This window comes from Artemia franciscana, chromosome 19, assembly GCF_032884065.1.
Source record: "Artemia franciscana chromosome 19, ASM3288406v1, whole genome shotgun sequence".
In the NCBI taxonomy this organism is placed as follows: domain Eukaryota; kingdom Metazoa; phylum Arthropoda; class Branchiopoda; order Anostraca; family Artemiidae; genus Artemia; species Artemia franciscana.
In genome coordinates, this window is record NC_088881.1 from 35267731 (window position 1) to 35323171 (window position 55441).

Sequence of the window (55441 nt, forward strand, 5' to 3'; positions counted from 1 at the left end):
AAAAAGGTTCTCCACATGCGGTTATGCTGGCCTTAGTGGGCAGACGGTACAAAATTAAAATAAAAAGATAAAAAAAAAAGTGAGTAAGAAATGAGTGAAGAAAAATGCGAAGAAAGACAGTGCTAAACAGTACTTCCACTTTTTGATTTCAATTTTCCCTATTTTCATACCAATTTTCCCTAGAAGTCCTCGTGTTTAGGTCTGTTTTCTCCCTATTCCTCTCCCTAGAAAAAAAGGATATTTTGGCCTAGATTTCTACAGAATTTACATGAGATCTTTTTACTCCAGATAATGATAATATCTTTACACTAACGAGAATACGTACAAAAGTTCAAACTGAGATCTTTTTACTTCAGATAATGATAACATCTTTACACTAACGAGAATACATAAAAAAGTTCAAACAAGTGTCATCTCCAGCACTTCATGGCACGTAGCGTTTGCCTTCGTCTTGAAGCCAGCGACAGCTTTCGGTATACTGACAGTTGATGAAGTTTTATCTTTGTTTTTCAGCCAGTAATTGACTCGGATCAGTGAATCTAGGGTGACATTTTCGAGACTATTTCTCATGTCTGTTTTGATCAATTTCAGGAGGCTGAACAAACGTTCAGCTGGAACATTGCTAAAAGGTAACGAGAATATCAGTGAAATGCACTTCCGCCGTTCCGGGTACTTGATTTCGCCACTGCGAGTCTTCAGACCAAGTATTTTCTTCCAGTATTGTTCAACTGACAGGTCTTCAACTTGGGAATCTCCCAAATGAAGCTCAGTGACATCAGTCATTGCCTGTGACCTCCATTCTACGTCCGTTTTCTGGAGGGAACACTTTTCTGTTAGAACAGGAAATCTCACAAATAGTGGCCTTAGATATCTTGGGTTCAAACTTCTTGCATTCCTTGGTTCAACTAAAGCCAAAATGTCATAAATTTCGTCTTCAAACTTGAACCGGTCTTTGATCTGCTTGATCAGGACTATATAGTAGTTTCGACATGACTGGTAAAAGAGATCAATGTTATCACTTGGCTCTTGAGCATCCTCGAGTTCTTGCATGGAATCGATTGCAGCTATTCCAACATATGTCTGGTTTAAAGCCAGGTACTCACTTGAAAGGTAAGGATCCAGTTCAGTAAACAAACCAACACTGCGAATATAGTCCAGTTGCATGAAGTTAGACGCAACATCATTCACAAGTTTGCTTACACTAAGCTTCAGAGAGTGAAGAAGTGGGAGTTCGGATTGAAAAACTGTATTGAATTCGTTGGAGAGGCCAAGAGAGCAGTCCATGAATTCAAGGTATGGCTTTTTCAACTTGCTTTGCAATGTCGACAAGATAAGGTCATTTGTTGCAGTTGGGTCTTCAAACGTTGTTTCTACGAAATACTGAATAAGAGCAACCCGTTGCTCAATAAGCCTCTTCACACAGGCCTGAAGGGATAACCAACGGATCTGTCCCGGAGCAAGAATTTGGTGTGCTTCGTATCGGAAGAACTCCTCAAATTCGGTGAACTTCTCTCGCCTGGAAGCGCTTCTGAAAAAGTGGGCATAGATATTTCGCGCCAAGTCTTCGAATGTCTTGGGAAGTGACAAGCATGCATATGACGAGCATAAGTGAATAAGATGGCATGAGCATTTTACATTCAAGATGTGTGGCACCATGGCTTTCATAAGGGTTGAAGCGGATTTGTTGGCTCCAAACATGACGTTAGTTGTATCTGCACAAAATTCAACAATATTTTGCCAGGGAATCGAGTTTTCCTCAATGACTTGCTTGATGCGGTTAGTCAGGCCCTCGGCCGATCCATCACTACACTTAACCATATCCAATGCTTCGACATGAAGTTTTAGATCTTTCTCGCTAAAAAATAAAACCATTATAACTAGCTGTTTATCAATAGTACTATCAGGGGTTTCGTCAATTATCACAGAAAAAAAAGTGGTTTTGAGCAACTCGACTAACTGCTTCTCTAGCACCAACGAAAAATTCTGTCGCAAAATATTCCAGGGCCTGGTCTTTGGGAAATAATTTTCTGAGGAGAGGAATCAAGCTGTCTGCAAGACGTAATGGCAGATTATATTCTGCCAAAAATATGCAGATCCGCTGTTCAATTTCTTTGGAATGACTGCCTACAGTCAGAAGTTTTTCAATGCTGCCAGACTTCGTCTCGATTTCACTGCTTGCTTTTATATGCTGCTTGGTCAGGGCATGCTTCGTCAACTCTGATTTCCCACAATACACATACTTCAAACAGAACTTACAGTATGGTACAGAAGTCTTTTTTTTTTTGACTTGTTTGACACTCTTTTCTCTATCCAATTTTTCTCTATCCGCTTGTCAACAAAATTTTGCTCGTATATTTTCTTTTGGGAATTCTGCCCTGAACCCTGCTTTTTTTTGGAGGAGTCACCAGGAAGTGAACTCCAGGAACATCATCATTTTCGTCATCCAGTCGTCTTTCGGGACTAGATGCAATTCTAAGACTATCTTCCTCTGATTCAGTACACTGGCTTTCAGATGAACTTTGCATGTTAATGATCTCTAGAAAAAGTGTTTTATTAGCGATCAAAACTAGTCTATTTCTATAATTACTTGTACAAGGGTACACAATAATTAGATCTGCTAAACTATGCTCATGGGCATTAAGGTGCATATCCTCAATTAACTTAAATTACCTCATGTATAATTTAAGTTTGCAGTATGGAGTACGGATGGACCAAAAATTTGCAATGGTTGTATTGCACGTTTTTGCAAAAATCAAAACGAAGTATGCCTAGCTTGATAAATGATAATTAATTATTTATTATGTTGTTTGTTGGTTGGTTTAGAAAATGGTTAACCTTTACTGCTGCACGCCAGCAAAAACGTAGGTTTTTTCATTAGTGCAGTAGATTTAAATAGTAAAGAGTTAAATCGTCTTTATTAATAAAGTAAGTATCAAAGTAAAGTATCTTCAGATTTGGAACACCACTTTAAATGGAAAAAGAAATTTGTGACCCACTTCTTCACTAGAAGATCTTTGCTTTGATGTCTTCTAACCTAGGAGGGACCAACCCAAGCAAAAACAACAAAAAAGAAGTTTCTCTGTAAACCTAACTTAACAAAATACTTTAATTTGCTACTTTCATATTGCTGCAGTCCAAGGCAAAACAGTAGATTTTACATTATTCCAAATGGCAAGTGGCAGGCAAGTGGACATGAACAAAAGACTAGACTAAATATTGTTGTGTGAATCATCATATTAAAAATAAGGGTATTCACAGCTAGTTTTAACAGAATGCAGGGCCCTTTATAGACAGTATGGATTGCAACTTTTCTGCAAAAAAGCCACAGTTTGCACCAACACCAGCATCTGTCCCTAAATTTTGACACAGAAGCCACAGTCTGCACATGTTGTATAGGAGGATGACCTTAAGTCAGTGTCCTTCAGGACCGTACTTGGTAGAAATAAGTCTTTCAACTTCCGTAAATGTCTTGTATACTTTCTTCTATGCTCAGATTGTAGCTGGGGCCTTGTTTTTTTTAGCTAAGCAATGGAGAGTGCCATTTTGTGTCAGGATGAAACATCAACGCCTGCCAATTATCAAGTCAAAACTGTTCTTTCATGGTTTAAATCATATTTTCTTACTTCATAATTAAATTTAAGCCCTTCTGACCTGTTTAAAATTGATGTAGTTAAAAAATCAATTAAAATATTCATTTTTTAAGTAGCAGAATTGCTTTCTTCTTTTTTACTCCTAAAGAGGTCAGATGTCATAGACTGTACAATCATAGAAGGGAATGTATAAAACAGAAAGAAAATTTTAGAATTGAAAAATTATAGTTTCTGACTTTTCACCCATCGACCTAAGGTCACCTCCATGGGCAGCTGGTGCTGCCCAGGCTCCCGGCTAAGGCAGCTGGTGCTTTATTTGGATTGTCCCCTGTGGATTTGCAGATAGATGACCACGGGAAAAAGAGGTCACCAGCAGATTGAAAGAATCCCTAATGCTAAGTGCATAGGCCGCATGCTCCTATTCTACAATTGCTGCCTAACCAATACTCTTTATGTTGGGCAGTTTACACCCAATCAAAGGCATTGCTTAAAAATAAACTAAATACTAGGCTACCTAAACTAAATTACTAAATACCTAATGAATGAAAATCCAAGGGATTAAAGTCATCCCTTCCTAATGAATGTCATTCCACGCTTTAGCTTTTTTTTTAAATTTCGCGCTGATCTTTGTAATATAAGCCAGTGTTGCGACATAAGTATTTTCAAGAAGACTGACCATAATGTCCAATCTATAAGAATTTGTCAGCCTTCGTTTGAAAAATTCGAATTCACCCTGAACTACTACTACTACTACTACTAATAACTCACTGCAGCACCAAGCCGCCTGAGGCCAACACAGCTACGCACGCTCCTCCTCCAACCTAATCTATTTAAAGCCTCCCTCTTTACACCCTCCCAGGAAGTTCCCATTTCCTTTAAATCCTTATTTATGACATCCTCCCAACCCAGACAAGGACGACCTGCTTTCCGTGTAGCCCCAGACGGTTGGCCAAAAAGGACAATCTTCGGTAATCTGTCATCCTTCATCCGTAGAACGTGGCCTAGCCATCTCAACATTTCTTTCATTATAGCCCCAGAAAGCGGGATTGAACCACACTTTTCGTACAACCTACTGTTTGAAATACGGTCAGTCAGCCGGGTACCCAGAACAATCCGTAGACAATTTCTCTGGAAAACATCTAGTAAATTTTCATCTGCTTTTCGGAGTGTCCATGCTTCAGAGCCATATTTGACCACTGTCATCACTGTAGCTTCCAATATTCTAATCTTGGTTTGTAGGCTTATCTTTCTATTCTTCCAAACTTTTTTTAACTGTGAAAAAACACCCTGAGCTTTAGCTATTCTACTTTTAACATCTTCACTGCTCCCACCATCTTTACTAATAATACTACCAAGGTAACTGAAGCTCCCAACCTGATCAATCTTTTCGTTACCTAAGGTCACCTGTTCATCTTCACTTATTCCTAACCTTAGTGACTTAGTCTTCTTAACATTAATTTTCAAGCCTATTTTAGCACCCTGAAATCGTAAAACCTCTAAAAATTCATTCATTTTTCTCACACTTTCATCTAATATGCTTAAATCATCAGCATAATCTAAGTCCAGGAGCGTTCTTCCTCCCCATTTGATTCCATGGTCTCCAATTGCCTTTCCTGTGCTCCTTAAGACGAAGTCCATCAAAATGATCCATATAAAGGGGGATAGAACACAACCCTGCTTAACTCCTGATTTAATACAAAACCAGTTGCTAACCTCATTTCCTACCTTAACCGCAGCAGTATTATTCTCGTACATAGCACAAATCACTTTAATGTATTTTTCTGGTATACCATATAACGATAAGACCTTTGTTAACGCTGTTCTATCAACAGAATCGAAAGCTTGCTCATAATCGATAAAACTAAGGACCAAAGGTGTTTGACAACGAAGGGACTTCTCAATTATTAACCTAAGAGTGAAAACATGGTCGACACATCCTCTACCTTTTCTAAAACCGCATTGTTCTTCCCTTAAAACTTTGTCTACAGCATGTCTCAGTCTAAAAAGTATCATATTACTCAGTAATTTGCTACCTACAGAGACCAGACTAATGCCTCGATAATTCCGACATTCACTCTTGTCACCTTTCTTATACAGTGGTTTAATTAAGGTTTTCCTAAAATCATTGGGTACTTCCCCTTTTTCAAAAATCATGTTCATAATCTTCAGTAGCTTATTCCTAACCTCAGAGCCACCATATTTAAGGAACTCATTAATCATACTATCAGCACCTGGGGCCTTATTATTTTTTAATCCTTCTAGTACTGTCGCTAATTCTTCCTCACTAAACAAATCTTCCTTCACATCCAAGGTATCACAAACTTTTTCATTTTCATCTATATCTTTTCCTGCAACTGTATCTCGGTTTAGCACATTCTCAAAATGTTCCACCCATCTTTCTTTAACTTTTTCCTTATCACTAATTGTGACCCCATTTCTATCTTTAACTGGGACTAGTCCGGATCGGCTACTCCCTTTCAATTTATTAACATGCCAGTATAATATTTTACTATTATGCCGTCTAGCCGCATCTTCCAGATCCTCAGCAATTTTATCCATCGCCTCCATTTCACATCTCCTTAGTTCATATTTTAATGCTTTCTCCACTTTCTTTACATTCCTTTTGTTTTCATACGACCTATCGCTCAGATAATTCTTATACAAACCCCTTCTACTCTCTATTAAACCTAAAGCTTTTTCACTAATATTCCTAGTTGCTGTCTTAGCACTCTTCCCTAGGACACCATCAGCAACTTCACAAATTGTTTTTCTGAAATTATTCCATCCATCTTCCACATTGTCAAATTTTAAACCCTCAAGTTTAGTACTCAACTGTTCCTGGAATTTTTTTCTCAAATTTTCATCCTGAAGTCTACCAACATCATAACTTTCCGGGAGGGAGTTACTCTTCCGAAATTTCAGCTTTAAATTAACCTTAGACACTACTAGATGGTGATCTTTACTTTTAACATCAATAACGGCACTCCTATACACCCTAGTATCTTGTATTGATCCTGCTAGTCTTCTGTTTACAATAACATAATCAATAAGGTTTGCTGTCTTACCATCACGTGAATACCATGTCAACTTATGGGCCATTTTGTGACCAAACACCGTATTGGTTATAACTAGGTTGTTATACCTACAAAATTGCAAAAGCCTATAGCCATTACTGTTTTCTTTTCCTACACCAAAATTACCTAGGCTAGGATACCATCTATCCCTATTTCTACCAAGCTGGGCATTAAAATCTCCTAGCAAAAACACCATATTTCTACCTGGTACCCTGTCTATTTGCTCCTGTAACTGTAAGTAAAATTCATCTGAGTCACTAGTATCTCCATCAGTTGGTTCAATGGGGGCATATACTACTATAACTGATACCCTAAACTTTTTAGTCATAAAATGAGCAATTAGTATTCTATTATTAATACCTTCCCAGCCTAAACAAGACTTAGCAGCTTCCTTATTCATCATGAGCCCTACTCCCTGTCTATGTACCCCATCCTTCCTTCCTGAGTAAACAAATTCTATGTCACCTAATTTCATGCTTCCTACCCCTGGGATATGAGTTTCTGAAACTCCTAATAAATCCAGTTCAAACCGTCTGAATTCGTCAGTCAAAATGTCGATGCGATAGTCATTTTTTAACGTCGTAACATTCCAAGTTCCAATTTTCATGTTCTTTAAATCTTTGAAATTATTTTGGCCTCAAGAAAAGCAGTGATCCCGGATACCAGTGCAGGATGGGGACCAACATATCTTCTCAAGTCTACACCGAAGCGCTTAAACCGGCTTAGAACCGGACAGCAAGAAGTCCCTGGGACCTCCAGTAAGTTGGAGGCTTTGTGCAATCCTGGGCCCATCTTGGTCACAACATGGTTTTCAGCACTTGGCGATGCTCTTCTATCAACAAGAGTCGAAATCCTGCACAGACAGTCCCAAGCCTATTACCTCCGACTCATTATATATTCATGCCTACAAATATTATGCTACTACGGGGATCCCTAAAACCCTTACTTTACCCCAGATTTCCCTAAATCCCTAGATTCAAAATAAGTGTCCCTAAAAGAAGTGATTTTCCCCTAAAATAGGGTAATCTCCCTAGAAGTGGAAGCCCTGGTGCTAAACAGCTTAAAAGAATGTAGCCATGCTTTGAAGGTAGCTTTTTAGCTTCTAGCAGACTGCATCCATTGATTTCGATTAGAAACAGTTACTGCTGCAGTATCCCGATTAGTGTATGCTGATTGATGAAGATCAGGGTTTTAACCTTCAATCAAATCAGCATTTCAAAAATTGTTAACAAATCATAAGAAAAAGTTATATAGAAGAAATTCACTAACTGATCATATAACTTTTTATACATTGAAGTTGTACAAACGGTTTATTGTAAATTATTTCTTGGCTTTGTCTTAAAATAAATTTGAAAAAAGTTTCTAGTTACGCTGTATTGTGCAAATTTTTTTATTATTAACAATTTGTACATTACAATTCAAAAATATTAGTTAAGAGAGAATTTCCTAATCTATTGCTTTAAATTTTGACCATTTGATATGTTCCCGAAGGGCTCTTTTTCAATAAGTCAGTGCGAATAGGTGAATGCTTGATGACTAAACATTCCTTTATTAACTAAAAACATTTAACGATGTATTAGTAGTTTGAAACGTCTCAGAATTTGATGAAACAATTGACAGGTTTCAACTTTTTTGTGTGGTTTCAACAGAAAAGGGGTAAATTTTCCACTGACTCTGTAAGCCTGGCCAGAGTCGACCCAGCTCTAAATGGGAACCTGAAGAAATCTGGGGAAGGTAAACAGGAAGGGTGTGCGAAAGCACAGGATGGTTGGCCCCCAGACCCCCATTGCACTTCCTGGCTGAAGGGCCAAGAAACAGAGATCAGCACCGCCGGTAGGGACTGTAAAGTCTAATGCCGTATCCTTTGCCTTTTTTATACAGCTATTTGATTATGCACCTCCAGAGCGCTTCCTTGAGAACACTTTTTTTTTTTTTTTTTTTTTTTTTTTTTTTTTTTTTTTTAATCAAACCAGCTCTGACTTTTTTACTTTCAAAAACTCAAAATGTCACTCAACAAGTTTTCAATTTTTACAATATTTTTAAAATTTCAAATAGGAGTTTAAATTTGAGCACTTTAAAACTTAACGGACTTAATTTTGAGTTATTATAAAACCCAAAGAAACTCTTAAGGTTGTCGAACGTTCAATCAGTCGAGTGATATAGCCAAAAAAAGGGGGAGGTCTGAAGATTTGAATTGATGGTCCCTTACAAATATATATACGCTATACGTTAAAGTTTAGCGTAAAGAGCGGGGCGTTGAGAAGGAAAAGCCCCTTTCATATACGGAGTAATTTCTGTTCGTTTTAAGTTTTAATGTCGCTCCTTAGTTTCATTTGAAAAAACTTGTTTTTTTTTTTATTAATTTCTTATAAAAAAGGTTCTCCACATGCGGTTATGCTGGCCTTAGTGGGCAGACGGTACAAAATTAAAATAAAAAGATAAAAAAAAGTGAGTAAGAAATGAGTGAAGAAAAATGCGAAGAAAGACAGTGCTAAACAGCTTAAGAGAGTGTAGCCTTGCTTTGAAGGTAGCTTTTTAGCTTCTGGCAGACTGCACCCATTGATTTCAATTAGAAACAGTTGCAGCTGCAGTATCCTGATTAGTGTATGCTGATTGATGAAGATCAGGGTTTTAACCTTCAATCAAACCAGCATTTCAAAAATTGGTAACAAATTATAAACACAAGTAATATACTACAAAATCACTAACTGATAATATAACTTTTTATACATTGAAGTTGTACAAACGGTTTATTGTAAATTATTTCTTGGCTTTGTCTTAAAATAAATTTGAAAAAAGTTTCTAGTTACGCTGTATTGTGCAAATTTTTTTATTATTAACAATTTGTACATTACAATTCAAAAATATTAGTTAAGAGAGAATTTCCTAATCTATTGCTTTAAATTTTGACCATTTGATATGTTCCCGAAGGGCTCTTTTTCAATAAGTCAGTGCGAATAGGTGAATGCTTGATGACTAAACATTCCTTTATTAACTAAAAACATTTAACGATGTATTAGTAGTTTGAAACGTCTCAGAATTTGATGAAACAATTGACAGGTTTCAACTTTTTTGTGTGGTTTCAACAGAAAAAGGGTAAATTTTCCACTGACTCTGTAAGCCTAGCCAGAGTCGACCCAGCTCTAAATGGGTACCTGAAGAAATCTGGGGAAGGGAAACAGGAAGGGTGTGCGAAAGCACAGGATGGTTGGCCCCCAGCCCCCATTGCACTTCCTGGCTGAAGGGCCAAGAAACAGAGATCAGCACCGCCGGTAGGGACTGTAAAGTCTAATGCCGTATCCTTTGCCTTTTTTATACAGCTATTTAATTATGCACCTCCAGAGCGCTTCCGTGAGAACAGGTTTTTTTTTTTTTTTTTTTTAATCAAACCATCTCTAACTTTTTACTTTCAAAAACTCAAAATGTCACTCAACAAGTTTTCAATTTTTACAATATTTTTAAAATTTCGAATAAGAGTTTAAATTTGAGCACTTTAAAAGTTAACGGACTTAATTTTGAGTTATTATAAAACCCAAAGAAACTCTTAAGGCTGTCAGACGTTCAATCAGTCGAGTGATATAGCCAAAAAAAGGGGGAGGTCTGAAGATTTGAATTGATGGTCCCTTACAAATATATATACGCTATACGCTAAAATTTAGCGTAAAGAGCGGGGCGTTGAGAAGGAAAAGCCCTTTTCATATACGGAGTAATATCTGTTCGTTTTAAGTTTTAATGTCACTTCTTAGTTTCATTTGAAAAAACTTATTTTTTTTTATTTAATTTCTTATAAAAAAGGTTCTCCACATGCGGTTATGCTGGCCTTAGTGGGCAGACGGTACAAAATTAAAATAAAAAGATAAAAAAAAAGTGAGTAAGAAATGAGTGAAGAAAAATGCGAAGAAAGACAGTGCTAAACAGATTAAGAGAATGTAGCCTTGCTTTGAGGGTTTTTAGCTTCTAGCAGACTGCACCCATTGATTTCGATTAGAAACAGTTACTGCTGCAGTATCCTGATTAGTGTATGCTGATTGATGAAGATCAGGGTTTTAACCTTCAATCAAATCAGCATTTTAAAAATTGTTAACAAATTATAAGAAAAAGATATAAACTACAAATTCACTAACTGATAATATAACTTTTTATACATTGAAGTTGTACAAACGGTTTATTGTAAATTTTTCTTGGCTTTGTCTTAAAATAAATTTGAAAAAAGTTTCTAGTTACACTGTATTGTGCAAATTTTTTATTATTAACAATTTGTACATTACAATTCAAAAATATTAGTTAAGAGAGAATTTCTTAATCTATTCCTTTAAATTTTGACCATTTGATATGTTCCCGAAGGGCTCTTTTTCAATAAGTCAGTGCGAATAGGCGAATGCTTGATGACTAAACGTTCCTTTATTAACTAAAAACATTTAACGATGTATTAGTAGTTTGAAACGTCTCAGAATTTGATGAAACAATTGACAGGTTTCAACTTTTTTGTGTGGTTTCAACAGAAAAAGGGTAAATTTTCCACTGACTCTGTAAGCCTAGCCAGAGTCGACCCAGCTCTAAATGGGTACCTGAAGAAATCTGGGGAAGGTAAACAGGAAGGGTGTGCGAAAGCACAGGATGGTTGGCCCCCAGCCCCCCATTGCACTTCCTGGCTGAAGGGCCAAGAAACAGAGATCAGCACCGCCGGTAGGGACTGTAAAGTCTAATGCCGTTTCCTTTGCCTTTTTTATACAGCTATTTAATTATGCACCTCCAGAGCGCTTCCTTGAGAACACATTTTTTTTTTTTTTTTTTTATCAAACCAGCTCTAACTTTTTTACTTTCAAAAACTCAAAATGTTACTCAACAAGTTTTCAATTTTTACAATATTTTTAAAATTTCGAATAAGAGTTTAAATTTGAGCACTTTAAAACTTAATGGACTTAATTTTGAGTTATTATAAAACCCAAAGAAACTCTTAAGGTTGTCAGACGTTCAATCAGTCGAGTGATATAGCCAAAAAAAGGGGGAGGTCTGAAGATTTGAATTGATGGTCCCTTACAAATGTATATACGCTATACGCTAAAGTTTAGCGTAAAGAGCGGGGCGTTGAGAAGGAAAAGCCCCTTTCATATACGGAGTAATTTCTGTTCGTTTTAAGTTTTAATGTCGTTCCTTAGTTTCATTTGAAAAAATTTGTTTTTTTTTATTTAATTTCTTATTAAAAAGGTTCTCCACATGCGGTTATGCTGGCCTTAGTGGGCAGACGGTACAAAATTAAAATAAAAAGATAAAAAAAAAGTGAGTAAGAAATGAGTGAAAAAAAATGCGAAGAAAGACAGTGCTAAACAGCTTAAGAGAATGTAGCCTTGCTTTGAAGGTAGCTTTTTAGCTTCTAGCAGACTGCACCAGTGTTTCCACTTTGAGGGATTTATCCCTTTCTGAGGGATTTCTAGGCCTTCCGCGGGATTACTTTCTCTAAAAAGGGATACGGGATTTTTCAGGGATAATTGAGGTATTAAGGGATTTTCCCTACTAAAATAGAGATATTCAGGATTTTCAGTTTTTGATGGTGTATTCAAGGATTTTTGTTGGTGTTTGGTGCAGCTTCCAGAATTTTTTATCTATCCCTGTAAGGATTTTGTTTTTCGTCAGTATGAGCGATATAGTGAGCTACGTGCCAACTTTTTCAAAGTTGCTTGGCAACTGTTTCAAAATTCAACAGCGGCAATTGGAATTGGCTAGTTGAACAAGAAGAAACAAAAGGAAAGTAAAAGTAAGATATATTTCAATTATTTATCTCAATTATTTTTGAATTGAGTCTGCCCACCTTAAACAGGTGATACAGTGGTTCTTGACCCTTCCATTCAGCAACGTTGTGGTCGAGAGGCTTTTCAGTGATTTGAAAAATATTAAAACAGTTCACCGCAACCGTTTGGGACAGTCGACAACAGCGGGTCTGTTGCAGTGTAAATACGGAATGAAAAGAGGGCACTAGTGCCATATCCATGAAGTTGGATACCGAGATGCAAAAACGACTGAAAGCTGTAAAGGCAAGCGCTACCTCAAAAGAGGCAGCTGAACTCGTATCCCAGCCAGGTCCTAGTGCTAGTGTCTTTAATTAGAGCGTTTTTAATTGTCCTGAATCAAACTGAAACCAATACCTAATTTGTGATATATTTGATTAATAAAAACAAAATATAAACATGATATTTACTTTGACTGCGATGTGTAAGAGCATGCACATTTGAAGTTCATGTTCGATCGTTTGTCTATTTTCATCCTGTGCTTTCACCTTTCGGGCGAATGTGGCAAAAATTTTTGTATTGTTGGTTTAACAAACAAAAATAATGTTCTGTTCTTTGACTCTTGAACGAGAGGTTGAATTCTGCATTCGTTAGTATCCATGCTCAAGATATGAGAATGCAAATTTTGGGATTTAGTTTTGAAGTTTTTTTGTTAAAAAAATTATAGTGTTTGCATCTTGCAGTGCTTTTCAGTTCGTTCGGAGAGATTTTTATTTAAAACAATCGGGTGCTCAGACAGAAGCACACAGATGGACTTCGTGGACCAGGAAACCAGTAGCTAACTGTCGAGATTAGCATGAGAAGGATTTTTCAAAGGATTATTGTTTAACCAAAAAGGGATTTTTCGTCTCTGATTCAGGATTTTTCAAAAAAGAAAGTAGAAACACTGGACTTCACCCATTGATTTCGATTAAAAACAGTTACTGCTGCAGTATCCTGATTAGTGTATGCTGATTGATGAAGATCAGGGTTTTAACCTTCAATCAAATCAGCATTTCAAAATCAAAAATTGTTAAAAAATTATAAGAAAATGATTTAAATTACAAATTCACTAACTGATAATATAACTTTTTATACATTGAAGTTGTACAAACGGTTTATTGTAAATTATTTCTTGGCTTTGTCTTAAAATAAATTTGAAAAAAGTTTCTAGTTACGCTGTGTTGTGCAAATTTTTTGATTATTAACAATTTGTACATTACAATTCAAAAATATTAGTTATGAGAGAATTTCCTAATCTATTGCTTTAAATTTTGACCATTTGATATGTTCCCGAAGGGCTCTTTTTCAATAAGTCAGTGCGAATAGGTGAATGCTTGATGACTAAACGTTCCTTTATTAACTAAAAACATTTAACGATGCATTAGTAGTTTGAAACGTCTCAGAATTTGATGAAACAATTGACAGGTTTCAACTTTTTTGTGTGGTTTCAACAGAAAAAGGGTAAATTTTCCAATGATGCAAGCTTGAAAATTGTTTTTCTGTAGGTATTGGTTTAGAAAAAAAACTTTGATGACGATAGCCGATAAACTATTACACATGTATTTAAAAATACTATATATCTCGATTACTTTCACTACTTCCAGTTTTCCGTACAATTTTCTAGAAAATGGATAGTCTGAAAGCGTTATTACCACACAAGGCAAACATTCGGAGATGAGATTAAAATTCAGATTAGACGGTTTTTTGCAATTGCTTGTAGTTGTATGCCACATAAGTTGCCCTTTTCTGTCATATCAGAAGTCAGTTGAGGAGAACTACACATAGAGAAATATTTACCTATAAAATCACACGAAATATTTTTTGGGATGTAGTAAATTTTATACCGTGGTAATGCTTTTTAAAGACCCTCAATAGTAGCATTATTTTTACTAGACAAGGAAACCCTGAATATACCCATTCGACAAAAAATATGTCCAGTTCACAGCACTGGGTTCAAATATCGAACCCTTTTCGAAGTCCCAAGTAAAAAAATACTGTCGTTGAACAGTTCCAATGTAAAAGCTCTTCGAAAACTGGTAATTCGTCTCAAATGCTTAATGTTTTATTTTATTTTAGTCAATGCTTAAAAAAAACAATTAATTCGTGGAACTAGATCCCTGTGCAGCTCAACTGTATTTGACTGAACCCTCGTGCAACTAAATAACCCTTTAACTGAGCCCCATGAATCCCAGCCCAAGTGCAGCTCAGCCCCATTAAACTGAACCCTCTTCTGACAGCTCAATCAAGTTAAAATAAGCCTTTGTTCCACTGAACCCCCAATTAAATACACCCTCTCTTGACTTCCTTATCTAACTCACAAATATTTAAATTAAACCGTTTTTCAATGAACTCAACCCAAGGTATAAGAATATGTTTGAACTAATACTGATTGTGTTGCGAGAGCAACACTTTGGTTTTGCTGTGTTTTTTTTTTATCTTTTTTTTCCTTGCACCCTGATTTCAGCTTTTTCCTAGAAAGTGGTAAGGGTCCAACCTCTGCGGTTTTTACGAAAAGTGTTCACTTTAGGCCGCATTGATGAATATGACTTTGCATTTTGGAAAGTCTCGTAGAGCTCTTGTCTGAGGTCAAAAAGGATGGTTTTTGCTTGTCCTTGAGCCCGAGCGTTTAGTGTGTGAAGTGACTTGGAGTTTTATAACCTTTGTCAGAGAGAACTAACTGAAGTTATGCAGTCAAGCTTTCGTTTCATCAAACCATGTTTCTGCTTTCGAGTGGAAGGCTCCGTTCTAGCAGGCAAGCAGGCAGGCACCAGCTTTAAATTGAAGATGGAATAAAATTTATAAGTGTTAAATATATGCGGCAGTTACCCGGCCCCACAGCCAATATCTCTTCTTTGAGTGATAAATAGAGATATTTACAGAAAAAAGTGGGGACCGATAGTGCTGCCATCTGTCGTTTCTACCCATTTCTGTTCGTGATTTCAACTGAGGTTATCATTCTGTTTTTCGCCCTTGGGATTTTAAAAATCCCAAGGATTTTTAAAATTCAATTTTAAAAATCTATACTATTAAAATTCATCAACAATAGAGTCTATCCATAAATTATTTATAGAGCAAACATAAAAGTGATTCAATAATTAAACATATTGCTGAGAGATATAACAGAGCAGAAGTACACATAGACTGACTAGGAGAAATTACTAGTAAACAAAAACTTTCTCGAAGTTGATTTCCTTTTCCAGTTCTCCCATTAATAGCGTCCTCCAAATTCAAGTAACTTGGAAAGTTACTTGATTTTACCATAATTAACTTAAAAAAAGTTCCCAAAACAAAAGTCTTTCAAAGAAAAGTAAGGAGTCGTATTAAAACTTAAAACAAGCAGACCTAAAGTCATATAATAATTCAAACTTAAAGCAAAGAGAAATTAAAATCAGTCAATAGAGAAAACCCGAAATGAACAGAAATGAGGATAAACAATCACTTCATACATATAGATAAAAAGATATTACAAGAGATGAATAGATGAATCCTAAAACAAAAACATAAAAACTAAAAAGATAAATAATCAAGCTAAACTAAAAATGAATAGAGATTACCACAAACAGGAGTAGGGCTAGTACCTTTTGAACTTTCTATGGAACAGTGTAACTGAAACCCTCAAAACTAGATCTTTCAATGCCCAATCGAATGATTCCCCAAAAAAAATTTCTAAGACCACTAATTTACTCGAAAATTTTTAAATTTTAGAATTTTAGGAAGAAATTTTAGGCTCTTTTCTGGTCTTTTGCCGAGCCCCATTTTGCGACAAACCAATATTTCTGTTTTTCAATATTATTTTTTCTTTGCATTGCGGCTCCCTTACTTCAAGGACTTAAGGACACAAGTTTAAACCTGGTTGAGAAAAACAGTTTTTATTTCTTTTTTGGACTCGTCCTTTGGAGGGGGGGGGGGCCCTGGCCCTGAAACACTTTTCCTTGCTCATACCCCAGCCCAAAACAACATTTTTGATCCTTCTGATTCGGAAAACGATGCCTGAAATTTGCAGCCAATTACATACCCAACATCAAACAAGCCTCCCCTTTTCAATTACAAAATCCATAAGTAAACAACCGCCAATTTGCAGTATTTACAAGCCTTGCCCTCGAGGCTATAGGGATTCATGTCTTCCACGGGTACATGTTTATTGTTGAGTATTTTGAATAAAATGACTATTTCAACAGCTGATCAGATGACTAAAGGATTTAGGGGGCTGGGTAGCAAAAAGGGCAAGGAAATGACGCTAATTGCCCTTTGGGCACTTTTGAATCTTAAAAGGGTAGCTAGAACTTTCAATTTTCAGTGGACCGTCCTTCCACAAGAAACGACCAGGGAAAAAATACAACTAAAAGAAAATAAATAATATATATATGAAAGTATACAGCTATTTGGATTTGGGATCCTTTGTCTGAAAGGACGCGGGTTCGAATCCCAGTGTACCCAATTATTCGGTTTGGGACGGGGTTCAGTGGCGTGATTTTGTAAGCCTAGCCAGAGTCGACCCAGCTCTAAATGGGTACCTGAAGAAATCTGGGGAAGGTAAACAGGAAGGGTGTGTGAAAGCACAGGATGGTTGGCCCCCAGCCCCCCATTGCACTTCCTGGTTGAAGGGCCAAGAAACAGAGATCAGCACCGCCGGTAGGGACTGTAAAGTCTAATGCCGTATCCTTTGCCTTTTTTATACAGCTATTTAATTATGCATCTCCAGAGCGCTTCCTTGAGAACACGTTTTTTTTTTTTTTTTTTTTTTTTTTTTTTTTTTTTTTTTTTTTTTTTTTTTTTTTTAATCAAACCAGCTCTAATTTTTTTACTTTCAAAAACTCAAAATGTCACTCAACAAGTTTTCAATTTTTACAATATTTTTAAAATTTCGAATAAGAGTTTAAATTTGAGCACTTTAAAACTTAACGGACTTAATTTTGAGTTATTATAAAACCCAAAGAAACCCTTAAGGTTGTCAGACGTTCGATCAGTCGAGTGATATAGCCAAAAAAAGGGGGAGGTCTGAATATTTGAATGGATGGTCCCTTACAAATATATAAAATAGATGTTAATATAAACCTACTACCATATAACTGAGGTAGTTTTACTTCAAGGTAAAAACAAGAGCTAAGAGCTCATATGGCGCTTGTGACGAGGCGAGAAGAGCTAAGACCCAAGAGATCATATGGCATGAGCTCTGACTAAATTCTATGAATCAATAGATTGATTTAAAAAGCAAAATAAGAGGCTTAATGCCGGTCAGGATTTAAAAGAAGAGCTCTGAGTCACGATGTCCTTCTAAATATCAAAATTCATTAAGAACCGATCACCCACTCGTAAGTTATAAATACCTAATTTTTTCTAATTTTTCCTTTCCCTTTAGCCCCCCCCCAGATGGTCGAATCTGGGAAAACGACTTTATCAAGTCAAATTGTTTAGCTCCCTGACACGTCTACCAATTTTTATCGTCCTAGGACGTCCAGAAGCACCAAACTCGCCAAATCACTGAACCCCTCCCCCCAACTCCTCCAAAGAGAGCGAATACAATAAAATTCTGTCAATCACGTATCAAGGACATTTGTTTATTCTATCCACCAAGCTTCATCCCGATTCCTCCACTCCAAGTATTTTTCCAAGATTTCCTTCTCCAACTCCCCCCAATGTCAAAAGATCTGGTCGGGATTTGAAATTAGAGCTCTGAGACATGAATTCCTTCTAAAAATCAAATTTAATTATGATCCGATCATCTATTCGTAAGATAAAAATACCCCAATTTTCACGTTTTCCAAGAATTCCAGTTTCTCCTTCCAACTCCCCCCAATGTCACAGGATCTGGTCGGAATTTAAAATTAGAACTTTAAAGCACAAGATCCTTCTAAATATCAAATTTCATTAAGATCTGGTCACCCTTTCGTAAGTTACAAATACCTCAATTTTCAAAATTACACCCCAGGACCAATTTTCATCGTCCTAGGACGTCCAGAAGCACCAAACTCGCCAAATCACTGAACCCCTCCCCCCAACTCCTCCAAAGAGAGCGAGTACAATAAAATTCTGTCAATCACGTATCAAGGACATTTGTTTATTCTATCCACCAAGCTTCATCCCGATTCCTCCACTCCAAGTATTTTTCCAAGATTTCCCTCTCCAACTCCCCCCAATGTCAAAAGATCGAATTAGTAAAAAAATTAGAAAAAAATGAGGTATTTTTAACTTACGAACGGGAGATCGGATCTAAATAAAATTTGATGTTTAGAAGGGTATCGTGTCTTAGAGCTCTTATTTTAAATCCCGACCGGATCTGGTGACATTGGGGGGGGGAGTTGGGAGGGGGAAACCTAAAACTTGGAAAACACTTAGAGTGGAGGGATCGGGATTGAAACTTGGTGGGGGGTTATTTCTGAAAAATTAGAAAAAATGAGGTATTTTTAACTTACGAACGGGTGATCGGATCTCAATGAAATTTGATATTTAGAAGGATATCTTGTCTCAAAGCTCTTATTTTAAATCCCGACCGCATCTGGTGACATTGGGGGAAGTTTGGGGTGGGGGAACCTAAAATCATGGAAAACGCTTAGATTGGAGGGATCGGGTTAAAACTTGGTGGGAAAAATAAGTAGAAGTCTTACATACGTGATTTACATAATTGGAACGGATCTGCTCTATTGGGGGAGGGGGGTGGTAATTCTGAAAAAATAAGAAAAAATGACGTATTTTTAACTTACGAAGGAGTGATCGGATCTTCATGAAACTTCATGTTTAGAAGGACCTCGTAACTCAGATCTCTTATTTTAAATTTCAATAGGATTAAGCGTAATTGGGGGGGGGGGGCAGTTGGGGGAACCGGAAATCTTAGAAAATACTTAAAGCGGTGAGATCAGATGAAACTGGATGGGAAGAATAGAAACCTGTCTAAGGTACGTGACTGACATAACCGGACTGGATCTGCTCTCTTCGGTGGAATTGGGGGGGGGGGGGGTAATTTTGAAAATTGAGGTATTTGTAACTTACGAAAGGGTGACCAGATCTTAATGAAATTTGATATTTAGAAGGATCTTGTGCTTTAAAGTTCTAATTTCAAATTCCGACCAGATCCTGTGACATTGGGGGGGAGTTGGAGGGAGAAAGTGGAATTCTTGGAAAACGTGAAAATTTGGGTATTTTTATCTTACGAATAGATGATCGGATCATAAATAAATTTGATTTTTAGAAGGAATTCATGTCTCAGAGCTCTAATTTCAAATCCCGACCAGATCTTTTGACATTGGGGGGAGTTGGAGAAGGAAATCTTGGAAAAATACTTGGAGTGGAGGAATCGGGATGAAGCTTGGTGGATAGAATAAACAAATGTCCTTGATACGTGATTGACAGAATTTTATTGTATTCGCTCTCTTTGGAGGAGTTGGGGGGAAGGGTTCAGTGATTTGGCGAGTTTGGTGCTTCTGGACGTCCTAGGACGATGAAAATTGGTAGACGTGTCAGGGAGCTAAACAATTTGACTTGATAAAGTCGTTTTCCCAGATTCGACCATCTGGGGGGCTAAAGGGAAAGGAAAAATTAGAAAAAATTAGGTATTTATAACTTACGAGTGGGTGATCGGTTCTTAATGAATTTTTATATTTAGAAGGACATCGTGACTCAGAGCTCTTCTTTTAAATCCCGACCGGCATTAAGCCTCTTATTTTGCTTTTTAAATCGATCTATTGATTCATAGAATTTAGTCAGAGCTCATGCCATATGATCTCTTGGCTCTTAGCTCTTCTCGCCTCGTCACAAGCGCCATATGAGCTCTTAGCTCTTGTTTTTACTTTGAAGTAAAACTACCTCAGTTATATGGTAGTAGGTTTATATTAACATCTATTTTATATATTTGTAAGGGACCATCAATTCAAATCTTCAGACCTCCCCCTTTTTTTGGCTATATCACTCGACTGATCGAACGTCTGACAACCTTAAGAGTTTCTTTGGGTTTTATAATAACTCAAAATTAAGTCCGTTAAGTTTTAAAGTGCTCAAATTTAAACTCTTATTCGAAATTTTAAAAATATTGTAAAAATTGAAAACTTGTTGAGAGACATTTTGAGTTTTTGAAAGTAAAAAAGTTAGAGCTGGTTTAATTAAAAAAAAAAAAAAAAAAAAAAAAAAAAAAAAAAAAAAAAAAAAAAAAAAAAAAAAAAAAAAAAAAAACGTGTTCTCAAGGAAGCGCTCTGGAGGTGCATAATTAAATAGCTGTATAAAAAAGGCAAAGGATACGGCATTAGACTTTACAGTCCCTACCGGCGGTGCTGATCTCTGTTTCTTGGCCCTTCAGCCAGGAAGTGCAATGGGGGGCTGGGGGCCACCCATCCTGTGCTTTCGCACACCCTTCCTGTTTACCTTCCCCAGATTTCTTCAGGTACCCATTTAGAGCTGGGTCGACTCTGGCCAGGCTTACAGAGTCAGTGGAAAATTTACCCTTTTTCTGTTGAAACCACACAAAAAAGTTGAAACCTGTCAATTGTTTCATCAAATTCTGAGACGTTTCAAACTACTAATACGTCGTTAAATGTTTTTAGTTAATAAAGGAATGTTTAGTCATCAAGCATTCACCTATTCGCACTGACTTATTGAAAAAGAGACCTTCGGGAACATATCAAATGGTCAAAATTTAAAGCAATAGATTAGGAAATTCTCTCTTAACTAATATTTTTGAATTGTAATGTACAAATTGTTAATAATAAAAAAATTTGCACAATACAGCGTAACTAAAAACTTTTTTCAAATTTATTTTAAGACAAAGCCAAGAAATAATTTACAATAAACCGTTTGTACAACTTCAATGTATAAAAAGTTATATAATCAGTTAGTGAACTTGTATTTATATTTTTTAATTATTGTTAGTTAACAATTTTTGAAATGCTGATTTGATTGAAGGTTAAAACCCTGATCTTCATCAATCAGCACACACTAATCAGCATACTGCAGCAGTAACTGCTTCTAATCGAAATCAATGGGTGCAGTCTGCTGGACTACTACCGACTACCTGAGGTGTAATGCGTAATAGTTTGTCGGCTATCCTTTTGTAATAGTTTAGTTATAAAATTATAAAGTCTTTAGGGCACCACAACATTTTCGTAAAAATATTTTGAAAATGAATAAGTAACAATTAGCTAAAATTTTGCAGCACTTTTAGAACCGTAAAAATCCAACGTCAACAATTTGCTGATTTCCAAAAAGGAAGCTAAAAAGCTACCTTCAAAGCAAGGCTACATTCTCTTAAGCTGTTTAGCACTGTCTTTCTTCGCATTTTTCTTCACTCATTTCTTACTCACTTTTTTTTTCTTTTTATTTTAATTTTGTACCGTCTGCCCACTAAGGCCAGCATAACCGCATGTGGAGAACCTTTTTTATAAGAAATTAAATTAAAAAAAAAACAAGTTTTTTCAAATGAAACTAAGGAGCGACATTAAAACTTAAAACGAACAGAAATTACTCCGTATATGAAAGGGGCTTTTCGTTCTCAACGCCCCCGCTCTTTACGCTAAACTTTAGCGTAAAGAGCGGGGCGTTGAGAAGGAAAAGCCTCTTTCATATACGGAGTAATTTCTGTTCGTTTTAAGTTTTAATGTCGCTCCTTACTTTCATTTAAAAAAACTTGTTTTTTTTAATTTAATTTCTGAACGTTTTTGAATCATTGCATGTTTTGATTTTGGCTCTCCGCAGAGGAATAATTAAAACGAAATTCGTATTTTTTTTTTTTGGCTAAATGGCTTTCTCATAATTTTGATCGAATTATTTTGGGAAAAAAAAGTTACTTCGAGAGAAAAAAAGTAATTTGATGTAACAATCGACAGGTTTCAACCTTTTTGTGGGGTTTCAACAGAAAAAGGGTAAATTTTCCAAATGTTATATACTTAAAAATAGTTCCTCAGAAAAAAAATTGACAAGGATAGACAATAAACTATTACGCATTACAACTCGGGTAATCGGTAGTAGTCCAGCAGACTGTAACCATTGATTTTTATTAGAAGCAGTTACTGCTGCAGTATCCTGATTAGTGTATGCTGATTGGTAAAGATCAGAGTTTTAACCTTCAATCACGTCAGCATTTCAAAAATTGTTAACTATTGTTAATAACGGGATAAACATTTGCTAACTGATAATATGACTTTTTATACATTGAAGTTGTACAAACGGTTTATTGTAAATTATTTCTTGGCTTTGTCTTAAAATAAATTTGAAAAAAGTTTCTAGTTACGCTGTATTGTGCGAATTTTTTTATTATTAACAATTTGTACATTACAATTCAAAAATATTAGTTAAGAGAGAATTTCCTAATCTATTGCTTTAAATTTTGACCATTTGATATGTTCCCGAAGGGCTCTTTTTCAATAAGTCAGTGCGAATAGGTGAATGCTTGATGACTAAACGTTCCTTTATTAACTAAAAACATTTAACGATGTATTAGTAGTTTGAAACGTCTCAGAATTTGATGAAACAATTGACAGGTTTCAACTTTTTTGTGTGGTTTCAACAGAAAAAGGGTAAATTTTCCAAATGATGCAAGCTTAGGTTTTGCTGTGTTTTTTTATCTTGTTTTTCCTTGCACCCTGATTTCAGCTTTTTCCTAGAAAGTGGTAAGGGTCCAACCTCTGCGGTTTTTACGAAAAGTGTTCACTTTAGGCCGCATTGATGAATATGACTTCGCATTTTGGAAAGTCTCGTAGAGCTCTTGTCTGAGGTCAAAGAGGATGGTTTTTGCTTGTCCTTGAGCCCAAGCGTTTAGTGTGTGAAGTGACTTGGAGTTTTATAACCTGTGTCAGAGAGAACTAACTGAAGTTATGCAGTCAAGCTTTCGTTTCATCAAACCATGTTTCTACTTTCGAGTGGAAGGCTCCGTTCTAGCAGGCAAGCAGGCAGGCACCAGTTTTAAATTGAAGATGGAATAAAATTTATAAGTGTTAAATATATGCGGCAGTTACTCGGCCCCACAGCCAATATCTCCTCTTTGAGTGATAAATAGAGATATTTACAGAAAAAAAGTGGGGACCGATAGTGCTGCCATCTGTCGTTTCTACCCATTTCTGTTCGTGATTTCAACTGAGGTTATCATTCTGTTTTTCGCCTTTGGGATTTTCAAAATCCCAAGGATTTTTAAAATTCAATTTTAAAAATCTATACTATTAAAATTCATCAACAATAGAGTCTATCCATAAATTATTTATAGAACAAACATAAAAGTGATTCAATAAGTAAAACATATTGCTGAGAGAAATAACAGAGCAGAAGTACACATAGACTGACTAGGAGAAATTACTAGTAAACAAAAACTTTCTCGAAGTTGATTTCCTTTTCCAGTTCTCCCATTAATAGCGTTCTCCAAAATCAAGTAACTTGCAAGTTACTTGATTTCACCATAATTAACTTAAAAAAAAGTTCCCAAAACAAAAGTCTTTCAAAGAAAAGTAAGGAGTCGTATTAAAACTTAAAACAAGCAGACCTAAAGTCATATAATAATTCAAACTTAAAGCAAAGAGAAATTAACATCAGTCAATAGAGAAAACCCGAAATGAACAGAAATGAGGATAAACAATCACTTCATACATGAAGATAAAAAGATATTACAAGAGATAAATAGATGAATCCTAAAACAAAAACATAAAAACTAAAAAGATAAATAATCAAGCTAAACTTAAAATGAATAGAAATTACCACAAACAGGAGTAGGGCTAGTGCCCCTTGAACTTTCTATAGACCAGTGTAACTGAAACCCTCAAAACTAGATCTTTCAATGCCCAATCGAATGATTCCCAAAAAAAAAAAATTCTATGACCACTAATTTACTCGAAAATTTTTAAATTTTAGAATTTTAGGAAGAAATTTTAGGCTCTTTTCTGGTCTTTTGCCGAGCCCCATTTTGCGGCAAACCAATATTTCTGTTTTTCTATATTATTTTTTCTTTTGCATTGCGGCTCCCTTACTTCAAGGACTTAAGGACACAAGTTTCTACCTGGTTGAGAAAAACAGTTTTTATTTCTGTTTTGGACTCCTCCTTTGGAGGGGGGAGGGCCCTGGCCCTGAAACACTTTTCCTTGCTCATACCCCAGCCCAAAACAACATTTTTGATCCTTCTGATTCGGAAAACGATGCCTGAAATTTGGAGCCAATTACATACCCAACATCAAACAAGCCTCCCCTTTTCAATTACAAAATCCATAAGTAAACAACCGCCAATTTGCAGTATTTACAAGCCTTGCCCTCGAGGCTATAGGGATTCATGTCTTCCACGGGTACATGTTTATTGTTGAGTATTTTGAACAAAATGACTATTTCAACAGCTGATCAGATGACTAAAGGATTTAGGGGGCTGGGTAGCAAAAAGGGCAAGGAAAGGACGCTAATTGCCCTTTGGGCACTTTTGAATCTTAAAAGGGTAGCTAGAACTTTCAATTTTCAGTGGACCGTCCTTCCACAGGAAACGACCAGGGGAAAAATACAACTAAAAGAAAATAATAATAATATATATGAAAGTATACAGCTATTGGATTTGGGATCCTTTGTCTGAAAGGACGCGGGTTCGAATCCCAGTGTACCCAATTATTCGGTTTGGGACGGGGGTCAGTGGTGTGACTCTGTAAGCCTAGCCAGAGTCGACCCAGCTCTAAATGGGTACCTGAAGAAATCTGGGGAAGGTAAACAGGAAGGGTGTGCGAAAGCACAGGATGGTTGGCCCCCAGCCCCCCATTGCACTTCCTGGCTGAAGGGCCAAGAAACAGAGATCAGCACCGCCGGTAGGGACTGTAAAGTCTAATGCCGTATCCTTTGCCTTTTTTATACAGCTATTTAATTATGCACCTCCAGAGCGCTTCCTTGAGAACACATTTTTTTTTTTTTTTTTTTTTTTTTTTTTTTTTTTTTTTTTTTTTTTTTTTAATCAAACCAGCTCTAACTTTTTTACTTTCAAAAACTCAAAATGTCACTCAACAAGTTTTCAATTTTTACAATATTTTTAAAATTTCGAATAAGAGTTTAAATTTGAGCACTTTAAAACTTAACGGACTTAATTTTGAGTTATTATAAAACCCAAAGAAACTCTTAAGGTCGTCAGACGTTCGATCAGTCGAGTGATATAGCCAAAAAAAGGGGGAGGTCTGAAGATTTGAATTGATGGTCCCTTACAAATATATAAAATAGATGTTAATATAAACCTACTACCATATAACTGAGGTAGTTTTACTTCAAGGTAAAAACAAGAGCTAAGAGCTCATATGGCGCTTTTGACGAGGCGAGAAGAGCTAAGAGCCAAGAGATCATATGGCATGAGCTCTGACTAAATTCTATGAATCAATAGATTGATTTAAAAAGCAAAATAAGAGGCTTAATGCCGGTCAGGATTTAAAAGAAGAGCTCTGAGTCACGATGTCCTTCTAAATATCAAAATTCATTAAGAACCGATCACCCACTCGTAAGTTATAAATACCTAATTTTTTCTAATTTTTCCTTTCCCTTTAGCCCCCCCCCCCCAGATGGTCGAATCTGGGAAAACGACTTTATCAAGTCAAATTGTTTAGCTCCCTGACACGTCTACCAATTTTCATCGTCCTAGGACGTCCAGAAGCACCAAACTCGCCAAATCACTGAACCCCTCCCCCCAACTCCTCCAAAGAGAGCGAATACAATAAAATTCTGTCAATCACGTATCAAGGACATTTGTTTATTCTATCCACCAAGCTTCATCCCGATTCCTCCACTCCAAGTATTTTTCCAAGATTTCCTTCTCCAACTCCCCCCAATGTCAAAAGATCTGGTCGGGATTTGAAATTAGAGCTCTGAGACATAGATTCCTTCTAAAAATCAAATTTAATTAAGATCCGATCATCTATTCGTAAGATAAAAATACTCCAATTTTCACGTTTTCCAAGAATTCCAGTTTCTCCCTCCAACTCCCCCCAATGTCACAGGATCTGGTCGGAATTTAAAATTAGAACTTTAAAGCACAAGATCCTTCTAAATATCAAATTTCATTAAGATCTGGTCATCCTTTCGTAAGTGACAAATACCTCAATTTTCAAAATTACCCCCCCCCCAATTCCACCAAAGAGAGCAGATCCAGTCCGGTTATGTCAGTCACGTATCTTAGACAGGTTTCTATTCTTCCCATCCAGTTTCATCCTGATCTCGCCGCTTTAAGTATTTTCTAAGATTTCCGGTTCCCCCAACTGCCCCCCCCCCCAATTACGCTTAATCCAATTGAAATTTAAAATAAGAGATCTGAGTTACGAGGTCCTTCTAAATATGAAGTTTCATGAAGATCCGATCACTCCTTCGTAAGTTAAAAATACGTCATTTTTCTTATTTTTCAGAATTACCACCCCCCCCCCCAATAGAACGGATCCGTTCCAATTATGTAAATCACGTATGTAAGACTTCTACTTATTTTTCCCACCAAGTTTTATCCCAATCCCTCCAATCTAAGCGTTTTCCATGATTTTAGGTTCCCCCACCCCAAACTTCCCCCAATGTCACCAGATACGGTCGGGATTTAAAATAAGAGCTTTGAGACAAGATATCCTGCTAAATATCAAATTTCATTGAGATCCGATCACCCGTTCGTAAGTTAAAAATGCCTCATTTTTTCTAATTTTTCAGAAATAACCCCCCACCAAGTTTCATCCCGATCCCTCCACTCTAAGTGTTTTCCAAGTTTTAGGTTTCCCCCTCCCAACTCCCCCCCCAATGTCACCAGATCCGATTGGGATTTAAATAAGAGCTCTAAGACACGATATCCTTCTAAACATCAAATTTCATTGAGATCCGATCACCCGTTCGTAAGTTAAAAATAGCTCATTTTTTTCTAATTTTTCAGAATTAGAAACCCCCCCCCAACTACCCCAGAGAGAGCGTATCCGTTCTGATTATGTCAATCATGTATCTGGGACTTCTGCTTATTTTTACCATCAAGTTTCATCCCGATCCCTTAAGACACAATATCATTCCAAACATCAAATTTCATTAAGATCCCATCACCCGCTCATAAGTTAAAAATACTTCATCTATTTTTTCCGAATTAACCGACCCCCCACTCCCCTCCCCCAGATGGTCAAATCGGGAAAACGACTATGTCTAATTTAATCTGGTCCGGTCCCTGATACGCTTGCCAAATTTCATCGTCCTAGCTTACCTGGAAGTGCCTAAAGTAGCAAAACCGGGACCGACAGACAGACCGACAGAGTTTGCGATTGCTATATGTCACTTGGATAATACCAAGTGCCATAAAAAAAACTATGGCTAGCTTCAATTACAACATAATGGCTAAAACTACAGCCGATTGTTAATTAAAGCATCGTCTCAAAGCGGAATGTTCCATTGTTTCCAAACAGAGCCGTTCAAAGGAGGAAGGGAAATTGGGACAGTTGCCCCAAGGAACAATGACTGGGAGGTGTTGCGTCTTGGAGGGTTGCTCAAATTGATCAAATTTTTGGTACTTGACTATTATATAAAACACACTCGAGAAGTGAAGTTTGGTAACAATAAAATATGATAAAATAGAACACTATTAGAAAAATTGTAAATGCCATTTATGAATTCTTAAATTTGGAGCTTCGGCGTCGGCTGGCCATCTCAAAGACAAAGAGTTCATTATTAACGCGATTCTTGACCTAGTTCATTTTAGTTCACTATTAACGGGATTCTTGAGTACAACGGTTAGTTTGCTTAGACTAGTGAGAGAATATAGTATATCACCATGAATGTTCAAATTAAGATTTGAGATTTGCCAAGGACCAAAGAACATGCATTTATATTTTTGCAGTACAAGGGGCTGTTTCCCAAAACACTGTCAATGACACACTATGACCTTGTACTCTTACGAGAAGCAACATTTTTGGAAGCGTAACACTAGGCCATGTTTGAGAACAGTCAATTTGTTTTTCTAAAAGCAAAATACCATTAATTACTGTAGTTCGTTTCATTTATTTCTGAGATAACGAATTGTCGTCTGTGTTTGAATTGTGTTGTTTGTTCTGTGTTGTCGTATATGTTTCCTTTTTTTCCTTTCTGATGCATATCTAGATTTGAACGTAAATTCAAATTGAAATTTTGAAAGCCTTATTTGTTCATTTTTATTTCAATAATTACAAAAGTTACCCGTTTTTCAATTTTTTCGCTTTATCTTAATTATAGATGAAAAAACATTGTTGGTCTAAGAAATTATTCACGCGAAAAATTGTCTAAACACAAGAAATTCAAACGAAATTTTCGAAAAAAAAGCTGCTAAAAATTCCAACTTGAAACATCTATATTCGGCAAGAAAAAAACTTTTAAATGAAAATGCAAAAACTACGATTTGAATAATTCTGAACCAGAAAAACGCTATGTGTATTCAAACTCAACTACAATTTGCATAAAAAAAATTTCTTAGTTACAAAACAGTTTTTCCCAGAATAATCTAATCATTGCATATATAAAGCATCCTTAAAAGGATTTCAATATTTCTTTGTTTCCAATGTTTTCAAAGGCTAGGGACAGAAAGTTTGCTCAAACTTATCACTGAATATAACTTTCTAGAATTGTACAAGTTTCTATTTTTGTTATACTGATTCAAGTTGCAGATTAAGTTGATATTTGAAACAAGAGGCAGAGTGGAGGAAATTTGAGAAAACGAAGGGATTCTAATTCATGCTAAAGTTAGACTTTCCCTAACAAGATCTGTATAGAACATTAACGTCCATACATCAAATATCATTATCTCCACTGCATGATTGCATTTGTCAAAAGAAAACGAAGAAATAAAAGAAAACAGAATAAAAGAAAACAATATAGTAAAAAATAGAACAGAATAATTATATAATAATCAATTATAAAATTGTCATATAAATTATAATATAATCATAATAAATATAAATTTTAAAATAATAAATAGAATAAAATAACAATAAAATAGAATATAAGAAAACAAAGTATTACAACAAGGAAGAGATACTAATAGCACGTGGGAGGGACAAAAAAAATATATAGAAAATTTTCAAGAGCACTCGCCGAAATTTTTAAAAGGAAGAGGGAGAGAGCCCACAGAAGTTTTCTAGTGGGAGGAGGGTTGGATCGAAAAAAGTGCTAAGAAGTGCTCTTTTTTCAAAATAAAACATTTACAGCTTTAGGGCATTTTTTGTCTTTCATAAGCGATAAGACAATTTTCTCTGCAACACCCTTAAATATAACACTATAAGGAGACACTATAAGAATACCTCGATTAGAAACTTATTTTGGTAATTTTAAGTCATTATGTTTCAGTAAAAACTAAAAGAACCTTCGTGGCAGTTGAGTGTTTCAGTAAAGGGAGTTTTTTGACAACCAACTTTCAAAATATATTAATTACAAATAGAAACAAACCAATCGCGGCTCGAGCTTACTCGGTTATATGGTAAATACTCGTAATTGTATTATTTATATTTTTTATTCTTTGATTTATCAATTATTCAGATAGTTTCCTATCTGAATATGGGAAATCAAGAGGATAACTTCAAAGACCCTTTCAGACATAATCGACGGATACAGTGGGGTTGATAAACATGAGCGGGGGGGGGACACAATTCTCACAACCCAAAAAGCGCTCCAAAGAATCCATCCAGACACAAATAAACCACTTGCGGGTCCTTTGATGTCTTACGATAAAAACACGGGTCCTTTCTTCATACGTGCCTGACTCTATGGCTCTCAAAGAGGGAATAAAAGGCACACGTTTGTTTTAAAATTACATTTAAGAAAATTAAAAAATGATAATCATCGTAAACTGCTTCCTTTCTAAAGATTGCAACAAAATAGATACTTATCGGTTAAATAATAGACCCTATAAAATTTCGACACTAGAAACAGGTCAAGTAACTTCTTTATACTGTCGATCATTTGAATTGCAAAGATCAGATGAGATATTAACCTGTTAGTTTGCTTTGACTAGTGATAGAAAATAAGAGTCTCACCATGGATGTTCAAGTTAAGATTTGGGATTTGCCAGGGACCGAAGAACAGGCAATTATATTTCTCCAGGATAAGTTGTAATTTTACAATTTTCCTAATAAAGTATTATATTTTCACCATATTTTGTTTTATTTCACTAGCTTTATCAAAAGTTTGGGCTATATATATGCACATTAAGGGGATGGGGGTAAAGCATAGCATGGTATACTATGCTTTCTTTACCCCTTTATGTGCTATGCTTTACCCCCAGCCCCTCCCCCCTAATGTTCTGATATATAGCCCAAATTTGTTGTTAAACTATTACATATTCATCATATTTTGTTCCATTTCATTAGCATTAATCAAACTTCACTTCCCGAGTGTCTATTACATAACCAATAAGTACCCAAAAATATGTTGTTTGAAATATGATTGCGTGTCATCAAGAGGAAACTTTTATCCTGAGAAAAACCAAGGGTTGGCCAGATCATTGTCATCAACTGCAAATACCAAACAAGTCTTAAATTAGATAATACACACCTCATATATGAGGATATTCCCATTCTGTAAAGTAAATGAAATAGTCAACTACGAAATAAAATTGAAGTAAATGACTATATCTTGGTTATTGTGTACACAACTTGTCTAGTTCAGTGCCGAAAATGAATTTGATTTGAAAACATCCGGTGAAATTTTTAATTCTCGTCTTCGTTGAAAAAAATCTCGTTGGAACTATTTTGGGAATAGTGCCGGTGGGATTTCACGCATGTGTGCCGGCGGGATACAGCCTAAGACTTTATCGATACAGTTACACAGGGTACCTGAACACAAAGGAACAATATAGAAGGTAAAGAAATGAAATGAATGTAATGTAGGGTAGTAATTCTCGCGGCCCCGAAAGTGCTCCAGATGGCCCCAACTAAACGCAAACACATTGGACCATTCTTGCCTCCCAAAATCCCAGGCTTTTTCCTATTTCCCCTATACTTTTTCGTGTGACACCTTTTATTTTGTTGTTCCCATATGTCTTGCCCTCCCCCGCGCAGAAAAAAGAGAAATGAGACAGCAAATCCCTTTCTTCGTGCATGCCTGATTCTTCCCGCTCGAAGACCCTGAATCTTAAAAATACTCTTTTTTCAATCTATTTTTGACCCCGTCTCCCCTCAGAAAAAATGCACCTCGTATCCGATAAAGATCAAGTCTTTGTCAACATTTGATACATAAACTAAAAACCCAAGCGTTTCATATGATATTGAGCAATTAATGTAAAATTAATGGAATTATTACCACATAGACTCATCACATTCTTATTGACTATAAATGTATTAAGTCAAAGAACTGTAGTCATTCCCAACGTATTGAAATTACAAAAATAGTTTTCAGCACCCCCAACCCCCCAATACTACCACTAAAAGAAAAGAATATTACCTATTATATGCGCACAAGCCAGAAAAGAAACACAAAATATAAGTAAGCTTAATTAATTTTCTAAATTACCCAAAAATTATTTTTCCAAATTATTCTTGCACTCTGAATTCTCAAAGCTTTTGAAAATTCATTCATTTTACTATTACTATTCATTTTATATTATCTTGGACACTCAAATCCTCTGCATATTTTTGTCCGTAATTTGCTTGTCCATAAATATGCTCTTTAACATATATTTCAACCCATAAACTGTTTTCCTTTTACTTGCTCACAACAGAAAGAAAACCATTCCTTTAATGGAATGAGTTTAATACCTCTGAAACATGTATTTACGTATTTAGGGTGAATAAACTTTAAACCACAATATATTTTACTTAACCTACTCAAAACAGAAAGGAAAGCCTTAAAGAAATTGAACCAGCTTCATTTGCTCTCACGCATGTATAACATCCTTGATCAGATGCACGAATTGATGCAATAAACAAACTTCCGTCCTCAGTTAGCTGAAGGCGACTTGAAGGGACAATCAAGGTCTCTGCAACAGAACAAATAGATAATAATCAATATTGCCAAATAACTTCTCAGACTACACTGCATCATAGTAAAAAAAAAAACAACTCTAGTTTATCAGATATGAACCCTCGTTTTCTCTCTTTTTTAGTTTTTGTTTTGCTTTGTTCATCCATCTTACCATTTTATGTTATTTTCTAGTATGTCTTAACTTTTTAATCTGTTAGTTTTTTCCGATTTTTTCCTATTGGATCAAGGCTTCCCAATATAAGCCAAAATATTTGGATTTTTATTATCATATGCATATTGTTTTTTCTTAGCCAATGTAGCCAATACATTGCAAGCCAAGGGTTACTTTTTAAAGAGGGGTTTTCAACCCCTATACCCATGAGAGAGCTTTTGGATCATTTCTTTGTACCGTTTATGACAAAACTTTAATAAGAAGAGCATGAACAGCCTCGTATTTTTCTTCCTTCGTTTGTCAGAGTTTTCAATAACTTTGTAATAATCTTTCTCTTTTGTAATTAAACGAACAATGGACCACAAAATCCAGCCTCTAAAAAAGCCAAAAGTACCTGCGTCATTATGAAGGTAAGAAAAATGTTCATTTAATGGCAGATTCATACATATTGAACATCTAAAATCAAAGTAATTTTTGTGAAAAAGAGCTTTCAAAATTACTGGTATTACATGGAAAATTTTAAAACATTAAACAGGTACATTAAAGGGACAGGACTTCTGTACAAGGCCGTACCCAAGGGGAAGGGGTAGGCCCTGCTTCTGTATAACGCTCCTCCCCTTCTCTCTGAACTGTCTAGATATTCTTCGACTATTAAATATTGTCTTAAATGTTATTTGGTTGCTTAAGGATTTTTTAAAGGTTCATATGTAATTAATGAGAAAAAAAACACGAGTAAAAAGAAAAAAAAGAAAAAAAACTTCCATTAAGAAAATGTAAGGGTAGCTTCCGTATTATATATGAATCCACAGTGTAAATACATAACAAAAGCGAGAAGTTTCTTCAGAAATGACACACATCAAAGCACTCAATCTTGCGAGAGGGCTCATTCTAAATGAAGTGAAAAGTTCTTGTGCCTCTCACGCTAATTATTTTCCCAAAGTCACCAAATCAAAATTCTGAGATAGACATTTTATTCAGCGTAGTCAAAAAACCTTATAACTATGTCTTTGGGGTGACTTACTCCCCAACAGTCCTCGTGGGAGGAGCCACAAGTTACAAACTTTGACCGGTGCTTACATATAGTAATGGTTATTTGGAAGTGTAAAGACGTTTTCAGGGGGATTTTCAGGTTGTGGGGGGGGTTGATAAGAGGGGATATGTTAGGGGAACATTCCTTGGAGGAATTTTTCATGGGGGAAGAAAAATTTCATGAAGGGAGCGCAAGATTTCCTTGCATTATTAAAAAAAAAAAAACAATGAAAAAATAAATATGAAGAAGTTTTTCCAACTGAAAGTAACGAGAAGCAGTAAAACTTAAAGCTAACAGAAATTATTGCAGAAATTATATAGAAATTATATAAGAAATTATACAGAAAGTATAAACCAGCACAGACCTTCTTTGGAGTGTTGGTCCTCAGATCCTTAATGTTACCAACCAGCACTAGAGGGCCAATAAGTCCAAAATTAGAAACAGTCTTGTGATTTCTATACCATTTGGTGTTTACATGAGAAGATTTTAATGCCCAGGTTGGTAGAAATAGGGATATATGACATCCTAGCCAAGTTAAATTTGGTGTAGGAAAAGAAAATGGTAATGGCTACATACTTTGCAATTTTTTAGGTATTTCAGTCTAGTTATAACCAATAAAGTATTTGGTAATAGAATGGCCCATAAGTTGAAATGGTATTCATGTACTGGTAAGACAGCGAACCTTATTGATTGTGTTATTGCAAACCAAAGATTGGTAGGATAAATGCAAGAAAATAGGGTATAAAGGAGTGCTGTTATTGATGTTAAAAATAAAGATCACCATCTAGTTTCTAGGGTTAATTTAAAGTGGATAGTTTGGAAGCACAAGTACAAATAGCAATGAAGACAACACTGCCTTTCTATATTTTCAAGCAGGAAGCTTGAAAATAAGATGGAATAAGAGGGAAGCAGGAATTTGTCATGGGGGAAGAAAAATTTCATGAAGGGAGCGCAAGATTTCCTTGCATTATTAAAAAAAAAAAAACAATGAAAAAATAAATATGAAGAAGTTTTTCCAACTGAAAGTAACGAGAAGCAGTAAAACTTGAAGCTAACAGAAATTATTACGTATATGAAGGGTTCACCTCCTCCTAATATCTCGATCATTACGCTAAAGTGTTTATAGTAATTTCAACTATTTATTCTACGGCTTTTGTGATTCAGGGGTCATTCTTAAGAAATCGGGAAAAATTTAAGCTTTAGTGTAAAGAGTGAGGTACTGACAAGGGGGTGAACCCCTACATATACGTAATAAAAGCATGATAATACAGAAGTTCATTACGTAAGCTAATTTGTAAGTTACGTATGTCTTTTACTAATAAAACATTCGTAAAAAATTAAAAGTTCTAGTTGCCTTTTTAAGTAACCAAAAAACCGGAGGGCAACTAGGCCTCCTCCTTCACTCCTTTTTTCTCAAAATCTTTCGATCAAAACTATGAGAAGGCCAATTAGCCAAAAAAATAAATATGCAAATTTCTTTTTAATTATTCATCTGCGGAGAGCCCAAATCAAAACATGCATTGATTCAAAAACATTCATAAAATATTGGGGGCAGGTCCAGACACGTTCAAACCTTCCCCAATCATTTTTGTCCGAACCTGCCTCCAGTGTCATTTTTTAGAATTAAATTTATAAATCTCAAACTCCTGGTCCGATCATTAATATTTTTGCACGACATGATAGACTCGATATTCTAATATCTACAAAAAAAAAATCAACAATGGTATAAGTGGTTTCTAAATTGCGAAAACAAGGTGTCAAAGATATTCCGTTAAACTTACTTTTATGCAAAAAAATAACACTGAGCTTCTTACTATGAATGTTTGACAGCATCTGCGGGGATTCTTTACGGAAGATCCGTATATGTTTACAAGTTCTGAAAAGAAACGGTATATAGTTTAAAATTCAAGAATGTGGTTTGCAGAGCCGGTGTCCGGACCTGCTCTTAGGACGGACCTGGCCCCCTCTCCCCTACACTTTAGCGGTTTGCCAGTTACAACACATGCTAAAACAAGAAGTAGAACTAATTAGAAATTAAAGTGAAGGACGAAGAAATATGCGGCTAAAGGATATGCCACAGCAAAAACAAAGAAATATGTGGCTAAAAAATAAGCGGCAACGAAAATTACAAGCGAAAAGGCGAGTATGACTGGTCACAAAAACAATTCAAATAGGTCAGGACTATAAGAAAGAATATTTTATTTTTCCCATGGTGGTTGTAACGAACCTGTGGTGACGTCATTACAAGCAACAGTAAGAATCAATAAATAGAAGCCTCACGTACCAATTGCTGGGACCCAGTGGTGAAGTTGGAGGCTGGCAAGGACCAAATTAAGCGGAAGTGTTCAAAAGTGAGTTGATGTGTGTCAAGCCTCGTATAGCGGGGCAGAAGTGTGTCATCTTTAAAGCAAAGAGTAGCTTACATGACGTACGTGTGCCAAACGCGGTGCGAGGCGTCCCGTCTGCGACAAAACAAGCGGCGCTCCGAGATTTACACCAGACAGTATAGAGTTACCATTCCCTTGAATTAACTTGACTGTACAGGAATTTTTTATTTTGCTTTTTATCCATCTCTGGTGGGTGCATTAAAACAATTACTTATCTAAATAAAGGACAATTATATTATAAATACATTAGGCCTAAGGTTCTTAAATGAATTTATTTTTTCGTTTTTACATTTTTTAAAACAAGAACACCTAGGCCTTATCTTAGTTTTCCCAGAAACTTGCCCCAAATTGCAAATTAATGGTATTACAAAAGACTTTCGGTGAGAAATTTACAGGCAATTTCCGCAATGACTCAAAATCTTAGCTTCAACAAAAATTTATGATTTTATTGAAGTTTGACACAACAGAAAGTAATGGCTTTTATTTTATTATGAAAATGTTAATGACAAATGTTAATCGGATTGAATTTGGCTCACATGCCTGGTGAAAGAAAAGCGTCAAAGACTCTGCCCCATTCTCTGGAATTTCAAATATGTTTTTAGTTTTCTGTATTTCGAATTTTCCCATATTTTCTATATGTTTCATTTAATTCCCTTCTGGAGACTTTTGCCAACTTAACCACCTCTCAAAATGTGGCACCCCTTGAAATAAATTCCTAGGAATGTATATATGCCAGTAGTGACAGGGATTTACTTTTGGCATTTTTTAATTATAATGATAAAAATTCGGCAATTGTGTCCAGGATCTCCACTTCACACTTACTGAATTCATACTTTGATACGTTCTCTACTTCCCTTTCTTTCCTCTTATTTTCTTAGTGTACAAAATGGATGAATTCTTTTCTCTTAATTCTCTTACAATTTAGATTCTTTCTCTTGTTCAGCGCCGAAGAGGATTGGCTTGTTCAACGTCAGAATGTAGGATTGCTCAAAGAGCAATCCTACGTCCTGAGAAAAATTCCCACAAACAAGGGATTTAACACATTTTTGTGAAAAAAAAATATCACAATTTTGACGGGACAATGGGTACACCTGGTAAACAATGAAAGTTCTCTTATAGGAATATGAAGATGGCCTTGAAGGGGTGCCTCTTTCTGGGGGACTACCATGCTTTCGTTTAAGGTTTGTCTGGTTGTTTTTTCATAGTTTTTTTTTTGAAATTTCCTTTTTTTTACTTTTTTCCAGGATACGTAAATTGCCCCAAATTATATGACATTTTTTTAGCCTGGTCCTCATTTTTTAGCCCTTTTTTTTATTTATAAACACTTTTTTTTAGAATGGAACATTTGAACCTGTCTTTCATGACGCTATTTAAGGGGATACAGTGAGATCGCAATATTCATTGAGTTTCTCCCATCTCACATTTCGCTTTATCTTCTCCTGTACTAATATGTTAATAGTTTGAAAAACTAGCTTAGTCAGTGCTCTAGAAATCCGTTTATTGTCATTTCCGCGATTTGTTTGCAGAAAAATTTGTTTGCGGGTTCTTTCATATACAAATATAAGCAATGGAGTATTACCGAATGTGCCAGTTACTGTCCTGTGAGGTATATCAGGTGGAATTTGGTATAGGAGGAATATCAGGTATATCAGGTGGAATTTGGTATATAAGGTATATCAGGTGGAATTTGGTATAAGAGGTATATCAGGTGGAATTTGGTATATCAGGTATATGAGGTATATGAGGTATATCAGGTGGAATTTGGTATATGAAATATGTAAGGTATATCAGGTGGAATTTGGTATATGAGCTATATCAGGTGGAATGTTGTATATCAGGTATGTGAGGTACTAGCTGTTGGGGTGGCTCTTTGTGCCACCCCAACACCTAGTTGGTGGGGCACTTCACGCCCCCCCAACCCCAACCCCCCCCCCCGCACGCGTAAGTCGTCACGCGCCAGTGTAGTTGTGTCCCTGTGTCCCACCTGTGAATACATATATATATATATATATATATATATATATATATATATATATATATATATATATATATATATATATATATATATATATATATATATATATATATATATATATTTATATATATATATATATATATATATATATATATATATATATATATATATATATATATATATATATATATATATACATATATATGCAAATTTTTGCTGCTTTTTTTAAACCCTAATTGGCATCAGTTGGCATTTAAATCCACTGTTGATTGAAAAAAAACTGTAAACATTTCTTTAATTTTATATTTCGCTTATTGCGGCTGTTGTTAACATAACCGAAACATTCACTTAGGTTCTATATTGTATTAAAATCAACGTCTCCAGAAAATTCCTCGTTATCTTCTTATATTTTGCACTTAGGAGTTAATTCTAGTTTAATTACAGTTCAAGCACTAAATTTTGGAATGCAAAACATCATATAAAAACTTATCATTCTAATAAAGGAGATGGCATATATTTACACTCGTGTCACGGACCACAAAAATCTATTCTTTCTTTGCAACAGCCAATTTTTTATTTCAGATTTGACCAAGAAATCAAATTGAAAATCTTTAACACATAAATAGGATTTCTGAATACAAAAAAAACATATATACATTACAACTGTAAAAAAAAAAAAAAAAAAAAAAAAAAAGTTAGTAGGTAGCAGCTTAATGGATTTCAGATTATTAGTACTTCTGCTACTACCAACTGTTAGTACCTAGTACCAAAGCTTTTCAGTGATCTCTCTTAAACTAAGTTTCAGAGACACACGACAAAGAATTGTTTCCGCAGACGAAGGAGAAACAAAAAAACGTTTGGACCGATCAGCCAAAATGCCATCAAGCTAACGCTCCGAAAGAGTCAATCATTTTGAAACTGTCAAAAAGATTAATGTAAAAATGATCATTTTCTGTCATGACACTGTCGCGGATGACACATGCACCCTACACTTAAATGCACGGTTTTCACAAGCAAAGGGTTGTAAGCTACATGTGTTTATGACAGGTCCAATCGATATTTCATGCATTTACACAAAACATAGCATTTGGTGGTGCAAGAGTATCCCGCCTCCCTTTATTTCGAGGTTCAACGGAGGTATAAAAGGTCGTAGACAGCCTATCTAACTTCAACAGTACAGATATCTTGACAAATCAATCTTTCACTAATCAACGGGCTAATTTTTCAGCGCAATCAGTTTCGGTCAAATACACAGTTGGCTCATTCGAAAATTTTTGCACTCCCCTTAAAGTCCAGAAAAAAAAATTCTTGGCCTGAATCCCGACGGTTCCAGCACCTTCAGAGACAGAGATGTGACAATCCTTGTATTTAAGGAGTATGTACCTGTTAAGTTTGGGATAGTTATTAATTATGCTTGGATTGGTTTGAAGACACAGTGGGTTGACTCACAGGAAATTCCACCCACAACAGGCTGTGTCTTTTGCTGGGCCAACTCGCATTTCAATGACTGATTTAGCATAAAGATAGGGTGTGTCATAGAATCTGGTGCACAAACGGTGAACGAACGGTGCAGTGTTGACAATATAATACGTTAATATTAAATATAATCTGTTTTATAGGCTAATTAAATAGACGCTGCAATATTAACAACCGATGGATCAGCACAAAATAGGGTGGTGTAATAGAGAATGGTGAATCTTAGAGTCCAATACCCTTATGATCTCATTTTGTCAATCTGATTAAAAGTGAATTAAAAAAAAGTTAACAAGACTTTTAATTATACTTGGAAAAAAGGAAGAAAAGGTAAACATGAACGTTACCAGGAGAAACGTTTTTAGAGACTGGACGATTGTTTTTCAGAGCGTCTAGCATGAGATGAAGTATAGACACATTGTTAAAACTGTCTATCAGCCTACACGAAATGGGCAATGGAAAGTATTTTAGGGCTATCTTATGATAACATAAATCTTTTTAAAAAGCTAAGCCTCACCATCCCTTTTTTGTCGAAGCGTTATCTTCTTTTGGAAAAAAAAAAAAAAAATCGAAAATTTGTCAATGTAAAAAACAAAATTTGGGAAAGAATTTATTCGTCTTTCTTCTTTCTTTTTTTTTAAGACCGTTAAAACTATTTATTTTCCAAAAAATACCTTCAAGAAAGAAAAGGTTTATAAATGTAAGAGCCAAACGCAACAACTGTCAGCTCAACTTTTTTTTCATAAAAAAGGGAAATAAAAATACGAGTTTCGTAATAAATTTCTAGGCAAAACAACAATTTTACAACTACTTTTACCAAGATATTGTCTTCCTCGTGTATCTGATCTTACCATAAGATTTTAGGACTGGGTGGAAAAACATAAGTCAAATAGTAGCAAGATTTTTGTCTCAATACAGTTCTCTGGTGTCGCAAGATATAAAGAACTAGATGATTTTTAGGTTCCCATTAATGATAAAAAGTAGAAGAAGCATAAAAAAGAAGTAATTGAAGAAGAAACAAAGAAGTCAAATTACTTTTTTTTAGGGAGAATAAATTCATATTTCAAACTACCCACGAATTTGAGTTCAACTTAAGAATCCGTGGATCAAAAACCATATTTGCTAAAAATAAACTAACACTACTAACAAGTCACTGTAGTGTGAAGCAGCTGCAGCAAACACAGATCCGCACACTCCTCCTCAGCCCCAGGCTATTCAAAGCTTTACTCTTTACTCATGCTTGGTAGGTATACCTTTGAAACTGATTTATATTGATGGAATTAATACTGATAATAATTGTTTATTGTTTCCTGTTTGTTTTTTGCTTCGGGATAATAATAATAATAATAATAATGATTTATTTATAACCCACAAAATACATTAAAATGTGGAAGGCCAACCACCTAGGGATAAGCAAAAAGCAGGTCGTCCCTGAATGGAATGGGAGGATGTTGTAAGGAAAGATCTAAAGGAAATTGGAACTTCTTGGGAGGGTGTGAAGAGGAACGAATTGAAGAGATTGGGATGTAGGAAGAGCGTGCGTAGCTGTGTTAGCTTCAGGCAGCTTGGTGTTGCAATGAGTTGTTAGCAGTTGTTTCATTTCATACCAAGCATAACCCATAAAAAGTAGTGCCAAGAATGATTTGCAGACCAATAAGAAGTCTGAAGTTCGGGTTCTCATTATAAAGAACATCTCTTTCAAAGAAAAAAAAATCATCAAATATGGAGGGCTCCCCATCAGCAATTTTAATACCATGGCTATGACAAAGGACTCCAATAACCGTTCTTCTGAACAATCTAGGATAAGCTAAATTTTTATCTGAGTTAGTTACTTTTGGAAAAAACATACAAAGTAAAACATACAAAGCTATAAATTAAAAAGTATAAAAGTATGAAATATAAAGTAAAACATCTTACCTCATTACTGATATTCCTTAGTGACCATGGCCCTTGTAAATAGCCTTGCAGCCTATACCTCACTACACAGCCCATGATGATTCCATTTCTATATTGTTCTTCAGGAGGGTTCCACGCAATCATTATTTCAGAGGAGGATCTTGCAGAGCCGACGACACCTTTGGCTGAAAAAAGAAATTAATTCCAAAGCAATGGCACAAAAACGAACGTATTTGATTTATTTATTGAAAACCTGTCACAATAAAAAAGGACGTTGAAACAAAGCAAAAAAAAATAATAAGTAATAAATAATAATAAATTAAGTAAAAAAAATTAAACCAAAAAAATGTAAACAAACAGCAGCAAACATCAGCCAGTTGGTAAAAAAAAAGTGGGTCGAAGCACTTTTATTTTATTGGCACAGCATTTTTTTTTATTATGGTAAATAAGCTGATGGAAATATATGTCATAAAATCAATGAAAGAAGATCGGTCCCTGTTGGTAAATAAAAAAAGCAAAAATGATGTAATTTTAATAGTTATATCACCCAAATCAGTCGGAAAAATGACAAGCTAATCAGTAAAAATCCCCCCAAGCATTTTGGCTAGTGACGCCTCTGAGAGCTAGTATATGGTCTAAGATTTCGTAATATTGAACAATTGGTGTGTTTCTGTGTAGTGTATTGGTGTGTATAGGTGTAATCGAAGAATTTAAATACTTGAATTTAAACAAATTGCGCGAGCAAAAAGATATGACGTCTTAATGTCATTAAAGTCACAACAATTTCTCAAATAAGCATTCTAAAGTGAATTTTCTTCTAAAAGGAAAATTTTTTTTCACATTTAAGGAGTTTTCTCTAAAATTTTCTTCTGAATTTTCTTCATTATATTCTAAAAGGAATATTCATTTTCACAGCATTTCTGTTTTGAGTTCATTTCATTGCGAGGAGCATTGCGAATCAGAAATAAAAAAAAAAATTAAGGAGCAAAAAATCAAGTCATCGAAATATAACTGCCTACAAAATGTGACTCTTTTTCAAACAAACTTTCTAGCCTATTACAGTATTTTAACTACTATTAATTTTCATTTCTCTCCTACTTCCCCAAGGAAACACATACACCATCGAAATTAGACTGTGAGAAATTGTTGAGTAAGAAAGGAAAAGAAAGAAAATTCACTAAACAAATGCTTAATATTTTACTTTTTCTAACAACAAAAGAAACCTCACCCTTCGTTGTTTTGAATCATATTTATTCTATTTCTCCGTGCCTCTTAAAATAAGCTTATCAACAGAAGACCCTCATGGTATTTTTTGTGGCAAGAATACTCTGTTTGATGGCTTTGATAACGGTACATTACCAAGGCTGTCACTCTCATAATATAACTTATTTGTTATATTTAAGTTTTTTAGATTAGATTAGATTAATTTATTTCAAAAACATGTAGACAAAACATTTTGCTGCACCTGCTAAGAAAGCCCCGAGGGGCCCCGAGATTCTACTTATGACACTCACGCATTATTACTACACTTTTGCATCATTACCATACTATTCTTTTGCAAGGAAGAATCTCTTAACAACAGCCTTGAAGGAAGCCAAATAACTCGAATTTCTTATTTCAATTGGAATAATATCCCATACAGAGGGGGCAAAATTTTTAATCACGAAAGAAGCTCTAGCCGTATTTCTAAATGGGTGTACCAGATTTGATGCCCCTCGTGTATCGTGGCTACGAAGATCACAATTAATGGAGAAACGATTTTCGAAAGAAGAGGGAAGTATATTATTAATAAATTTATATTTGAAAATACTAACTTGGTAGTCTCTTGTTTTTGAAATATCAAAAAGTTGATTCTTAGTACAAAGTTCATTAATATTATGAGTAAATAAAGTTTTAGGTGATAAAAGTTTAACGGCTTTATTTTGGATTTTTTGGATTTTTTTATAACATGATACAAAATTGTCCAGCCCATAAAGAGCAACCATAGCAAATATACGGGTAAAAAATAGCAAAATAAAGTAACCGAAGAATTTTATAGGATACTAGGTTTTTAACTCGGCGAAGCACACCCAGAGATCTGGACAACTTTGAAGCTATAATATTTGAATGTGTTTTCCATGATAGATTTTCATCAATCATAAAACCTAAATACTTTGTTCCCTTTACTCTCTTTATTTGATTTCCGTTTATTATTAATTCTAAATTAGTTTCAATACTAGATATCCGAGAAAATAGAATGTAGTTAGTTTTATTATAATTTAATGTCAAAAGATTGAAATCTGCCCACTCAACAAACTCGGTCATTGCCTTTATCATTTTATCAAAAAGTAGATCAACTGATGGAGCAGCTACAAGTAAAAGAGTATCGTCTGCAAAAAGGATTATACCAGCCTCTGACAAATAATACTTAATCCGATCTATAAATATTAAAAATAAAAGAGGACATTATAATATGTTAATATATTATCATAATAGTATTATTCCCACAATATAATTCATTGCGTCTCCTTTTCGAATTATATAAAAACAAGTTATTATGTATTTGAGGGCGGGTGTCCCCTCCACAACTCCTTTCAGCTACAGCTTTATAAAAGCTTCTGGTTCCAGCTCAACGGCCCTTGTGTTTAAGCAGTTGTTCTTAAAGGATTTGGACAAAAATTGACACATTAGCATAATGTTGAGGAGGGGACAGCCCCCTTAAATGTGAAATAATTTCTATTCATTTTTAGTTTTAATACTGCTCCTAACTTTCAGTTGAAAAAGAAACTTCTTTTCTTTTCCTTTAGTTTCTGATCTTTTTTCAAATCATATCCAGGTCTAAACAAGATATTTTCCCATTGTCCTAAATCTCTTGTTTCATTTCTGTCTACCTATTTTAATAAAACTTACCAACAGGGGGTCCACTCGGTACTTCTTGTGGTAAGATAACCCTGTTTGATGGCTTTGATGGTGGCCCCTCTCCGACGCTGTTATTGGCAGATACTCTCAGTTGGTAAGCAGCGGCTGCCTTCACATTTGTAAGCAAATACCAACGCTGATCCGCAAAGATATTACTAGTCTCAGTAATCCACCCATCTAACGTTTCTGGGATTTCTCCTAAAGAAACAAAAAATTTAAAAACATTTCAATTTTTTCTATATTTAAAGAACATTCGCTATATTCTGGGTGTAAAGAGAAGCTCTTTAGCAATTGTCTGTTAAACGAAACACACCCAAGAATTGAAGTTAGGTTAATCCTAATGAAATATTTCAAAACATGATGATAATATACAGAAATTATATAAAAAATTGCTGTAGTAACAAAATTATGGAAACTACGAAAAAAGAATTATGTAAAGCAGGCCGCGCTGAACGCATTATATTAAATACCTAACCCCTAACCACCTCTACATATTTAATTAAATTATGCATAGATCGTACTTTTTTTTCACTCAAAATAAGTAAATCGTAACCGATCCCAGAGAGGCAAACCAGTTTCTGTTAGATCTTACGCAGCGTAATTCTAGAGTGCGTTTCGTTTAGTAGACAAGTGCCAGCTCTTTTACTCATTTACAAAAATGATGACGCAGAGAGTCCATAGCATTATAAGATAAAAAATATATTATATACATTATAATACATTAAATACATTATAGAATTTTATTTAAATAAAAGTATTTAAATACCTACTTACCCAGCTTTTATAACACATACAGAATTTCTAAAATAAACATTCTCTTCCATACTTTATGAATATTCGCTGTACCTTGGGCGTCAAGTGAAACAATATGTTCAATAATGGACAAAATTGAAGCACTAGTAGTGAGTAAAATGCACATAATTATTTTAGTTACCCAATACTAAAAAAATGTTTAAATAAATGTGTTCAAAAGTCTATTTAAAGAGTTTAAGGCTATATTACAGAGTTTTATGTTTTACGGAATAGGTATTACGAAACTGAATACTTCAGGTGATATTTCAAGTCTAAGTAGGTCGTTTTCCCGAGCCAAGGGAAAAAATTCCACCTGGAAATGCGTATTTTAAGATTGGTCTTTCATTCAATGAAAATAAAAATGAAATACATGTGTCAGACCCACGTTCTCAACATCTTTCGTTTCTGTTTCAGTCCATAATCAAGTTTGTATCGCTTTTAGTACCATTATTTCAAGGCAAGGCTTTGTACCATGCCTCACCTAGGCATCTCTAAAATCCTAATGCTCCCTCGCGGTATTCCTATAAGAGAACTTTCATTGTTTACCAAGTGTACCCATTGTCCCGTCAAAATTGTGATATTTTTTTTCACAAAAATGTGTTAAATCCCTTGTTTGTGGGAATTTTTCTCAGGACGTAGGATTGCTCTTTGAGCAATCCTACATTCTGACGTTGAACAAGCCAATCCTCTTCGGCGCTGAACAAGAGAAAGAATCTAAATTGTAAGAGAATTAAGAGAAAAGAATTCATCCATTTTGTACACTAAGAAAACAAGAGGAAAGAAAGGGAAGTAGAGAACGTATCAAAGTGTGAATTCAGTAAGTGTGAAGTGGAGATCCTGGACACAATTGCCGAATTTTTATCATTATAATTAAAAAATGCCAAAAGTAAATCCCTGTCACTACTGGCATATATACATTCCTAGGAATTTATTTCAAGGGGTGCCACACTTTGAGGTGGTTAAGTTGGCAAAAGTCTCCAGAAGGGAATTAAACGAAACATATAGAAAAATATGGGAAAATTCGAAATACAGAAAACTAAAAACATATTTGAAATTCCAGAGAATGGGGCAGAGTCTTTGACGCTTTTCTTTCACCAGGCATGTGAGCCAAATTCAATCCGGTTAACATTAGTCATTAATATTTTCATAATAAAATAAAAGCCATTACTTTCTGTTGTGTCAAACTTCAATAAAATCATAAACTTTTGTTGAAGTTAAGATTTTGAGTCATTGCGGAAATTGCCTGTAAATGTCTCACCGAAAGTCTTTTGTAATACCATTAGTTTGCAATTTGGGGCAAATTTCTGGGAAAACTAAGATAAGGCCTAGGTGTTCTTGTTTTAAAAAATGTAAAAACAAATAAATAAATTCATTTAAGAACCTTAGGCCTAATGTATTTTAAAATACAATTGTCCTTTATTTAGATAAGCAATTGTTTTAATGCACTAACCAAAGATGGATAAAAAGCAAAATAAAAATTCCTGTGCAGTCAAGTTAATTCAAGGGAATGGTAACTCTATACTGTCTGGTGTAAATCTCGGAGCGCTGCTTGTTCTGTCGCAGACGGGACGCCTCGCACCGCGTTTGGCACACGTACGTCATGTAAGCTACTCTTTGCTTTAAAGATGACACACTTCTGCCCCGCTATACGAGGCTTGACACACATCAACTCACTTTTGATTACTTCCGCTTAATTTGGTCCTTGCCAGCCTCCAACTTCACCACTGGGTCCCAGCAATCGGTACGTGAGGCTTCTATTTATTGATTCTTACTGTTGCTTGTAATGACGTCACCACAGGCTCGTTACAACCACCATGGGAAAAATAAAATATTCTTTCTTATAGTCCTGACCTATTTGAATTGTTTTTGTGACCAGTCATACTCGCCTTTTCGCTTGTAATTTTCGTTGCCGCTTATTTTTTAGCCACATATTTCTTTGTTTTTGCTGTGACATATCCTTTAGCCGCATATTTCTTCGTCCTTCACTTTCATTTCTAATTAGTTCTACTCCTTGTTTTAGCATGTGTTGTAACTGGCAAACCGCTAAAGTGTAGGGGAGAGGGGGCCAGGTCCGTCCTAAGAGCAGGTCCGGACACCGGCTCTGCAAACCACATTCTTGAATTTTAACTATATACCGTTTCTTTTCAGAACTTGTAATTATATACGGATCTTCCGTAAAGAATCCCCGCAGATGCTGTCAAACATTCATAGTAAGAAGCTCAGTGTTATTTTTTTGCATAAAAGTAAGTTTAACGGAATATCTTTGACACCTTGTTTTCGCAATTTAGAAACCACTTATACCATTGTTGATTTTTTTTTTTGTAGATATTAGAATATCGAGTCTATCATGTCGTGCAAAAATATTAATGATCGGACCAGGAGTTTGAGATTTATAAATTTAATTCTAAAAAATGACACTGGAGGCAGGTTCGGACAAAAATGATTGGGGAAGGTTTGAACGTGTCTGGACCTGCCCCCAATATTTTATGAATGTTTTTGAATCAATGCATGTTTTGATTTGGGCTCTCCGCAGATGAATAATTAAAAAGAAATTTGCATATTTATTTTTTTGAATAATTGGCCTTCTTATAGTTTTGATCGAAAGATTTTGAGAAAAAAGGAGTGAAGGAGGAGGCCTAGTTGCCCTCCGGTTTTTTGGTTACTTAAAAAGGCAACTAGAACTTTTAATTTTTTACGAATGTTTTATTAGTAAAAGACATACGTAACTTACAAATTAGCTTACGTAATGAACTTCTGTATTATCATGCTTTTATTACGTATATGAAGGGGTTCACCCCCTTGTCAGTACCTCACTCTTTACACTAAAGCTTAAATTTTTCCCGATTTCTTAAGAATGACCCCTGAATCACAAAAGCCGTAGAATAAATAGTTGAAATTACTATAAACACTTTAGCGTAATGATCGAGATATTAGGAGGAGGTGAACCCTTCATATGCGCAATAATTTCTGTTAGCTTTAAGTTTTACTGCTTCTCGTTACTTTCAGTTGGAAAAACTTCTTCATATTTATTTTTTCATTGTTTTTTTTTTTTAATAATGCAAGGAAATCTTGCGCTCCCTTCATGAAATTTTTCTTCCCCCATGACAAATTCCTCCAAGGAAAGTTTCCCTAACATATCCCCTCTTATCAACCCCCCCCACAACCTAAAAATCCCCCCTGAAAACGTCTTTACACTTCCAAATAACCATTACTATATGTAAGCACCGGTCAAAGTTTGTAGCTTGTGGCTCCTCCCACGGGGACTGTTGGGGAGTAAGTCACCCCAAAGACATAGTTATAAGGTTTTTTGACTACGCTGAATAAAATGTCTATCTCAGAATTTTGGGAAAATAATTAGCGTAAGAGGCACAAGAACTTTTCACTTCATTTAGAATGAGCCCTCTCGCAAGATTCTAGAACCACTACGTCGATACAATCACCCCTGGAAAAAAAAGAAACAAATAAACACGCATCCGTGATCTGCCTTCTGGCAAAATATACAAAATTCCAAATTTTTCTAGATAGGAGCTTGAAACTTCTACAATAGGATCCTATGATGCGCTGAATCTGAGGGTGTGATTTTCGTTAAGATTCTATGACTTTTGGGGGTTGTTTCCCCTATTTTCTAAAATTAGACCATATCTGAGAGCTCCACCCCACAAGACTGACGGTAAAGGCCGTAAGAAAGGGGTTTCAAAGGTAATCACTGATATTCCTGAAACACCATCGAAACAACTGCAAAATCAAAGAAACACAAGATAAAAGAGAAAGAAACGAGGAAAAGAGCAAAGGAAGAAAGAACCAGATCAGGGAAGAGGATAAGGTCAGCAAAAAAACCCTAGAAGTCTTTGAAACCTATTCTGGAAGAAAACGAATCAAATTCAGACCCAGGGATAACACAGTGTTAGGATGAAAGTGACTTGGACGAGAATTTGCTGGGAGAAGAGCCTGTCGATCTAGAGACAGTACTTCCGGAGGAATTCGTCTTAATTAAGTTTGAAAACAAAAACTTGTTCATCTACTATTTCGGACTAATGCTCTAAATGGAGAAGGATGAGCTCAAGATTAAGTTTGCGAAGAATAAGTCATGCAGCAGTCTTTAGTTCTTTTTTCCAGATGAGGATGACATTGCTCACGTTAATATTAAAGATGTAAAGCTGAAACTACCATATCCAACAATTAGTTTTGGGTCAATCTGGGCTGTATCCTGAACCTTCGCTAGAAGGTTTAACTTTTTTGCCCTTTTTTACCTTTTTACTACACAATTTTACTATAAACCTGAAATAAAAGCAAAATAAAAATTTTCCAGAGCTACCCCAGCCGTTTCCGAATCTGCCCTCGGTGTGAGGTAGGTCTGGACAAAAATAGCTCATAGGAAAACGGTAATTACAAAGAGAGGGATAATGGTAACGAGATTCTACAAAGTAATAATTATAACAGAGACATGTAGTTTATCGGTAAAAAAAAATGGATTTAGTTGCATTTCAGAAAAAATCTTGGGTTGCCAAAAAGCAAAAACGTGACGAACTTGCCCCCTTTCCTCTATGGCACGATCACCGGGGAAGCACTTGTTTGGGTTAAAAAATTTTCGGTTCAATGCTGCCATCCAGATTAGTTCTTACTAAATCGTCCTTTTTTCTATGGCAATATTACCATTTCTACATTTTCCTACCTATTTAATTCTTATTTAACTATGCATGTTTTGTGTTTGTTTTATATCTCAGTGGTGTTTGGTGGTTTCTTTACTGCTGTAACATTTTAGCGCTCTATGTTGTAGAATAGACAGTGAAAAATTTTCACTGCATACTTTTCAATGCATGAAGATTATCAAAAGGGCATATGAACAACATCTGAGGAACAGCTGAGACTACTACTTATGCAATAGTAAACAATAAGACAATCACTCAGAACTGGAGCAATGCCAAAGAGTCAGGGATAAACTGACTGGTAGTCTCCTTAAAAACAAATAGATATAGATAGGCCTAAATTTTATTTCTTATTTTTGCACACCCAAGACGGCTTCTAAAAAACGAAAGATCGTTGATGAAAGACGGATTTTTAATGAAGCATGGAGAAATTTATATTTTTTTTGTTAAAGTTAAAGAAAAACCTGTGTTTTTAATCCTTAAAAAGAGTATTTCTGTAGTAAAGGAATATGACCTGAAGTGACATTACGCTTCTGAGCACAAAACTAAATTTAGCTGTCTTGGAGGTGAATCTTGAAAAACAAAATCATTAACTTCAAATCGTCAATAGGAAACCAGTAGAAAATCTTTAAAGTTTTGACAAACAAAATCAGATCAACTTTATATGCCATCCATAAAGTGGCAGAAATAATAGCAAAGCATGGTCGCCCATTTAACGATGGCGAAGTTATCGAAAAGTGTGTCTTAGTTATTTTGGAGAAATTTGCCCATAACAGAAAAATATTCTTGAAAACATAAATCTCTCCACTAGAACTGGCACCACCACACTTAAGACTTGGGTTCTATTTTTTGTGAGCGATTTAAGGAAAAGCGCAGTCTTTTATATACTTCTTTCTTGCGATGGGCGAAAGCAGAGACGCGTGGGATACGGCATAATCCCTAATATTTGTTAATATTAATAAAAACTTTCATGTATATGAGGAGCTATTTAAAATATGCAATCTTAATGGAACTACATTTATTTACTTATGTCATCACTGAGGGAGGATTTATTCCATCACTTGGAACAAGCTATGTGGCTTTAGCTGGGACAAATTAATCAGCATCACCACAGACGGCGGAAAAAACATGAGCCGTCGTAATAAAGGTGTCGTTGGAAGAGTCAACAGCAAACCTCTAGAGTTTGGACCTAATGTTCCATATACATTTCACTGTATTTTCCATCAAGAAGTATTGTGTTGCAAGGTTTAACTGTGAAGAGAAATGAATACCATTATATCTATATTAACTTTGGTGACCTGAATATGGTGACATGATGTATCACAGTGTAGTAAGATGGCTAAGCCAAGGATTAGTACTTCAACGATTTTTTTATTTAAAGAAGGAAATTTGTTTCATCATGGAGAAGAAAAGGAAGATAATACCCGAACTTTACAACAGCGAATGGGTTGCAGATTTTGAGTTTTTAACTGATTTGATTACAGAACTGAATGTAGTCAATACATGTTTACAAGCAAAAAATAAATTTCCTTGCCAATTATATTCAGATGTTAAGGCATTTGAAATGAAACTAATATTTTTGTGATGCATATCGATGAAAAAAGCTCGAACATTTCCAAATTACAAGAGAGCAGTAGAAGAGGCTGGTATAAATTTTGTTTGGCAAAATACTAAAATGAACAGTGCGTTAATACAACTTAAAACTGAATCTGAAAACCGGTTTGTTGATTTCAGAAAGATCTCGCATAAGATTAATATTTACGAAACTCCCTTCGCATTAGATGTCAGTAATGTATCAAGTGATTTGCAAATCACGTGATAGATTTGCAGAGTTATACCGCACTTAAAATAGCTTTTAACGAAAAAACAAACTTGGTAGGACATATGTAAACTTTTTCAATTTGAATTATCAAAAAAACTAACGCTGTTCTTGGTTATCAGATATACATTTAGACGCAATACTACGCATCTCTACTACAAAAATACAAGCTAATGTAAAAGAAAAATGCACGTCAAACCAAGCAACAAATTTGTTATTGATTACATTAAATGCAATAAATGTCGTAAAAATATCCATTAAGTGTTTATTTTAAACCTATAATATTTGTATATAAATATTGTGGACATATTCAAATCATTATATACCTAAAGTACCATTAGTATCATTAAAGTATCCTAAAGTACCTAAAGTATCACTAAATACCAAACCATTATATACCATTATATACCATAGGTATACCTAAAATACTATATTATACTGTATTGGCATTTGACCTAATTTGATTTTATTGGCTAAATTCGTCTTCGTCAGGACGGTATAAAAGATTTTTGTCAGGGGTTGGGGCAGCAAAACATTTAAAAACGCAGTAAAATTTGTTTATATTCATTTTTGTTACGTTCTTAAGAGTCGGACACACATTAAGGGAGGGGATCAAAGCCCCTATGTACATGGCAACAGGGATGCTTAGAAAATCGATCAGTGGTTTGATTCGAATCAACTGATAGGTAGTTGTTTTTATAGGAGTGGATATCGTTTTGAAGCTCTCTTAGGCAACGGATTGGCAATATAAAATGCTTTTTTTCTATTATTCTTCGCCAAAAAAAGGCCCCATTTTATTTTTATAATAAGATAATTATTAATAAGGAGGAAAAAAATAGAATGACGCTCCTAAACCATTCCGTATGTGCGTTTATCTCTTCCAATCCGCAAGTGGGCTCAATTAATGAATCATCTCTTTTCCCTTGCGACATTTGTAAGAGGTTATTTGGTGCTTAGTAAGTAATTACATTAGAAAAAAAAAAAATTTCAACTGAAAGTGAGGAGCAAGATTTAAACTTAAAACGAACAGAAATTATTACGTATATGAGGGGATTTCCCCCTCCTCAGTACCTTGCTCTTTACGGTAAAGTTTGACTTTTTGTTCCAATTATTTAATTTTTGACTCCTGATACACAAGAACCATTTAAATAGAATTATAAGCTTTTGCCCACGGCGTGTTAATAAAAGGAGGCTTTTTATACAAATTAATTAGAAAAACTTTTTCCACTAGACAAGTTTTATAAAAGGAAAGTGAAGAGTTCCATTAAGCCAAAAATGAGCAGAAATAAAGTCAAACAATCTTCCAAGCGTGAAACTACCACCAATCACTATTAATAAATAAATGAAACTCAAAACGAGCTGAAATTACAATAAATAGGCGAGTCAAACTCAAAACGAGCAAAAGATAACATAAGTAGGGCTGATAACCCCTATGTCTGAGGATTTTCAGTTAAATTGACATATACTGACATTTATTTGTTAACATTTTGATAATTTCTCATTTATGAAAGTAAGAAAGGTAAAAAAATTTCAAGCGTATTTTGTTTTCAATAAAGCGCAAATTGTGTTGGCGTCTTGAGAAGACATAGGGGTTATCAGCCCTATTCAGGTTAGTTTTTGCTCGTCTTGAGTTTCATTTATTTATTAATAGTAATTGGTGGTCAATAACCAGTGATTAATTAATTAATAGTGATTAGCTTTATTTCTGTCATTCTTGGTTTAATAGAGCTCTTTACGTTTCTTTGAAAAACTTGTCTTGTGGAAAAAGTTTATCAGATTAATTTCTGTTCGTTTTTATTGGCATATTCTTTTCCATGGAAAAAAAAATATTGTACATCTTTACAATTTTCTTCTATTAGAATCCTAGTACGGGTTGCTATTTATATATTGGAAAAACTTTTTCAACAGTTTTTAATCCTGTCAAACAGTGTTTTTGAATTTTATTTTATAGCTTCTGAAGTTGTCCTGAAAAATAAAATTTAATATCGTTCCCAAAAGATCCTATCTATGCTCTTTGTCAACCTGAATACACTTACACTCTTTTTATTTATTTAAATTGTAAGAACAGAAGTAGTACTACTAGTATCCCCAAAAATTTCAACTTAATATCCCCCAGTCGTTCTCGATATATCGCAGAGGTGTCTTATTGGCAACCATTTAACATGATGTCTTTTGATTTATTTTTAAAGCAACATTTAGTTCTAAAGCATAATGGGCCAATTTCATAATTTTGGGGGTTGACATGCCTAATATCTCTAAAGACATAGTGGTTGGATCGTTTTACTATGGTAAAAATATGACTGTGTGACTGTACTGTATGTAAATATGACTGAAAAAAAAGGCCTGCTTGCCCTCCAATCTCTTGTTAATCTTTAAAAGGGAACCAGACACTCGCGCTGTAATTGAAGCGTAAGGACTTCTCCCTTCATGTACCTAATAAAAACATTTTAAACAAGTAAAAACAAAAAAAGCAAAAATGTTTTAAATATAGTTTGTTTTTAGTAAAGCGCAAATTGTGTTCTGGTCTTGAAAAGGCATGGGCGCTGTCAGCCCTACTCATGTTAATTTTTACTTGCTTTGAGTTTGACTCGGTTGTTTATGGTATGATTTAAATAAACAAAATATCTTTCAAATGTTTTAACTTTTTAACTTTAATAAATTATAAATCATTAAAACTTTAAGGAATTTATATTACTACATGAAAACTAAACTGTCGATCCACAACCATTTTTTTCATTCAAGTGAAATTACGTTCTGGTCTTGATACGGTATGGGGTTGTCAAAGACATAATTTCCAGACATTTCAACTATACTGAACAAATTGGCTTTCTTAAAATTTTGGTAAGATATGTTTTGCGGATTGATATGTGCGTGGGGGGGGGGGGAGGGGTCTGGTTGCTCATCAGTCACTTTTGACTAATAAAAACGGAACAAGCCGTTTCAATTTCCAAACGAATGAGCCTTTTTCGAAGTTTTTATGAAAGCAAACGGTCATTTCATAAAATAGGTTAGAGTTATCTACCCTACGATCACTCTGAATCTTAAAAGGGCAATATAACTTCTGATTACCAATCCAACGAGCCTCCTTTGAAGTTTACACGATCACTATTTCTATATATACGTTATATGCCCCCAGGGCATAGCTTGCCTTGCCCTGAGGGCCATCGGGTGGGTTCTCATCCTCAAAGACAAAATTTTTGTTCCTTTCAATTAAGTTGAACAAAATAGCTATCTCAAAATTTTGATCAGATGCTTTTCGTTAAAATTCGAGGTGTAGAGGAGAGTATCCAGCTTCCAATCACTCTGAGTTACAAAAAGGGAACTAGAACTTCGAATGGCTTGTTTTAGAAATTTCTTCGACAGTAAATGGCCGTCTGAACACTTTTACTGTTCAATTCGAAGTGTTTTGGGGGGGGTATCCAGCCTCCAATCATTCTGAGTCATAAAAAGGGCACTAGAACTTCTGATTACGAGTCAAATGAGCCCCCCTCCGAATTTTATACGATAATTCTTTCTATATATACCTTATATGCTCCCAGGGTAAAAAGTAAAACTCTTGACCTCAGGGCTAATGGGGGAGGGCACGCCATCCTCAAATATATAGTTTCCAAATGTTTCAATTACGATGTTTCAATTTAAAAAAAAAAGAACAGTTATCTCAAATTTTTTATTGGATGTGTTTGGGGAAATGGTGTGGTGGGAAGGGGTTTATTTGCCCTCTAATCACTTTTGACTATTAAAAACGGCGCTGACTCTTTCAATTTCAAATGGAATGAACTGTTTTTGAGGTTTCTATCACAACAAACGATCATCTCAAAATTAAAATCAGATGCATTTCAGGAAAATAGAGATGTGTGGAGGGGGAAGGCGTACCACCCTCCTATCACTCTGAATCTTAAAAAAAGCACTCGAACTTCTGATTACTAATCCAATGTGCCCATTCCGAAGGTTAAATGATCACACTTTCTATATATAGCATATATGTCCCAGGGCATAACTTAAAACCATTGCCCTGAGGACTGTGGGTGGTTGTCATCCTCAAAGACCTATTTTCGGGACCTTTCATA

General features: G+C 35.2%; 1 long non-coding RNA gene across 1 annotated transcript; it reads right to left on the bottom strand.

Annotated features, from left to right (window-relative positions):
• Positions 1-32194: 32194 nt before the first annotated feature.
• On the bottom strand, positions 32195-44378 carry LOC136039611 (uncharacterized). The gene is made up of 4 exons (XR_010620493.1): positions 44109-44378; positions 41241-41398; positions 35270-35364; positions 32195-32302 (listed from the first exon to the last, which is right to left on the bottom strand). It is a non-coding gene; the product is annotated as an uncharacterized LOC136039611 (long non-coding RNA).
• Between the last annotated feature and the right edge of the window lie 11063 nt (positions 44379-55441).